The 72,089-nt window shown below is 41.0% G+C and overlaps 1 protein-coding gene across 1 annotated transcript; it reads right to left on the bottom strand.

The window, feature by feature from the left end:
• Nucleotides 1-37,817: 37,817 nt before the first annotated feature.
• Nucleotides 37,818-38,033, bottom strand: LOC147419675 (uncharacterized). Its single transcript, XM_086506325.1, has one exon. It carries the CDS (start codon nucleotides 38,031-38,033, stop codon nucleotides 37,818-37,820), a length of 216 nt encoding a protein of 71 aa, XP_086362451.1.
• Between the last annotated feature and the right edge of the window lie 34,056 nt (nucleotides 38,034-72,089).

Below are 72,089 nucleotides of genomic sequence, written 5' to 3'. Positions count from 1 at the left end.
CTCTTGATTATAGATTTGACCACTGTAGTCCATGTACAATGACCCTGATTGCATATGCACTAAATGTATGTTTTGTGGACTTGTGCAGATTTCTGGATAACCATTTGGGTCAATTCTTTGCACTTCTATCTGCACTTCATCTTTAAGTTTGTAATACATGGCTCCACTGAAGTCTGTGAACATTTGGAAGTTCTCTGAATCTGGATTTACTCTTATCAATAGGATCTTGGCTCCTGTGCTGCTTTTACTGCTCATCAAGTATCTATGGCCTTCTGAATCTGCATATAAAACTTTATCTTCATTGTAGTCATATAGCTGTAGAATTTGGTTGGTTGCAGTTCTGCATGTGTTGCCACTGCTATTGGCTTGTCTTGCTATACTTGAACTCTCGGCTCGATTTGAGTCCATGTTGGCTCAATCTACAAAAACTATCAATTGGCAGATTCTGGTATTGATTAGCAGAATTTCTGCTGCTCGATTTTGATTAAACTACTTTAGCAGAAGCACTTTTGCAGTTGACTGCTCTTCAAACTAGCAAGAGTTGATTAACTCTAGCTTGACAGTTTCAAAATTAATTGCAACCTTTTGAAATGATGAAAAACTGGGACTTTAACAAATTAATATGCAATCCATCGTGATCTATGTCTGTTCTTCAATTGGAAGTTAATTTGCAGTGCAATTACTCGCACAAGCCAATTTCTAGCATGCAAAATTTTGGAAATTTGACTGCCGCTCAACTGCTTCGAGTTGGTCGATTTCTCACTTCTTCCGGCTGATCTGATTCGCTTTGCGTGGTGTGCTCGATTTGCGTGTTCGCTCGGTGTGCGGTACACTTTTGGGCTTTGCCTTTTCGACTTGTTTGCTTTTGTGCGGTTTGCTCGGCGTGTGACTTTTTCCGGTTGTCCGTGTGTTTTTTGCGTTTCGGCCTCGTTCTCGACTTTTTTTTCTATTTCTGGCTCGATCTGCCTTTTTGTTGGCTTTTCTGGCACTTGCGATGATTTTCTTTTTATTTTCTAGTATTTTTACGTTGTTTTTTTTCAGTTTTGATTTTTAATGAATTTTTCTGGAAAATCTTTTGATTTACTTTGATTTTTCGATCGAATTTGGATTTTTTGTCAGTTCTTTTACTATTTTTGTGATTTTTCTGTGGAATTTTTGAGTTTTTCAAGAATTTTTGTGAGCTGTAATAAATTTTTTACAATTTTTAATGATATTTTGATTTATCGGTGAGTGTTTTATTTATCTTTAAATTTTGATTTTTCTATGTGTTTTCCATTTTTTATGATTTATTTCTGTGAAGTTCTGATTTTTTTGTAATTTTTTATGAGGTTTCTAAAATTTTTGTGAATTTTCTATGGTTTTCTCTTTTTTTGTGAATTTTATATATTTATTTGTAAGTTTTTTATTTTTTTCTATTTTTTGGTAATTTTTAATCTCTTTTATTGATTTTTTTATTTTCTAATAATTTTTTTATTTTTTATTCTCTTTTTTTAATTTTTTAATTCCTTTCTATGAGTTTTTAAATCTTTTTTGTGATTTTTTGTGTGTTTTTTTTTAACAACCCCTTTTTATTTTTATTGATTTTTTGAATTTTTTTTCTTTTTTTTGGTGGCTTTCTCTTTATTTTATTGTTTAATTGTTTTTTTAATATGTATATTTTTTATTTAAAAAACTTTTGTAATTAAAAATAAATAAAATAATGCAAAACAAAAAATAAAAAACCTCTTACCTACAGGCGCGTGTTGGCAGGCGACGTTGACTTGTAGATGAGTAGGCAACAACGCTGATGGCGCGTGGAGAAGACTGGAGAGCGTGCGCGTCACTGTGTGCCAGCAGAAGAAGGTGGAAAACGACAAGGTGGGGAGGTGGGGAGGTGCCCGACAGACTCGGCGAGTCGGAAGAGAGTGAATGGAGTGGGAGAGTTGAGAGAGAGAGAGAGAGATGAAGGGAAGGGTTCACACGGTCGGGGGTTCTGCAAGGAGAGAGAGAGAGTAGTCGTTAGAGAGAGAGAGAGAGAGAGAGAGAGAGATAGAATTACGTGGCGACTTGGGAGAGAGAGTTAAGAGGGAGAGAGAGAAGAGAGATTAAGGGAGAAGTTAGAGAGAGAGAGAGAGAGAGAGAGAGAGAGAGAGAGAGAGATGAAGGGAAGGGTTCACACGGTCGAGGGTTCTACAAGGAGAGAGAGAGTAGTCGTTAGAGAGAGAGAGACAGAATTATGTGGGGACTTGAGAGAGAGAGAGAGAGAGAGAGAGAGTTAAGAGGGGGACAAAGAAGAGAGATTAAGGGAGAAGTTAGAGAGAGAAAGAGGGGTGTTCTCACGAGAAAGAAGGGCACTCTCGAAATTCTTCCGGTTTTAGGTCAAAATTTCAAGCTTTCGCCGGTAATTACACTAAAACTCGTGAAAATTTCTCGGTTTTCTTGAAGGCAAGCTCAAAATCTAACCGGGATTTTAGGATTTTGGCCGGTTAAAATACATTGGACCCCGGTTTTTAAACACTGATCACGTGATGTAGCGAGAGAGAGGGGAAGTGTGACAGGAAGAGCGAGAGTGAAGGTGTGGGGGTTGGTTCACACGAAGCGGGAGGAAGAAGAAGAGACATATTTATGCACCGCAAGGCACAAGCTTCGAGCTTGAACCGGCTTCTTTTATTTATTTATTTATTTATTTATTTATTTATTTATTTATTTATTTGTTATTTTCCAATCGTCCAGAAATGTTAAAAATAATAGGACGAAAATTAGCCGAAACTCCAAAAAATCCCAAAAATCGCCAGAAAAATCCCCCAAAAATTTCTAGAAACCTTAGAAAATCATTGTAATTCACAATCGAGCATTTCCAACACACAAAAGCACACCGAAAATAGCAGATTTTATCGTAAATGCAATTTACGGCACAAATATCAACTCGGTCCCCGAAAATAGCAAAACGCTCAAAACTCGACCACAGAGGGCACGAATGCAAACAAAATGATGCCGTAAATACGGACACACAAAATAGGTTGTAAAGATTGCAAAATCAATTTTTCATGGAATTATCCAAAAATTAATGTAAAAATTTACAAAATTTATTCGAAAAATACCCAAAAAAATTTCACAAATTTTTCACACATTGGGGAATGGTGTAGCAAAATAAAATCGCCAAAATCACATCAATTCAATTGCCAACAATTTTATCAATAAAATCAGGACTAGGCAATTAAAACCGGCAAAATTACCGACAAAAAAAGGTCAAAAATTGACGCAATTAGAGTGTGTAAATCATTGTTTTGAGCACAAAAATGCAGCATTTCATCATTACACACCTCATTTATGCAATCAAAACATTGATTTAACCATGCAAATTACACACTTTTTAGGCACACACACACACTAAAAATTGGTAGTTTTTACCAATCTTTAGGTGCACACACAAAAGGGTTAAATTTGTCAGATTTGCAATGTGACTTCACAAACTAATAGTAAGGCATGAGCACAACACCAATCAATCATCACAATTCAAAAATCATAACGCACACATTGATTTCTAGGTGCTCAAACATGGGCAAAATAGTGCACACACACCTAAAATTAGTATACACACACTCAATTAGAATACACACACACTTGATTTTAGTGCACACACACTTGAAATTGACCATCCAAACATGCAATTAACTCAATTAGGCATCCAATTAGCAACACACATTCATCAATTAGCAATTGAAATTTATCAAATTCATGCGCCACCAGATCTTAAAAATTTTGGCATTACGACGGCATGAAAACGAAAAATCATAAAATTTTCCATCCCTAACATCAACATAGCATAGCATTACATTGTATCACAATACATTGCATCTTGGTGGGATATCTACACAATTCTACACATCTCTAGATTCTAGGGAGGTTGAGAATACCACCTTAATTACCTTTCCATTGAAGATCAATTGAATGGTTGAATGCTCCAATTCTTCAAAGAAAATTTTAATAAATTAGTCAAATTAGCAAGGGGTTAGTGAGAAATTAGAGTGTGTAAACACACAATTGGCAATATATGGTCACACATTAGGGAATTATGAACACAATGCTTCATGCACACACATTCAAAATCCACAAAAACATAAACACACAAGTGAAATTAGTGAGGGAACGCATTCGTTTCAGTGAGAGATTGTGTTAATTGACTGAGGCAATACATTGTTAGATGTTTCAAAGTAATCTACCAAGTCAAGATATGGTGAAATGGACACCACCATGGACACAATCACCAAGCAAAAGAGTGTGAGGACCAATAGTACTACACTAGTCTCACCTCTTATTACTCTCCTCACCTCCTATTACTCTTAGCAATGGTGCTTGTGTTCTAGCCGCTGAATCACTAAAGAATCTAAGTGGGGTAGTTTGAGCTCAACCCCCATTATGATCGACTATAAATCCACTACCACCCAAGCCACATAAATGGTGTACTATTAAAAAAAATGGATGAACCATGATGTCAACCAGTGTTACTTTTGGCCAAGACATGCAGGAAATTGACAATACATACTTATGGGACCTCACATGACGCAAGTCCCTAGATACGCACTGACCCATCAACAACCATTAGCACCCAATATTGAGAGACCACAACCAGTATTGGGGAAAAAATTACCACTTCCAAAGGTCCTCAAATACTTGTCCAGATGATTCAAATAGAACCAATCAAAAGCGAAGGGGCTTTAGTATTAATGATGCCATATTATGAAGAGGAATCTGAAGCGATAATGACTAGTGAGTCTATGTAACAACGGATGTGAATTTTCTCATGTTTAACCAAATGGGCCAAAACATAAGAAGAGCTCCTATGCAACACACCCAACAATAGACCCGCTCAAAGAAAGGAGAGAAAAGGTAAATGACATGGCTGTGGATTTGAGCACCATTTTTTTATTGCATAGTGGCAGCCATCCAATTTTTGAATTTTGTGCTTCACAAAAGATAGAGGCTCCTCAACATAATGTAAGCTAGATACAGCCAAACCATAGCAATCTGATGCATAAGATGCATGGCGAGAGCCTGAACGAGTGCGACTAGACAAAGGTGCATCCAATTTACTGTCACGCAATATATACAACAGCCATTTTGACATACCTCTAGCCTGCTCATTTTCACCCCTTTCCTCATCAATCATGTCATAATAATCAATATCTAATTCTCCTAAATGATTTTCTCATATTAAACTGATCATTTAATGTGGGAAGGTACCAGGGGAGAAAAAGCTAGAATATTGGTTAAGCTAGCATACCGGCCACAGTAGGGATCCAAAGGAGGGAAAATAGGGATCCAAAGGGGGGGCCATCTGCAAAAGAGCCATGTGAAACAATGGGCTAAAAAGACCCTAAGGTTCAGCCCATTAAGACTTCCAAAATGCTAAGGTTCCAAAATTCAAAGGTTGTGTCCAAAGGTCAACCCTAGGGAAAATTGGATGCTTTGTGTGTGCCCTAAAAGTCTTTGCACATCCCTACATGGGAGGGGGCGAGCCCTAAAGGTAGGGGATGAGAGAGAAAGCCACACACACACACACACACACAAGCTCCCTTTTCACATAGGGAATTAGGGACACATGTCAGCTCCCTAGGCCAGATGCCCACAAGGTGTGCCCAATTCCTATTGGAAGACCCTTGAAGTGGACCAATGAAAATTAAGCTAGAGTAAATCTAGTTTAATTAATTTAAAAACATTTAATAAAAGAAACCAATGAGAATTAAGTCTCCTAGAAGACTGTTGGGCAGTCTCCCAAGGGGTCCAATGAGCATTCAGGAGCCCCATGGCTTGCCTAATTCCTATTGGCCAGGAGGCAAAGGGGTCCAATGAGAGTTTAGTTTAATTATTTAATTACCTAAATCTCTCACAAAAGAGGAAAGGGGGACACATGTCAGAAGGCTATCACTTATGCTGCTTAATTGTAATTGGCTTGACTTGGCGAGGGCCAATGAGGCTTCAAGAAGAGCATTTAGCAAGAGGGCTCGCCCAAGAGAGAGAGGGGGCTGATTTTTGCAAGGCATTATCACACACACAAGCTCATGTGTGAAGAAAGAGAAGACTATCTCTTCCCAAGCTTTAATGGAGAACTCATCACCTACTCCAAGCTTGTGAGATAGAAGCCTACATCAACACTCTCTTGGCATGTGGATGCAAATCCAACCAAGAGCCAAGCTTCAATGCATGCTCATCTCCTCTACCAAGCTAATTACTAAGCTAAGCTATGCTACATATGAGTGATTATGTGAGGAGATGTACATCTTTCTCGTAAGATACTCCTTCTTCCTCTTAATCTACTCTCACTCAGGAGCTTCGGCGATATGCCCTACAGCTGATCTGAGTACAAGATGCTGAGTGTGACCAAGCATGGCACAGCCTAAAGTAACTACTCCAACAAACGAACCTCCACATGAACTCTTGTCTCCACACATGCAAGAAAACCCTCCACCCAAGGGAGAGCTTTCACTGAAAAGAGAGAGCCTCCTCATTTAAAACGTTGCTCCTAACTACTGCTATCGTTGTTGATGAAAGTGGAGCCATGTTCCCCATAAAAGAGGCTGATCAGCCATAATATGGCCAACTAACGGTGCCCCAACATAAGGACCCCAAGGCCCCTCCATTGGCCAACCAAGGATTCTCTATGGGGCCTCCTAAGGGCCCTAGACGGCCCTCCACCCAATGTCAAGGCAGCAACTCCAAGATGGAGGTGTGCTCCTCTCCAACACTCTAGACATACCAAGCATCTTTTTTCGAGTACTTAATCACACTAACCAAAGAATCAAGTCTAATAGGCCCTCTATCTTGTAGAGGTCTCTTACAAACCTCATGACAAAGGGAGATCACACTTTTCCTGACACACAATATCTTGTTCAAGATGTGGCTTCAAAGAGATAGTGTTATTGTGTGATACTTTTGGATAGCCAGATGCAAGCGAAGGGTCAAGCGGAAATGTACATTAAACATAATCTATACATTGTGTACATAGTTGATTTATCCCAAGATTTTGAACTTAAACGAACAAGGTTGAAACATGCCAATAGAAAGATGAACAAGATCAACCGCTACTTTTTACATATGAAAAAATCTCTCTGATAATATTAATCTAATAGTTATATAAAATAGTCCCTAGTACTTCTATGTGTACTTTCAAGCTCACTAGACAACAAGTTGCTTGATGCAGTACACTCCAATAACAAAATTGTAAACCTCAAAAAAGTTTTTGTCCAAGAAAATATTGAGATCAAAATATTGCGAACTTGACTGTACTGACAAAATAAAGATGCATACAAGCACGATGCTTAGGCAAGAGCAACGATGCCTAGAGAGCAGCTGGAAGGATTTGATGTGATGCAGCTAGGCTCAGGTTTCTTCTTCTGCAACAATCACAATCACTATCAGCATTCATATGCTACATTGTTCTCCTAGAACTTGCAAGCTAAGAAAAGAACCAGGAATCACACCTTTCTTATGTTGATTACAGTGGCTATCCTTGACCAACAACTACATCGTTTCCCATTCTTTGTAGTTCCCTCACATTGCTTGAGAGCCTCCTTTTTATCTGGTCCCTTCAGTGTTACAGTATCAAGGAAACTCAACTTTGAAGAAATGTCACTGAATTTCTTCCACAACCGAGTTTCCAGCGTTGGGCATAACACAGTAGCAATTTTTACCTACCACAGGCTGCTTCGCCCCTTTGTGTACCCAAACGTCTGCATTCCAATGCTTATGCGACTCTTTCCTCTCTTTTGCCTTCCAACCCCCGACACTAATCTGAATACCTACCACCATATACTTATCTGCCCAGTGGATATAGAGACAATCAATAGCCTTTTAATAATACTTTTTGGGATTAGCAAAACTCCTTTACAAATTTTTGATTCTCCAAGTTTCCTGACAATAGCATCATGTTCCCCAGGGAGATACTCCTCGTATCGGCTATATGGAAGCAGATCTTTGAATACATAACTCCGGCATTTCAGGACATTAAGAACCAGACTCTCCGCATTCCATCCGACTCTTGGTCGATTTACATATTTTTCATAACAATCAGTTGCGACATCCTTCATCCACCACTCCCTTTGCAGACCAAACTCTATGTGAAGATTGTTTAGTCTATCTACAATCATTGCTTCTGTCGTAACCTTCAGAAAAGGGGACATAGCATGCCATCTAAATTGTTTATCCTGGTAGAAACATGTCAAATCTGCAAATTTCTTCCCCTTCTCACGTGGTAAGACACCTGATAGCTCACCTTTTGTCACAAACTCTAAACATTCCATGATTTGTTCAGAGGTTTTGGTTGTGTTGATAAATCTGGTTAAAGACTTTAAAACATGAGATTGATCTTTACATTGAATGAAGTTCTCTGAGTTTCCCCCTACCTCTTCATAGGACTTTAGCAAGCACGGCATTCCACCCATCCAATAATCAAGACGAACCCAAAAATCGCAATCATCTGTGACCTTGAGGGTGGATTGAGATACCCATGTTTTTAGCTCGTTCTCACTGTAAGGACCGTCGATGATTTGTAACTTATCTCTATCTTTGTCACACTCTAGTTTTTCTATTCTTAAATCACTGTTGGTGGAAGTGATGCAAATCATAGCATACAAATAACAAGCTTCATATATCATTTCTTCTGCATCGGCATCTAAATCATCAACAAAAAATATATATAGTGTTCTCAAAAGCTCTACGCCATTGCACTATATCATTCCAGTCTCTTAATTTCTTCAGTGCAAATTCTTCTTCTATAGCTAGAAGACATTTGTAAGATATAATTAGGACTGTAGAGGTGTTTAAATAACTTTCACTCCACACTTTACACGTCCAGATTCATTAAAAACCAGAACATGCTCCAACTTGATGCTTTCCCCATGCTTTGCTTGTGACTTTTCAATGAATCATTAGCAGAAATGATAAAGAATGCGGAAAATTTTCCACACAAAACATAAGAAAGGGGTGTCAAAATAGATGCATCAACAAAAGGAAAGTAACATGTATGCAACATTGCACAACAAAACCAATGGTAGTGAAGATAAGAAAATGACAGAAATAGACATTGAACTAAGAGATAACAAGATGGAAAAGAAATGTGCAGTCAAAACAGGAACTTACCCGTTTGGCAAAGCACGAAGGTTGTGTTGTCACCAGGCTGGGCAAGGTCACTAACAATAAGATCAAAGCCCTTAATCCCTACCTTTTTCAAGTTTTCAAGGGTTTTTCTCACTAGAGGGTGAGTTATGTCTTGCTAGAGTAAAGTTCGGGATTAGAATGCCCTCTTATCTTTTTTATTTGGGGGCTACTCAACCTACAATGGATTTTGAGCATACACCACAACACTTTTGAAACCCCAAGTCTTTGAACATGATATGGCTATGAGAATAAGCCACTTAATGTTAGTGCCAAGATTTGAAAGTGTAAGGTGCAACAAAAATAAACATGTGCAAAGGACTATTTGTCGCACTTAAGCACTCCACTTTCAAATACTTGAGAGTTAAGGGTTTAGAAGAGGTAACACCAGATGGAGTCCCAACAAACCCTCTCAAGGGCCCCCTACCCCGTTGCCGGAGTAGTATTTGCTTCTTTATTACAAGTCAATTGAGTATAATTAGGGGATAACCTGAATGCCTACTATGCATGGAATTCTTTTAGACTTTATTGTACTAGTTCAAAAATGTTCCTTTTTTGACTTAGTTTGAATGGCAAAATCAGTGCGCTAACCTTGGCTAGTCAGCCCTCTATCTTGCCCTAGAGATGTCCCTTCTTGTGTCCTTGAGTTACCCCTTACAAGCCATGTCGTTGATCCTTGCTAGAATTTGAAAGGGTCCATAATATCCTCTGGCTAACTTGCAATACAATTTTTTGTGTCCTATAGGCATGTCTTGCCTGTTTTTGCCATAGTTTAGCTTTGGAAAATCGTAGAAGAGCCCCATCACCTTCTTTAACTGAATGTTGCAACGATGCTTGCTGACTGTATTTTTTTTCTTTGATTGTGCTTTAGCGATAGCTTAAGCCTCAACCTCTCTACACAGCAGCACCACCTACACTGGATCTTGGAGAGAGCACAAACTATCTGCACCAAGGAGAGAGGAAGATCTGACGATGAAGCACTCTGTTGACCACCTGCCATGCAGACAGATATGATACTATTGGGCCATAGTCGACGAAGCAGGTACAATGATTGGATGGTCCAACAGCACCACCTTCCAGTAATTAGATGACACTAAGAGGCCGTAGCTGACAAAACCCGGTCCGCCGCCTCTTGACTACGATGGATCCCTATTCTATCGAGGAAGTTTGCCCAATTGCCCAAGTTTACCCTTTTGCCCAAGATGATGGTGATTGGACAGACGAGACACACGGCCTTACCAAAGAGTATTACACCTACCTTGATGATGAGGATGGTGGTTTAGCCTTAGAGCTACCGATCGAGCTCTCCAACCTCCACTTACTTTGATCCTCATCTTTGAGTGATGGAGGGTAGGTAGGATTAGTACGATAGGAGTGTTTCTGTTTTAGAGTTTAGTGATTAGCAAAGTTCTTTTTTCTCACTGATGTTCCTTTAGAAGGTGGATGTTTGGTGGTGACTATTGTGCAGTTTGTGACTACATAAGGATGCCTTCGAAGGACAACAACAATGGATGCTTACATGTTACAACGGATATTCTCATTATATTAGGTGTACTACTTTCTTTTATCTATGCTTTCCACAGTTATATGTTTGCATCTTGTCATTTGAGTTTCTAACAGTGCATAAAATTTATGAAGTTGTGACATTGCCAAGTTAGATGCTATAATTTTTTCAAACTTTTAGCACCTTGTTCTTCTCTTTGAGTTTGGTCTATTAGTTGGCTTTAGGTAGGTATCACAACCTTAGGCTAAACTAAGCCACTTAATTGCTGACTTTAATTCCTAAATAGTCTATTAATTTTAGTAACTTTAATAATGTTTTAGGCTATGAGGATATTTTCTCTCTAGCTTTTTCCACCTAATTGTGACTTGTGTTGTGGAATCAAAGTCCATGTGTTAAGCTGGTATTTGAGACCTCGAGTCTCTCGGCTAGTTTATGCTCAAGCTGGTATTTGAGACCACGAGCTCCCAGCTGCTAGTATTTAAGACCTCAAGTCCCCCAGCTACTTGTAGCAACTAGCAAATAGCACAAACCTCCTTGTATTTTATGTTGATCATACTTAAGTGGTATAAGTGACAAGATCACTCGTCTTCAGACCCCGACAAGCATTCCTAGGGTTAGCTACTCTTTAGTCGACATTTTTTAATTAAAGTTGGTCAATCTAGTACTTACTTTAGCCCTAGCTCTTGTGTACTTCTCTTATAGTCAACCTAATAGATTTAAACTCAATTGCATTTCATTCAGGTACTATGCTTGTTCTAGTTGGCAATGTTACAATTCCTGAAATTTTTTTCGCATTTCCTAGAATATCATGTATGCATCTCACTTATTGCACGACTGCACATGCTACCTTTGAGCTTTCACATTGTTGTTTTTCTTCTGTTATAGGTACTCCTATCGTGGATCCCAATGCTTCACTGTTATATTCCGAGGGTGGAATCTACATCAGGAAAGGGGGCATGTTAACTGCCGGCATCCACTTCTAGTAGTCATGGGCTGGGCTTGTCATTCCAATAGGAAAAGGGTAAGAGTGATCGCCGATGAGAGACGCACTCTAACTGAAAAATTGAAGGATTATTTGGCTAAGCATGGTGCCCAAGTGTGAATGGGCAAGCTCATATAAAAGTCGCCTAAACCTAAAAATCATTTATTCTCTCATTTGTGCAATTGAAGAGTGATCTTGCTCCATCTCTATCTTCTGCATCATCTCCTTGTGTGTGTGTGTGTGTGTGTGTGTGTGTGTGTGTGTGTGTGTGTGTGTGTGTGTGTGTGTGTGTGTGTGTGTGTGTGTGTGTGTGTGTGTGTGTGTGTGTGATCGAGCATTGTGACGGCACGGCGGCAGCGAGGCGGTTGAGCGGGGCACGACAGTAGCTCCCTCTTCTTTGCGGCAAGGAATCCTCCATGAAGGGGAGCGTAGGGCGGTGAGTGACACACCCTTGCTCTCTCGAGCTTGCTAGATTAATCTGGTTGTGTGCTTGCATCCATTTGTGGCTCGCACACAATGTACGGCAAGTCCCTTGCTTTGACACGTGTGACAAATGCGCACAAGGCCGTCCAACCACACACCACATCTCTCCCCCTAGGGAGGAAAAGATGGACATATTTTTAGAATTTTGGGCTAGGAATGGACTCGACATGAAGGGATCAACTCCAACACCTCATCTAGGGGGAGTGATCATACAATTGCTTAGGGGCTAAGGGACTGAGCTTGGGGGTTAGACTCGTCATCAAGCCGATCATCATCAAGGTATGAAACTCGTACATCTCGCTTATGCAAACATTAGGTCGCTATCCCGATGTAATGAACAAGACAAGGAGCGACTAGGAGGTGCATCATAATGACAGAGACATGTTGATTTTGAAACATACATCTATCTCCAAAAAGTCTAGGTGTGATGGTGTCTAATAAAATTCCTACTGCTATTTGAAACAAGAACTAAAGAGAAAAAGTAATGAATTAAAAGAGATGATCTCCACATAAAGGCACCTATGCACCAATACTAATACTCTAGCAACTCCTTTGTGGGTTATTCTGCAATCAACAGAAGGCACCACTAGAAGAATGTTGCAGCAACTCCGTTTGTCACAATGCTTCGATGTGATTGCGATGATTAAAAATAATATTAGCAAAGCGCCACAAAGAAATAAATTCACATCGGTAAATATTGTCAAGTCTTGACTCTAATTGACATAGAATGTTGCTGACATGGATGGTTGCGATGGCCCTTCGTGAGAATCCTGAGAGTAGAAGTGGTCCTGGTGTGGCTGCAATTTGACGTAGTTGAGCCTAAGGAAGAAGGCACATAAGACCCACAAGACTGGAAAGAGTACCACCAAAACGAGACCAGATTTCAAGAACAAGACAACTAAATCCAACTGCTCAACATCAACACTTTTTCTTCTTCTATGCCACACAGAGAAACAGAGCAGGAAGACAAGTGAGACTCATGCGCTAGCATGTGGAGGCTTGGAGTAAGGGCTGCAACTGTGTGTCAAGGCAAGAAAAGAACAATAGAGAGGGCATACTAGTGATGCAGCAAGTTTGTTGTCTTCTTGGTCAAGCTTTGATCCAGTGCTTCGAACTTCAAGCTGATGAGGCATATCATGATGGGCTGGGAGAAGGACTGCTTTTGGTTACTATTAATGCTCAAGTTTTTGGGAACGATGGCGGCCAATCCTAAAGCAGTTCTAAATGGAGTATAGATCTGAAAAGAGGGCAATTTAATTCCCTAATGAGTTTCCGACGTGGAGAAATCATTTTCATAAAGGAAATAGCTTTCCCATCATGAAATACATGTATTTCTTATGAGAAATTCTTTTTTCCCTTATAATAATAATATGTAATTGTTCCATTTGGGGAATTTTTTTCCTTATGATAATAAATATCTAAAGTGGAAATATCACTTTTCTAACATTCTTTTTTCTGCACTTTCATCAATCGAAAATATCCTCATTTCCACATGGAATTTTTGAGGGAGATTTTTTCCCACATAGAAATAATAGAATGGAGAAACGGATATATCTTCATTTCCACACAAAAATTTTTGAGAGTTTTTTTCCATGTAGAAATAGTGGCACTCCTATTTGTAATAAATGTGATCAAGTTTAGAAATAGTGTAGAATAACAACACAGAGCTAAGCTTTTAGACATGATAGTTTAAGAAAAACAATTAGGTACTAAAATTTTTGGTGTCGTTAACCGTAGAGTTACATTATAAACAAGAAAATAAGCTGCAAATCTCTCTCTCTCTCTCTCTCTCTCTCTCACACACACACACACACACACACACACACACTCACACTCACACACACACACACACACAAACACTTACACCCACGCCCGCATGTGTGTGCACAGATTCTCTATTGAGTAGAAATCTTTGAGTTCAAGGCCGGTCTAAAAGATCTTATAGGTATTTTTAAATTGTTTCTATAATGCTATAGACTACTAGTTCATGTAAGGAGAAATATAATTGGTATCATAGCACTAAGGCTTCCATGATGGTGTTGAATATGGTATTCAAAGCCAATTATGTGGTAATTTTATTCGATAATTAATACTATGTGTTTGATACATGTTATATAAATGGATTGCTTTCTTTCTGGGCGACTACACTTTTTAAGAGTGACTATAGTGTATACTTTGGAAGGTTGTTATCATTGCTTACCACATGCAAGTAGCATAGTAACATTGTGAAATAGATGTTTGGATGTTTGCGTACTTTATCACTCTCTCGTAACACACAAAGATTGCATGTCCTATCTCTTAACACAAGCAATAAGATTGTTTTCAAAGTATAAGAAGATTATTTTAAAAGTACATTTTACCTCTTCATTTCTCACGATACATACTGTCAATTGCCAGATAAACAATTTAGAGTGACAATATAACAACTATAAGAGAGCTTCAAACAACTCAAAGCTGACCAGTAATACACAAAAAGACAATCACCAAACGCCATATGAAGCGAGTTCAATTAACTTTTAAATAGCTTGTGTCATCAAATACAAGCTTTCATCAATAATCCTTAAAATTAAAGAGAAATTTGAATTCTTGGACAAAGACTTTACGCATCTACATATAATTGAAATCCTTATTTCTTTCAATCTCAATAAAATAATTTGAAAACTTGAAATAAGTCCCATCAATCCATATGTGATGCATCGTATCACCTGTCCATGCTTTTGGATACTTGCAAAACAGGTCATACATTAGTAAAAGACTTTTCATGAATCACTTACGTAGTATTTCACAAGACTTACTTAGTTGGTTCTAGGTATCAACCAACTCTGGCACATGGCCAGTGTTGTCTACTTGTGTTTTTTGGCGATCTTCTTGGTGCCATCCCTTTTGCATCTAAGATATGCATGAGGAATCACATTTATCTCCTCTGAGTTACTGAGTAGAGATATGGAAATGCCCCCTATGAACACCTCCCCAATCTCTAGATATTGCAAAATGTTGCGCGAGAGAATTGAGTATGATAATCGAGTTTGTGTCACTAATGAGAGAGAAAGAAAGCTTGATGAACATCTTCTAGAGGCTGAATTAGGCCTAGAGACAAAACAACATACATGTGTGTGTCCTCTGAGAGGGAGCTGCCATTGTGGTGAGACGGCTTATTCGAGCCAAGTTCACAATAGGAAGCCATCAAGTCAATCGGAGAAGCCGGCATGCCATGGATGAGAGGAGGGGAGAGCTTGCTAGGGTGTGAGACTGCTGGCCAACATGTAGGATGTGAAGGGTACCTAGGAATATTTCTATAACAAGTTCCGTGGTCGTTGACTATAGATAACCCCACTGCAGTGTTCGGGAAAAATGTGTCTCAACTTAATATCGTGCCGTTTTCAATTTCAAAAATGTCGGTTAAGGGCCGGGAAAAAGGAGATATTCCGCCCCAAAAGAGAGAAAAATACTGTAAAAATCCAAAAAATAATCTAATTTTCTAAAATTTCCTCTTGGCATATTCAAGGAAAGGAATTTTGTATGGTTGGAAAAATGATTTTAATTCCCGAACACTGCCCCACTGGGAAGAAAATTTGCATTGTGTACGTAGTCCAAGAGGGGGCACAGAAAGCTCGTGCTTTCATCAAGTTGTTAGTGAGCCACTCTTTTAGAACCATGGGCAACTTTGTTTAACTAATTAAAATTAAGTCCGAAACCAGTTACAATTTAAAAGAGAGATAAAAAGCTAAGCCAAAGGTAGATGGATTACATGCTTACAGATAAAAGCCATGTATAACTCATTCAAGCAACCACCTACAATAAAGCTGGGTTTTTTCAATAATTAAGCCCATCTACTCATGCGAGCAGGGCATGTGCGACTAAGCTACACTAAAACTAGGTTTCTTCATGCACTGTTAACTTCATAATCGGGAGCATAGTGAGATTAAAGACCTTGATTAATAAGTGCCACATCTAAATCATCCCAACAATAGAGATAGCCAGAGGAGAGATAATGGTATGCACCTCGTCAATTTCAGAGAACTCCGCGGGACTTAATGCCTACAGTCGGAGGAATGCGAAAGGCGATATCTTCTTCAAGAGGTCGAATTGAAGCCTCCACAACTGATTTGGGCAACCTTCTCGCGATGGACCATGCAAGCATTCAGTGACAAACAACGTAGACGACGTTGTCCCACACACCCTACACGGGGATTCCTCCACAATAACAGCGGCCTGGCTGCTATACTGGCTCAGCTGAAAGAGGGCGGCAGGTGTGGGCAGCTCCTTCACATGAGCTCACATGAGCTGGGATTCTGAGAGACAGGGAGAGAGCTGCTCCAGGCGTTAATTGCAGCTCCTACATATGAGCTAGGACGAGAGTTTCAAAGAGAGAGAGAGAGAGAGAGAGAGAGAGCACTAAAAGTGAGACGGTCTGCAGGGTGCTAGTGTACCGCCTCCCCTACGAGAAATCCAAGTGATGGCGGCCTGCAGGGTGCTAGTGTACCGCGCCCTCACCTACGATAAATCCAAGCGATGGCAGCTTGGCTATCTGTGCCGCAGCTGAGAGAGAGAGAGAGAGAGAGAGAGAGAGAGAGAGAGAGAGTCGCGAGAGCAGAAGACCTATACAACTAAGGCTAGGTTCACACTAAAGCGGTGGCAGTTACTCTTCAAAAGAGGCATTTCCAAGAAAAAGTGCTTTGGAATGCACTCTTCCCCCACCTATCCGTTCACACAGGGGTGGAAGAACCTGATCGGTCATTTCTCTACCACCGCCTGTTGTGAACATTGGAGCCCCGCGGAATAAACAATAAAAGATCGGGTTTTCGAAGGTTTGAAATTTATTAAAATAGAAAAGTGGAAGGTTTGAAATTCAATAAAATAAAAAAGTGGTAGTTGTCAGATGACGTGGAGGGTGGAAGTCTAATTGCCGCGGGGGGGGGAGGGGGGGGGTCGGAAGAAATTGGTGGAGTTTCTTCCATGCGCTGGCAAACAAAAAAGAGATTGTGTTAGACAAGGGGAACTAGGGTATGAGAGTCCACCACCCAACCACCCATTATATAGGCAAGCCCCTGACCCTTTGCCCTAGTTGGACTCCCCGTTCTACACCGCCTAGCCCGGCCCTGCCCTTGTCTAGTCCGGCCTTGCCGGTGTCCTAACATTGCTCCCCCCTTAAGAAGAGTTTTCGTCCTCGAAAACAAAAGTGAGAAACTTCTTCTTAACAACACTAATGTTTTTCCAAGTGGTATCATTCATGGATCCAGTTGTTTGGTTGACCGGAACACGGTTTAGCAGGAGGTTCAATGAAACCAAGAGTAACATCTTGATTTTTCACATTGTTGTCCATATGCAACCATCTGGTGTTATCGATTCCTATCCAATCATAGTGTGTAGACTCCATTTAGAACACACATGAGCATGCTAAACGAGTTATCACGACAAAGATATACCTAAAAGAGTACCGCTTTTCACTTTCTGTGAAAGTAACTTACTGACCTAAATCATCAGCCAAGTATAAGTCCTTGACTTGTTCTCAAATTTCATCAGTAAACAACCCCACCCTAACAAGTGTCAAGGTTGAGAACCTGACTTATACATGAAGAGACTACCAAGTCGCAACATGCATTAACTGATAGTAAGTAAACTCCAAGAAGAGCAATAAATGCCTACTAATTGGATCGCTTGGTGCTAACGTACGCACTTGCATATCCTTTAGTAGAAGATTACACTTTGTAATCTGTATATCCCCTTGGATAAGTACGGAGGTGTGTTCCCCCCACGATTTACATGCAGTCGTTCTAGATGGCAAGTAAATGGGGATCACAATATCGTACCACATTGCTGAGGAATCAACAATTGGCTGAATAACCATCGTGGTTAACTTGAAAAATCCACACGCACCCAAACCGAGCCATGACCTCTATTGGTGATTGGTAGACCAAAAAATAAACTCATTGAGAGAATGCACACCGAGTGCAGAAGGCTTCGTAAGCAACAACTTGATGAATACGCATGCTGTTCCAAATCATCCTTTGCTAAACACTAGGGCCCATAACACCTAGTGTACATGCATTTAGCAAAAAACAGATCCGAGCCTGTATATCCATGGTGATCCGTGCCAATACTTATGGCAAATGTGATGCGCCTAGCACACATTAAAAGGAATGTAGATAGTTCTGAACTAAATACTTTCAGTTGCAATCTTTTGCAAATCCAAAACAAGTATTTTGGGCCGTAGTGTCCAAAGTACATTATGCTGTTATGAATCCACGTGTAGGATTTGATTTGGCACACGTTGTCACATGGGATACAACATGGTCTAGGGACTCAAGGGGTTCGGTTTAGCCAGTGTGGAGCAAAGATGAGGGTCCCTCTCACTCCTGTCACGAGTGTTTAGAGTTACCTCCACACACAAGTACATCTTGTACTTGAAGGATGTTCTTTTTTACACATCGTTACATGAGACATATTCCACAGAGGAGAATATGAGTCTCTGGACTGACACTGGTGCCATTATTTTAATTATGTGTCACGACAAAGTCCCTAGGTGCTGGTCACATCTGTTTTATAGACCATTTTCAACACAACATATAAGGAGCAATTTCAGTGGCCAAAAAAAAATAATTTTTCGGATACTTAGCATGACTTGTTCACGTACAAGTACTACTAAACAACATTACAGATGGTTGTTTATACATATAGCAAGGCTATAAGTTGTTGATGAAAAAGTTTCATTTTCTGTACCTAGAAGTGATCAATGTTTCACCTTCTATTGTAATTTACCTGCCCTTGGCATGGCCCTAAAATATTCAAGAGTATTTAAACGACTTGAAAAAACCAAGCAATGCATACTAAAAACTAGAATAACACCAAATCAATAGATGCGTACCTGGAGATTGAACTGAATGTTCACTTATCCGTATTCAATTACAGAGGAACACGTCATCCACGTGTGAAAAAACAAGCAAAATTGCACTAGAAACCCTGGGTGGTGCCTTCATAATCCAAACCCGTTGGGTAGAAGCTACGTAGTCAAACGTCTTGGTAAGACCCTTTGTAGAACTGCGCAACTAGCAGGTAACGGTAAGACCCTTTGTAGAACTGCGCAACTAGTAGGTAACGGTAACCAACCTAGTTAACCATGTACAGAATGATGAGATTCAACTTAAGAAGTTGAATTTTCCCACTACCGCGTGGTAGATTGCGGAATTCTTTCCTTGAAAGTATAAAAGATCAAATTGTGATCCTCAATGCGTATGGGGTGATTTAGTAAGCACCCGTTGGGTCGTACCCCAAAACTGTGATGCCATAGACACTCGTAGTGCTATAGAGAGAGCAAGAAATTCCCCAAAAGAGTGTGCCTAGCTCGTATCAACAGCTATGCTGTCTCAACTATTCGTTGCCTCGAGACTCCATGGTATAGCTCAGCTGATGTAAGTGCAAGAGTGGCGAAAACGCAACTTCAGCGTCGCACTAGAAACATATAGTGCAAAAATGACACCATAATCCTCCGAAATGACAAGACTCTTTCTCGTTCATTAACGTCAAGATGTTCGATGTGTACGCCACTGCGCTAATCTGTTTGATCCTAAGAACAATCACCCAAGGAATGGCAATAGTTGGGTCTTACCCAAGATCTGCCAATGGCTCTTAGCCAGTGTGTGTGTGGCTCCTAGCTCTTACGACAATTAGTGTTCAATCGATAAAACCGATGAAAACTAATGTGAATGTCATCTTGGCCCATTTCTAGCTGGGAGTTAGAGCACCTTAGCTCATGCTGACTTCCAAACAAAACATGTATAAAAAACTTCTTAGGAAGTTTTCATTATTCTTGAGAGAAATAAAAGAGAGAGAAGAATAGCATGCTGGACTAAGGAACTTTCCTTTAAGTGACGAGTTTGTATATGTTGTGTCCAATCTGTGTCCTCTGACACATCTTATGCCCGACTTGCAGCTTATCCTATAAGCATGCAACAATTGGTATGTATACCACTCTCATCGAGAGAGGGAAGAGAAAACCTAAGCCACAGTTGGCCCCACTTACCATGTATGGGGTCGTGACTTGAAAAAAAAAGACTTAATATGGCTCCTTGCCGTTGAACTAAGTCCTAGGTGTAGGTTCCATTTAGAGGTATGTGCGTTGACAACAACTGTAAATTGAAACAATCCAGAACTTAGTTTGTTAGTTACAGAGTGTTTTGTGTGATAGCGGAAGCGTAATCTTGGAAGCGGTGGAATTCATACCACCTGGTTAGCATGCCGTGCATACTGATTGCTAAGCCCTTGGCGAGAGTGATGGCCTCCAACGTGAGAGCCATAATCATTAGTGCCTTGCACAGTTGAAACTGGTAGGGATTCTATGAGGTGATATGCCCTATTTTGCCAGTTTTTTCAAACTTGTGTGCCACTGCTCGTGATTCCAAGTCATTGGGTAGTACTTTGGCACAAGGGAGAAGCCTTGCTTCATAAAAAATTGTCAAAGGACTTTGCTTTGTACAAAAGCATTAGTTTCCAATGTAAATGTATAAACATGGAAAAATAAACAATATTGAACATGGTCTAACCTGGTTATCCTGCTATAACCAGTTGTCTTGAGATGTCGGAAGAAACATTTGCTCAAATGTAGATCATAACCATCTCCGTTGCGTGAGAGAAAGTTGGTCTGTGAAATATCCTGCAGGCATATGGAGAAATTCCCCAAAAGAGTGTGCTCATAGCCTACCCGAAACGGAAAAAAACTCAATACAAGATTCGTAAATTGAAGCCTTGCTTCACGTAAATGTGTTTGTGTGGAGAGCCAACGGATGTGGCTACGGATATCATGACAAAATTAATCGACCGTGTCGAGAAATTTCAATTGAAATTAACCAGTATTGTGTGGTAAAAATTCTCCATGACAAGGAGTTGGCCATGCCGAGCAACTTGCTTTCTTCAACAGGTCCAGTAAAAGGCTTGGTATGTCTCCCTGAGATTCCAAAACATTGAAATTTTGCTATGCTATTGCAGCCAAATTGAATCATTGAGAAGCCGCGTTGCAGAGCAAGGTGGTTGGTACTCAAGCCATGCTTGATTCCAATCCTTAAACCAATCAGATGTTTGGTGCTTACAGTAATTGTGACAAGCCATGCTTGTGATGTGTAGGCCTAAAATGTATGCATGTCTATTGCATGTCGTAGCTATCAAGCAGATGCTTCATTACCAAAAATCAACTGCGTACCTTATTAAGTACACTTAACGACGAAGCTGGGGCCGCCGAAAGAATCTAACGAGTCGCCCGCAAGAAGTGATTTTCTAGATACTGATGTTTGGTTCAATAGACATGGTCAACAGTGGATTCGACTTTACCATTTCGAAGCCTGTTGCTTAGAATTGAAAGAATAATCGGCCTTTCCAATCACCGATTCCTTATAAGGCACGAGCCCTGCCTGAGCTTGCTTCACTACAAGTCAATCGTGCATCTAGAAATCCATGTAGGTGGTATCTCTATCAGAGCCGTGCTCCTTAGTCCAAATCATGGTAATGACTACCAATATTGGACGTAATATGTTGACCTTGGTCATACTGGACCCGTAGATACTCTCTCAGGACACCATGGCCGAGATCAACATCATAACATAGACTTGCAATACAATTGTATACATAAAGCCATGAAAATTGCAAGAAGTTGAGATTGCAAACCTGATAATCCATTTGTGTTCGTGTCCGAGGTCAAGCACTTTCTTCACCATCGACTGATGATCTTTTGCATATATCCTTGGATGCATCGTGGATGCGAGTTGCATGTGGCTTGGTCAAGCTCTCATGGCTTAAATGAGCCCGAATACTATCCACCGGCCAAAACCCTTAGCTAGGTAGGGCAAAATAGAGAAAAATAATATATATATATATATATTGTTTTGCTACAGTGGCTATGGCCGACTGTGATGGTGACAAAGCATGATTGGTAGACCACTGCTACGATGCCTTCATATCCTTTTTTCCCTTGGGAATCCTTGCATGTGCGTTGCAAGACTTTTCATCCGTGGGAATACGGGCTTACAATAAAGTAGGGGGCCCCAAAATAGGGTGCCCTACTCCAAAAAATAGTGGCATGCTTCATGCAACGATGGCGGACCGACTGCGTCGAGAGCCTCAAAGAGATGGAGGGCATTACAGAGCTTTTCAGCCCATGGCGATGTGACGAGTTATCGTCCGTGGCCCAAGGCGAATCCATCAAGCCCATCGCGGTGCAATTTCATGCAAGTCAACTTCGACCCCTTCCTTAGTGTAAGGGCTCATGCCCGCGTCGATTGGTTGCAGGTCGACTTCGACTTCCTCAGTGTAAGGGCTCATGCCCACGTTGCTTGGCTTGTCGAGGCTCCCACTCCCTTGCAAGCAGGGCATTACAGAGCTTTTCAGCGCATGGCGATGTGACGAGTTATCGTCCGTGGCCCAAGGCGAATCCATCAAGCCCATCGCGGTGCAATTTCATGCAAGTCAACTTCGACCCCTTCCTTAGTGTAAGGGCTCATGCCCGCGTCGATTGGTTGCAGGTCGACTTCGACTTCCTCAGTGTAAGGGCTCATGCCCACGTTGCTTGGCTTGTCGAGGCTCCCACTCCCTTGCAAGCAGTCACTCCCACAGCCCTGTGCCGGTGTCGACCTCGTCCTCTTCGGCTTCGTATCTTCAAGGGCCATGCCCACGGCTTCCACGAGTTCCAAGAGTGCTGAGAGAGAGAGAGAGAGAGAGAGAGAGAGAGAGAGAGAGAGAGAGAGAGAAATCATGCTCATGCAATCGATCGATCTCCTTCCCCCTTCCTCCATGTCTCTCCCCCCTGATCTCTGATACCAATGTTCGACGAGGGGAACTAGGGTATGAGAGTCCACCACCCAACCACCCATTATATAGGCAAGCCCCTGGCCCTTTGCCCTAGTTGGACTCCCCGTTCCACACCGCCTAGCCCGGCCCTGCCCTTGTCTAGACCGGCCTTGCCGGTGTCCTGACAGATTTTCGCTACTCATTGTGAACAGAGGATCCGACGCGCTCGCTTTTGATTGGCTGACAGAGCTCACGCAACTCCTACCGCCGCCCACTGTGAACCCACCCTAGATCAGATGATCAGAGAGGGAGTGAGGGTGTGGGGAGAGGTGGAGAGGGGGGGGGGGGGGGAGAGAGAGAGAGAGCACTGCTGGCCATTTGGGTGGGACAAGTTGGCGAGTGGGTCAGTTCATGGCAGCAAAAATTCAATATTCATTACAGCACGACTTTGGTGGCAGCTAGCACCATGTGGAGCCTCCAAGGCCAGGGCTAGAAAAATACATTTTTCTTAACCAAAGATAATAAGGAGATTCTCTTGGTTTTCACGTCAAAATTTGCGGCCAACTACCCAAGGCTAGGAAAATACATTTTTCCTAACCGAAGGAAAAATGTATATTTCTCCCAGTTTTTAGGTCAAAATTTAAACCTTTTGCCAGTGATTACTTGTGTAAATTTTCCGATTTATATCAAGGCTAGTTCAAAATGTAACCGGGATTTTAGGATTTCGGCCGATTAAGATACATTGGACCCCGATTCTTTTCTAACACTGCTACTACCTCTTGACCTTATATATTTATGCTAAGAGCCCCGTCATGTCGAGCGCATGGAGAACCTTGAGCCCCTACAAGCGCCCAACTTTGGAGTCCAATGAACTGGTTCCAGCGCTTGGAGGGGCTGGACAGAAGCTCTGGAGCTGCTGCAAAATTCCGCTTCAATACAAGTTTTTACAGAGCATTGCTTTGCAAACTGCCTGTGGGGGGTCACAAGTGGCCAAAAGAGGAAAATAACTTTCCAAAAACTGTTGGGGGTGATTGTTCCACCGGCTCTTCTACGACTTGTGCATTGGATGGCTGGAGAATTCTTCTGTGCTCAATTTTTCGTGTGCCATCTACGAGCACCTACAGCGCATGAAAACGACAAGTGCCTCTAGCCCCTTTATGCACTCGGCAGGATGCATCTCTAACTCACTATCCTACTCAACTCATGGTACCATAATTATTATCGTGTTCTCGTTATATCGTATATTGTAGACTGTCAAAACATGTATCTTTAGAGGAATAATTTGTATACATGCAAGGATACTATCCATCTATACATGTATACAATATGTAGGGACATTATCGATCTATACAAGGGGTATAATATGTGTTCTGCGTTAGTGTTATATCATATATCACTATTTAACTAGACTAGCTATGTTGACTTATTGAGATATTCATTTCTTCGTTCGAGCTCTTGGTAACATTAATGCGCTATGCAAGGGGGAATTTTCAGACTAGACAATGGGATTACAGTTGTTATGGAGAAGTGCGTACTTATAGGGATATAGTATACTTTGTTTAACAACATCTAGGTCAAAAACGGGTTAGGGATTTTCCAGTTGGATCCTACTATATAGCTACGTGCTATACTCCGATATCATGTACGTACTATTTATGTTGTAGCTCGCACATGTTATAAAGAACGGCCCAATAGACATTTTAACATTTAAACTAGCATCTAGGGCCATTGTTATTGTTACTAGAAGATAAAATAGTAAGGATCAAGTAGTATACTACATTATTGCTTGAATATTGCAAATGTAATTCGACATCAATCTATAACATCACCAGCTTATAAATGTAATAAGTCATGTAATGACGTGGACATTTAGAATTGTAATAGACAGATAGATCAAGTGTCACGTGACACATCCAACCCTATGTGTCCGTGGACAAGCTACAGCATGACCAGGGTTCAGTGAGTCAAGTCAGTCTAGAATAGGAAGTGATCTGGCACTTCTGTGAGTCTGTTCGCAGACCATGCATGACCAGTCACTTAGATTAGAAATCATTAGATGCATATCCTCCGGTTGCACATAGCATGATCATCAACATTCCCATCAGAATCCATCAGGGAAATTTTCCAGTGCATGAAACCTATTTTCCCTATTTTTGACATTTTTCACTTATTATTTTAAGTGACTTTTGTTGGGAACTAGCTAGGGCAATTTCGCTAAGATAATATATAAGCAACCTAGCACTAGCACTATCTGGCAGAAGAAGAAGGAGACCATCAGGCACTCAAGTGCACAGGCCTCTGGAGACCCTTCTCAGCAAGACGACCCCCCCTTCAACCTGGCATTTTTGGACAGCCTCAGCCAGTGTTTTTGTTCAGCGTTTTCAGCCTTGGCAACCTCAGCCATTCTAGTGCTTGTGAAGCCCTACAATTCAGCGTTTTCTTTGCACCTACTGGGCAGCGTTTTTCACATAGCCTCATCATCATTTTCAGCCCTTGGGAACCTCAGCCTTCACCGTTTTCAGCATTGGCAACCTCAGCCATTCCAGCGCTTGTGAACCCCTGCAATTCAGAGTTTTCTTTGCACCTACTAGGTAGTGTTTTTCACATAGCCTCATCAGTGTTTTTCAGCCCACGAACCAGCGTTTTTCTACTGCAATAACCAGCGTTGTGGGACAGCCATGAACCTGCATTTTGCACAGCCATTTTAGCCAGCCATTAGCATTTTCTGTCAACAGTAATAGGGTGATTTCAGCAGCCCAGACCAATGTTTTTGCATTGCCAAACCTGCGTATTCAGCAAGGCAAATTCAGCAATACAACAGAGTTTGAAGACAGCAAAATCCAGTCATAATTTGCATCGAAGCATCCAATTTTCAGTCATAGTCCCGTTGGTACAGCCAAAGTGTGTCGACCATAGAATATGGCATGGGCAGATATGTGCAGGCTAGCAGAAGCATGACAAAAGGCTGGAGCAGGTAGGAAGATCATGGGATGACAGGTAGCAGCGGAGGTGTATGACTGAGTTTGGGTAACAGGTGAAGGAGATTCAAGGTACATCTTTGGGTCCAAGAATGTAGAGCTTGAAGTGTTGAAGGAGCAAGTCCAAACGGCTCATCCAACAGAGCTACGGAGCCCAAGTTATGGAAGGTTGAAGATTCAGTGTGTTGCAGATTCTTGTCGGACAGGACAGCTAGGGATAAATGGTCCAAGTGGAAGTCAGGGTATGGGCGTGTAGTGCTCAATTTATGGAGCCTACCTGTCTTTTCAGATTGTAGATAGGAGCCACGAATAGCAAGATATGGCCAATGGAAGTTTTGTCGGGGGCTAGGTGGTGCCCACCTGACCACATGGGGAGGTGTGTCATCTGACGTCTTTTGAGCCTCGACAAGGTTCTAGAGTAGGATATGCATCATACAGAGCTAGAAAGAATTGACTGCATGTCAAACCGAGCTCGGAGTGGAAAGATACAGAAGTCTGAAGATTGGGTGTCTGTGTCAGAAGTTGATTGCAGATGAAAATTGGCATTTTTACAGCCTCAGTTTGGGGACTCGAAGAATTTTGAAGTGCAGCAAGGTTGGCGGTAGTCGGAGTCGGTCCAATGGATTATCAGCACAGCTTTGCGGCTCGATGATTGGATCGTCAGTGAACAGTTGGCAAGTAGTGCAAAAGGTTGGAGATTTATTCCATCAAATAGGATGTTTTTTGGAGAAAAAAGAAAGGGCACTCAAACTTTTACAAAAGACTTAGAAGACTTGGGCCTTGTGGTGCTGCCACGCGGCAGAAGACAGTCCCACATGCACGAGTTGGAATCCGGGTGCCGGGGTATTTATCCCAAGTAGGGGCGCCCATTTGAAGTGTGTGAAGGGAGCGTGAGCTCCTTGGCGATGGTGTGTGGTGGATGGCGTTCCGCAGGTGTTGACTTGGTGCCAGTTTTGGCCGAGGTAGGTGACGGAGGTGCCCGTGGAGCACTGCAGTTGGTGGTGCGCGCTGACGACCGCCGTCGGCGGTTGCTAGATAGTGATGACATGGCAACCCTGGAGGTGCCCGTGGGGCGCTGCAGTTGGTGGCGCGCGCTGACGACCGCCGCCGGCGGTTGCTGGATAGTGATGACATGGCAGCCCTGAAGGGCTTGTGCCCGCACCTAATGAGGGAAAATTTTTGAGGGCAAAAGCCCCTCCCAATAGCGATGTCGCTATTGCTAGTAAAGGGGAGGGGTCCCGCGATGGAAGGAGAAGTAGCCCAATGCCGTCAAGGGAAATACAAGGGGAGGATCTCACGGCCAGTGGACAGCAAGATGGGAGCTCATCCATTATTTCTTTTTTACGTCTCCTAGACACACCCCTATAAAAGGAGGTAGCCGTTCATTTTTGGGTCTTTTGACCAAGGTGGCTTTTTGCCAAGATGCTCCTTGGCTTGTGTAGGCTTTGAGGAATTGTCTTTTTGCCGAGGTTGTGCCATCATGGGATTGGTTGTACATGGTGTGGTTTATGCAAGAGGACCTTTCTCTACTGTCTCTTGACGTCATTTCCCCTTCCCCCTTCTTTTCTCTGCTTATGTGCGTGTGTTTCCGGGTGTGTATAGGCATGTGTGCCTCCGTAATTCCGGAAACAAAATTGATTTTTTGACTTTATACCCATCTTTTGCATGTTGAAATTTCATTTCATTTGGGCTTATAGATTGATAATTGAGGGAGTTTTACTCTTTCATGGGATTTCCCTGTCAAAGTGGTGATTTTGTGCAATTTCAATTTGCAAAATTTGGTGTGGGCATATAATCTTGATGTACTCATCAAGGAGCACATGGGGTAGAAACAGAAGTCCATTCTGACCAGATAGACATCATATGCATATGCTGTCATTGCAAAACTACTATAAAAATAAGATAAACGGTGCACATCTCATCGACGATCACCTACACACCTATTGGACCGACAAGCCCGGTCCATGACTCAATCAAATAAATAAGATGCATCCATCGAAGGTGATAGGGCGTCCGTGAGGGTTAACAGTAACTAACATGTGAAGATGTTGATCGACATTGGAGTAGTTCTGAAAACGAGATCCAAATAAACCAAAGCAAAGGAAGTAATGCAAAAAGTTCTAAAACAAGCAAATAGATAAAGCATGAACGAACTGCAACAATAAATGAGGTGCTTTACTGACCTGTAATGTTGTATTGCTACTTTTTTATTGTCCAATCTATAGGCCGATATTTGAGTCAAGCTACAAAAAAGCAATGTGAATAGTTAAACATATCGTCTTGCAATGAAACGTCACAGACTAAAAGTGCAAAGTATACAATGCACGTCATACAGAGGTGCCATACAAAAGTATGGTGGAGAGCTGGCACTGTGGTCTCTCCAAAAAATTATAACAAACGGTAGTCGTGCCCTACCGCGTAACGTTTATGTGTTGTGCCAAGCAAAGGCATGCGCATGGGAAATTGGATTTAGATAACGGACCTTGCAGTGTTGTCGAGATGGAGTTGCGCTTGTGCAATTGGAACGTGCAATGTTGTGAATATGTGTCCTCCCTGCCATACACAAAACATGCAAATGTAACTTTATATTCTATGTACTCTGATCAATACTACCTTCTGTGTGTGTGTGTGTGTGTGTGTGTGTGTGTGTGTGTGTGTGTGTGTGTGTGTGTGTGTGTGTGTGTGTGTGTGTGTTGTAAGCTATTTCGATCAGCAATTATGTCTTCTTGCCTCCTTGCTGACTAACCTGCATTATGTGTCATGCTTCCTAACTACACATGATAATGGGCATCTTGAGGTCGGTGTCCCCATCTCTAGTTAAAGGATGCAACTTGAAGGTTGTTTAGGTGCGATCCCTCCAAAAGATGCAGAAGCCAGTGCTTATGACAAAGGTACTAGTAGTTCTGTTAATTATGCAATTGAGGTGGCCGCATGAAGCCTGAAAGAGATCTAGCCCTTTTTTGCACACAACTAGATTCCATCTGTTCAGTTCAATTGATGTCACCAGCCACCACCCCATGCAGCCAACTCTCCTTTTCAAGCCCTGGCGGCCCTCCAATCCGCAGCACCCCAGCCAACCCTCCTTGAATGTTTGCCAATGTAATGGATCTTATATGCTAAGCCAGTAAGAGATGCAAAGAAAGTTGTCTCATCTCTACAAGAAAACTGAGATAAGATGCAGCATCATGAGGAATGTATTTGCACAAGAGGACACTTGGCATGCAACATGTATGATATATTGAGTGTATAACTGGATAAAATAATTTTTGAATCTTGAGGTTGCAAAATGCATTCAACAGTAGACAAACTCTGTCCTTTTTTATGCTGAAATTGGTTCCGTACTAAGACAATATATTAAGAGTAGCATGCCCTACGCTATGGAATGTTAAGTCGTTGTTGGCAATAATCGCACTCGGCCTGTTCGGTATACTATAGCTGCTATATGGAGTTTCTACCTTGACCGCCTGCTGCACAAAAGACCTTTGAGAAGATGTGAATAGATTTTCACTGTCTGTCCTGGAATAGCATACCAAACTGATGTCTGCCATCTACATCCATTGAACTTGATCCAAGAGATGTTGTATACATGGACCTTTGCTCATAGGATCTTCCATCGAATCATGGTTATTGGCAAGAAGAAGGCTCCAAAAGTAGTAATTGTTGTGTGTTCAAATCCACACCGACAACATTCCCTGCTTTGTATGTAACTTTTGAAGAGCAACACTGTAGTATACTATTGTTGTTGATCTCAACTGCGCCCGCATCGGCTGCCGCCTGCACGCGATTTAGAAAGAGAAGCTCTTACATGCCGCAATATTGGCCATATTGTCTGTAAAGTTTTTGCTACACCACCCATTGTTAAATGGTCAATTGACACTTTGAACGGCTATTGGATGCTAATGCTGACATATTGGTATACCTGTCTCCAAAAATTCCATTACTCCGCAGTCCTTGTTCTTTGGCTTCTCCAGCATCAAATCTCATTATGTGGATTAAAAAATAATTAGCTTCCGCTTTTGCTCTTTGACGATTCTTTTGATCGTGGTTGGCAACGTAGGTACCTGCACTAGAACAGACCTCTGTCATGGGTTGATCGTACAAAATATCTCATCTTTGAGAGTGCTCATCACGTCAGCAAGCATCCGAAGTACCCTCCAGCTTGATGATCTGCAAAATATTATAACCAAGGTTTGAAAGGTCTCCGATACTCCTTTAATCCAATTCTAATCGGCTTGTAGTGCATGTTGCATGGGCAAATTACGCGGAAAAGAATTGGTGTGAATCTTGAGAATTAGGCATGGGGACCTGTTGCATATCATTTCCATGAACATTTTAGGATGGTTGAGGGCACAGGGTTGTTGAATCTGCATGAGCTATACTTGGAGCGGCATATGCTGGCCATAACTAGTTGCACCTATAGAAACGAGTCGAGTAAGGTAGTTGAAGCTGGACATATTGTTCAGATGGCCACTGGGTCTTGTTGCACACAAAGCTGCTATGATCGCTATGCCGGGAAGGTGCATGTAGGTTTATAATTAGGTAGTGAAGCTTCACTGTAAAAGAAGTCCATTCAATATGCCGATGGGGAAAACAGTGACATTGTTGACCTTGTGCTGTTGGAATAAATAGGGAGGATCTTGGCCTACTGTTACGAGATTGGGCACCCTCTTGTTGTAGTGGTTAGTTGCAATTGGGAAAGCTGGCGTAATGGTTAATTATGTGCTATCTATCTTATTTTTCTAATTGAGTTGATGATGATTTTGTAGAGTGGAATGTAGGGAGTTGACGAAGAGGTGCAGGCAATAACTCTCGGCCGTTTTATACTCGCATATTATTTTAGATTTTCATTTCAATAAGCCACTATGGCTCTGTAAATAATTGTAGTGGGAACTTCCCCTTATGGCACATGCAAGAACTAATGAGCTTCACTCATTTACAAAAGTGAAGTGGTTGTAAAAGAGGGGCCTCAAATTTTGGCACCTTAAACTCACAAATAATATATTAAATACCAAACTCCACAAGAATAGGTGTCGTGGAGTTTGGGGCTGGCGTTTCTCTTGCAGATTCTCTTATCTACACTCTTATGCTATGCTTAATTTGTTGTGTATACTCTCTAATCAATTCTCTATCTCTTACAATTCTCTTACACACTCTTACAATCTTGTCTATGTCAATGACATGCTTTGTGTGTGTGTGCGCTTGGAAATTGGGGAAAGAGGTTGAGAGGTTGATGGTAATGTCTGTGAGCAAGGTTGAATTGTTTTAAGCAGTTGGTATTCCCCTTTTCTCCCAACAGTGGTATCAGAGCCTCGGGTTCAAGGAAATCGGCAATCAAATTTCAACTCCGAGGAGGAATTTTCAATTGGCAATATCAGACCTGCAAATTGAAGCTAATTGGTGATCAATTGATAAATCGACAAGTCGACAAATTAATTTGCTTAACGACGATTGAGACTTGGTATGGCCAGTTTAAATTTCAAGTGACTATTAATTCCTATGGATTTGTGAAGACATGCTGGCAAGCAACTTAGCATGAACTATTTCCAAAGAGCTTTGAGAAATTTGGTGACTCCGATTTGACATCGGGAATAGACGAGAGACATGAGACGACGCGGAGTTTAAAGAACTCCAAAGGTTGACTTTGGCTTTAGAGGAGAAGGATAATAGCGAAACTCTCAATTGGGTTGAAGAAGAAGAGGAGGTATTATAGGCAGCAAAATAATCTTCTAGAAGAAGTTTTGGAAGCAATCGACAGGGACATTACCAAGAAATTCGGGCAAACTCTTTAGAGGCAAAGCTCGCTCGTCGGCAATTTTCTGTGAGAACCATCGCCTACACACATGCAATCGCTGCTGTCGACCTCATGGAAAGCGTGCAAGCCCAGGATGGAAAGGAGCACCCTGGCATCCTGAGTCTTTTCTTCTCCTTGCTCGCGGCCCTGTACAGCCTGTAGCACCATCTCCATCATCTCTCTACAGTGACGTTGACGGCCATCTTTGTCTGCATGCTGTAGACCTCACAAAATTGTGTTCACACACTTTTTAAAAAAACAAGGCTTTACTTTTCCACTCAGTCGGCCGCCCATTGCATGCTATTTTAACCTTATGAATTAAGGGTGCATTATTGCCTGCTGTGATTGGAGACAACCTCATAAGATTTTGTTCATACCTTCCATGTGAAGAGATGTGGCTTAACTTAGCCCTTCAAGTGATCGGATGCTCAATGAACCTTAAGCCTCTTATTTAAGCCATTGTTCATCCCTTCATCCCTTTAAAGCTCCTTGGTTGGCCGATCTAGCCTCGATCATTTGGTCGCCCTTTAACATCTAAACCACTTCAAAGAAAGCATTACTTGAAGATTGTTGCGCCCATCGTCAACAATATTTTCATCGATCGCTATACCACCTCAAATCTTTCTCACCTATGCTGATTGCAATTATGCCATCCCTGCCAATTAAATTTTACGATGAACAGTAGCATAAATTTATTGCCATTAATTTTGGGAAATGGGAGATCGGACGCCACAAAACTCGACCAAAACTCGCAGATGAACCGTCTGACTGCTCACTTTTCTGGCACCTAGCGCATTGCCATTCTGGACTGGACGCCAACGCAAATTTAAGTTAAGTACACTTCATTTTTGTTATTTATTTTACTCTCTCTTACTTATTCTGCATATTGCATCTGTAAATATCACCATATAGCCCTTTCAAGCATTATTATATATATAGAAAAAAAGTGATCATGGTACACCTTCCACGAGCACCCACAATTGCTGAACAGCTTGCCAATCTGTATTAATCCCTCACATATGAAGGCATGCGAAGGCAATAGCTTGAAGATAAATTATTGCATTTTGCACACATAGAATCTGCACCGCCAGCCAAGCAAAAAAAAAATTGGCAAAAAAGCCTTCACTTTTAAGGATTTTGATGGCACTAAAGATGCTAGCACGGTTCTAGCATGGGTTAGTCAGCTAGATGACTATTTTCATGATGAAGATTTTCCCAAACGTGAAATGGTAAAATGTGCATCAAATCATCTCACTAGCAGCGTTGCATTGTGGTGGAATGCCACCAAACAGCACGAGAGAAGACCACGTACCTGGAACGCATTTAAAAAAGTGTTTTTACCTCAATTTTTGCCCGCACAGCACAAAGCTAAGGCACGGCATCAATGGGATTTAATTTGACAGGGTTGGAATGAAGATGTACAGGATTACATTGATTGTTTTTGGAACTGTTTAATTCAATTGCAAGCTATTGAACATGTTAGTCGCAGGAAATTGAAGCGTAAGTACATATAATGCTTGGCACTACAAATTGGTACTGAGGTAGATATGTTCCAACCAGATTCTCTGTCAAAGGCTATTAATTTGACCCTCAATGTAGAGAAGAAGAAAGGTGGACAACCCTCTCACATTGATCAAACTGCTAGCACTAACCGTAACAAGAGACCTCCTTTCTCTACTAACTTTGATAGAAACAAACATCAAAGCCGTACCTTTCTCAAGAGAAGCAGATTTGACAATTTTGCTACAATTGCTCAACCTCATAGCAACAATAACAACAACACGCAAGAACGAGGAAACCAAAAACTTCCAACCAACGTCCTGCTCAAAACTCTAATGGTAACAAAAAGGTGAAGTGTTTTAAATGCTTTCAGTATGGTCACTATGCAGATAAGTGCCCAAATGGTCCTGTTAAGGGCAATGGCCAATCCAATGGCCACTCCATTGGATTCAACCAAAATCCAAGCCAAAAACCCTTGAACAACGACCGCCCCAACGGTGCTACTGTTAACCTCATCGAAGATGCTAATTCTGATGACAATGAACTGGAAGCTAATTACGGTGAGGGATATGATCCTAAGTATGATCACGATGACAATCATCTTTAGGTACTCCTATATCTAAAGTGCAAGGCACAATCAAGGGTGAAATGTCACCACTCTTTTAGACGATGGCAATAGCCATGATTTTATTCTTGCACGGTTGGCACAAGACCTATCTCTCTCTGAAATTTCTTCACCTCACAAGGTCAAAATCGTTTTCATAATCAACATTTTAACTGTAAAACCCAAGTCACTGTTGAAGTTTGCATTGGTGAATTTACACAAGCACGTATATTTTTGGTAGCACCATTGCATGGTCTTGATATCATTTTGGGAATGCCATTTAGTCATGAATTTGACCCGTTGATTAATTATAAGACACGTACTATGTCTCTCACTCATAATAATAAACTTTTTTCATCCAAGCAACACTAGCACATAGACAATTTCCACTCCTCTCTCACATTCAAGCCAAAAGAGCAATTCGGAAACAGGGGAAGACATATCTAGTGTTAGTCAATCAAATTTCTGTTGAAACCGAAACTTCACACAACTCTACACACAATGAATTTCTCTCACAATTTAAAGATTGTTGCATGGATGATCTGCCACCCAAAATTCCACCTTCACGCCCTGAAGATCACAAACTAGATATTACGCAGGGTAGTGAACCCCCTTGTAAAGCACCTTATCGTGTAACTCCAACCGCACACAAGGAGATACAAACTCAAATCACTAATTTACTTGATTGAGGCCTAATCAGACCTAGTAGTTCACCCTACGAAGCTCCAGTACTTCTTGTGAACAAGAAAAATGGAGCCATTTGTATGCGTATCGACTACACGGCTTTAAACAAGATCACCATGAAGAATAGGTTTCTAATTCCTAGAGTGAATAATCTGTTAGACAAATTGAAAGCGGCAAACATCTTTAGCAAAGTTGACCTTAAATCAAGGTATCACCAAGTCAAAATGTTTGAACATGATGTCTACAAAACTGCTTTCAGAACACAAATTGGACCCTATGAATTTCTTGTCATGCCATTTGGTTTGACAAATGTACCGGGCACATTCACACGCATAATGAATAGAATTTTAATTGAACATCAATATTTTGTTATTGTATTTTTTAATGACATTCTACTATTTAGTAAATCTAAAAAAGAGCATAAAGAGCACTTAACACGTATATTTGATCTGCTTGCACAAAATCACTTGTACTTGAATCCTAAAAAGGGTTCATTTTTCCAATCTGAAATTGAATATTTGGGACACATCGTATCGGGTAAGAGAATACATGTAGAGCCAAAGAAAATGAAAGCCATTCAGTCATGGCCTAGACCGAAAAACTTGCATGAACTAAGTTCTTTCAACGGTCTTTGTAGCTATTACAGGAAATTTGTTCGTAACTACCTGTTGAAGAAAAACACACCTTATGAATGGACTGTTTTACAAGAAAGCTCATTTAATGCACTTAAACATGCTTTGACTAATGCACCTGTATTGCAACTGCCTGATTTTGAAAGACCATTCTTTGTCGTAGTCAATGAAGCTAGTGGAAAGGGTATCGATGCAGTCCTTATGCAAGATAACCATCCAGTTGCTTTTGAAAGTCGTAAATTCAAATATTCTGAAACAAACTTCAATACTTATGATAAAGAAGTGAATGCTGTGGTAAATGCATTGAAAATTTGGAAACGCTATGTAATGGGTACTGACTTGATCATTAAAACTTATCAACAAAGTATCAAATATTTACTGTCTCAGCCCTTAATAGATGATAGACATATTAAGTGGGCCACTTTTATTCAAAGTTTTCAGCCCAACATTCAATACCAGCTTGGTAAAGAAAATATTGTAGTTGATGCTTTGAGTTGAAGACCCTCACTTAATCATCTATCAACCATTATGGGAACTTCATTTGACACTATGCATGACACTATGCCTGACACTTATGCACATGATGATGACTTCAAAACGACATGGTTGCATATGCTTGACAACTCTGTGCACACATTTCTCGAATACACTATTCAAGAAAACTTCCTTTATTTCAAACAAAAATTGTGTGTGAGTGAACCTTTCCGTACATTAATTATTGAAGATTGCATAAACCACCCTATGCTGGACATAGAGGATTTGCTGCAACTTTTTAAAATTTATGTCATGATTTCTATTGGCCTACTATGAGAATTGATGTTAAACAATTTGTTTCAACTTGTTTGATTTTTCAAAACATCAAAGCAACAACATGTAAGACATTGGGACTTTTCCACCCTCTCCCCATTCTTGAAAGACCTTGGGAACACATTTCACTAGATTTTGTTACTAGTTTCCCACTCACATTGCACAAGCATGACATGATTTGGACTGTTATTGACCGTTTTTCTAAACAAGGGTATTTCATTGCTTGTAAGAAAACACTCACAGCACATCAAGCTGCACTTTTGTTTCTTAAGACTGTTCTCCCATATCATGGTTTGCCTAAAGTCATTATTTCTGATTGAGATTCAAAACTTTGTAGTGCTTTTTTTGGACTACTATGTTTCAAAATCTTGGAACTACACTTGACTTTACTTCTGCATTTCATCCTGAATCTAATGGTCAAATCGAAGTTACCAATCGCACTATCATTGATTTGTTAAAGGCTTATGTTTCTTCTCAACCTAAGAGATGGGATGATTACTTGCATATTCTACAATTTGCATATAGCAACACCACTCACACTGCCATGGATAAATCTCCATTTGAAGTTGTATATGGTCACTCTCTTCCTACTCCTGCTTCACGTCTTTCTAATGTTGTGCCTACCGCTGATGATTTCACTATTGAGTTTCATGATATTTATGCAAGTGTACATTTTGCAATTAAACACTCACAAGAACTTTACACTAAATATGCTAACAAGCACCACAAGGCACACTAGTTTAAGGAAGGCGATTATGTTTTACTTTGCATTGAAAAACGAAGGATCAAAATTGTTGATACAAATGTCTTTGTTAAACTTGCTCCTCATTTTTATGGACCTTTTAAAATTTCTGCTGTCATTAATGATGTTTCTTTTTGTTTAGACCTACCTACACACTGGCACATTCACAATGCATTTCACATTAGTCTTTAAGACCATTCAGAGGACCCCTACCTACACATCACATTTATGAAGACCAACCTTCACTTGTAGACCAAGAAGAGAAACTCATCCCTGAAAAAATAGTTCATCACGAGACCACCACTACATACACTGGTATGGTTTATAACGTTACCTTTTGAATTTCAAGGGCCACCCTCGAGAGGATGCCCAATGGATGCGTGAAAGGTTTTTTCGCAACTTCTCCAACCTTCTACACACTTTCCATCACTCATGGTCTATTTCATTTCTCTATTGAGCAACTGAGGATAGTTGCTATCCCTGGTGGGAGGGATGTTACGAGACTGGGCACCCTCATGTTGTAGTGGTTAGGTGCAATTGGGATAGCTAACATGATGGTTAATTATGCATTGTCTATCTTATTTTGCTAATTGAGCTGATCATGATTTTGTAGAGTGGAATGCGGGGAGTTGACGAAGAGGCGCAGGCAATAAGTCTCGACCGTTTTATACTTGCACAGTATTTTAGATTTTCATTTCAATAAGCCACTATGGATCTGTAATAAATATAGTGGGAACTTCCCTTATGGGACATGCAAGAACTAATGAGCTTCACTCATTTACAAAAGTGAAGTGGTTGTAAAAGAGGGGCCTCAAATTTTGGCACCTTAAACTCACAAATAATATATTAAATACCAAACTCCACAAGAATAGGTGCCGTAGAGTTTGGGGCTAGATTTAGGCCTTTCTCTTGCAGATTCTCTCCTCTACACTATTATGCTATGCTTAATTTGTTGTGTCACGTTGTTTGTCTCCTCTTCTTTCTCTGGCAAGGGCTCTCATCGCTTTTCTAAAGGTTGATAAGCAGTCTAATAAAAGCGATGTTCTTGTTTTTTAACTTGTTTCTAGCGGGGCTTCTGGCCGTGCGATTTGAGCGGTGGGTAGTGGCTCAAATCATGCCAAGTGGCCAATTCCACATTCAAGAAACAAGAAAATCTCCTTTGGCTTACCAAGTAAAAATAGCTTAACATTGAACTAGCTATCAGATCATTTCTCAAGCTCCTTTTGCTGTGAGAAATCATCATTCACATCATCGTCATCCCAATCAACCTCCCATTGTTGCAAAGCATCTTTTCCCTCCTCTTCATCATCCCACTCTTCGTTCTCAAACTCTTCAAACTCATCATCATCTTCAAAAAGATCCACCTTAGGGTCGTCAGCAAATGGGGCATCTTTGGGTGGACTTTGAATTGCCATTGCCATTCAGTGAAGGGTTGCAATCTCTCTCTCTCTCTCTCTCTCTCTCTCTCTCTCTCTCTCTCTCTCTCTCTCTCTCTCTCTCTCTCTCTCTCTCTCTCTCTCTCTCTCTCTCTCTCTCTCAGGCACAGACAAACCTTCAAAGAAACCTCCAAACTATCACCTTTGCAAAATGTGCACACAGGAACATGTACAATTTGACACAACAACCAATAAATTTAGGCTATGTGTGATTGCACACTGAGTGGGAGGCCAAACTTGAGCCTATCTCAATCGAGCAATCTGCTCTGCAGCAACAGGGTGAGGCTTCAGCATGACAACGATTAGGGCCCAAAGATGTTGGGAGAAGAAGTGGGGGAGACTGGTTGCCTAAACTATTCAACACATGCTCACAAACATCACCATCAACCTCTCCACCTCTTTTCCCAATTTCCAAGCGCGCGCGCACACACACATACACACATAACATGGAATTGACATAGATAAGATTGTAAGAGTGTGTAAGAGAATTGTAAGGGATAGAGACTTGATTAGAGAGTACAAAAAATAGAGCATAGCATAAGACAACAGAGAAGAGAATCTGTAAGAGAAAGGCCTAAAATCTAGCCCCAAACTCCACGGCACCTCTTTTGTGAAGTTGGTATTAGTTAAGGTGCCAAAATTTGAGGCCCCTCTTTTACAACCACTTCACTTTTGTAAATGAGTGAAGCTCATTATTTCTTGCATGACTCATAAGGAAAGTTCCCACTACAATTATTTATAGAGCCATAATGACTTATTGGAATGAAAACCTAAAATACTGTGCGAGTATAAAATGGCCAAGAGTAATTGTCGGCGCCTCTTCATCAACTCCCCGCATTCCACTCTACAAAATAGAAAAAAATAGACAGCACATAATGAACTATTACGCCAGCTATCCCAATTGCAGCTAGCCACTACAACAAGAGGGTGCCCAGTCTCGTAACATCCCTCCCACCAGGGATAACAACTATCCTCAGTTACTCAATAGAGAAATCAACTGGACCATGAGTGATGGAAATTGTGGAGAACGTCTGGGAAGTTGCGAAAGAACTTTTCAGGCATCCATTTGACATCCTATCTAGGGTGGCCCTTTAAGGTCAAAAGGTAACGGCTATAAACCATACTCGTGCGTGTAGTGGTGGTCTCGTGGTTAACTATTTTTTCAAGGATGAGTTGCTCTTCTTGGTCAACAAGTGAAGGTGGTCTTCAATCACCTTCTTTGAATTGGTGTGCCTTGCGGTGCTTGTTATAGCATGCTTAGTGTAAAGTTCTTGTGAGTGTTTAATGGCAAAATGTACACTTGCATAAATATCATGAAAGTCAATAGTAGTGAAATCATCAACGGCAGGCACAACATTAGAAAGACGTGAAGTAGGAGTAGGAAGAGAGTGACCATATACAAGTTCAAATTGAGATCTACCTGTGGCAGTATGATTGGTGTTAATATATGCAAATTTTAGAATATGCAGGTAATCATCCCATTTCTTATCTTGAGAAGAAACATAAGCCTTTAACAAATCGTTGATAGTGCAATTGGTGACTTCGATTTGACATTAGATCCAGGGTGAAATGCAGAAGTTAAGTGTAGTGCCAAGATTTTCAAACACAGTAGTCCAAAAAGCACTACAAAATTTTGAATCTCGATCACAAAAAATGACTTTAGGCAAACATGATGTGAGAAAAGAGTCTTAAGAAACAAAAGTGCAACTTGATGTGTTGTGAGTGTTTTCTTACAAGGAATGAAATATGCTTGTTTAGAAAAATGGTCAATAACAGTCCAAATCATGTCATGCTTGTGCAACGTGAGTGGGAAACCAGTAACAAAATCCAGTGAAATGTGTTCCCAAGGTCTTTCAAGAATGGGGACACGGTGTAAAAGTCCCAATGTCTTACATGTTGCTGCCTTGATCTTTTCACAAATCAAACAAGTTGAAACAAACTGTTTAACATCAATTCTCATAGTAGGCCAATAGAAATCACGACATACATTTTGAAAAGTTGCAGCAAATCCTCTATGTCCAGCATAGGGTGGTTTGTCAATACTTCAATAATTAATATACGGAAAGGCTTAGTCACACACAATTTTTGTTTGAAATAAAGGAAGTTTTCTTGAATAGTGTATTCAAGAAATGTGTGCACAGAGTTGTCAAGCATATGTAACCATGTCGTTTTGAAGTCATCATCATGTGCTTAAGTGTCAGGCATAGTGTCAAATGAAGTTCCCGTAATGGTTGATAGATGATTAAGTGAGGGTCTTCTACTCAAAGCATCAGCTACAATGTTTTCTTTACCAAGCTGGTATTGAACGTTGAGCTAGAAACTTTGAATAAAAGTGTCCCACGTAATATGTCTATCATCTATTAAGGGCTGAGAAAGTAAATATTTGATACTTTGTTGATCAGTTTTAATGATCAGGTTAGTACCCATTACATAGTGTTTCCAAATTTTCAATGCATGTACCACATCATTCAATTCTTTATCATAAGTACTGAACTTTGTTTCAGAAGGTTTGAACTTACGACTTTCAGAAGCAAGTGGATGGTGACTACAACAAAGAATGGTCTTTCAAAATCAGGCAGTTGCAATATAGGTGCATTAGTCAAAGCATATTTAAGTGCATTTAATGAGCTTACTTATAAATTAGTTTATTCATAAGGTGTGTTTTTCTTCAACGGGAGAGTCAAATAATGTGACTTGTAAGCAAAGTTACGAACTAAATGGCTTCAATTTTCTTGGGGTCGACATGTATTCCCTTATCCGATTTGATATGTCTCAAATATTCAATTTCAGACTGGAAAAAATGAACTCTTTTTAGGATTCAAATACAAGTGATTTTGTGCAAGAAGATCAAATACACGTGTTAAGTGTTGTTTATGCTCTTCTTCAAATTTATTGAATACCAAAATGTCATCAAAAAATACAATCACAAAATCTTAATGGTCAATTAAAATTCTATTCATCATGCGTGTGAATGTGGCTGGTGCATTTGTGAAACCAAATGGCATGACAAGAAATTCATAATGTTTAGTTTGTGTTCTGAAAGCAGTTTTGTATAGTGACTTGGGTTTTACAATTAAAACGTTGATTATTAAAAATAGTCTCGACTTTGTGAGGTGATGAGCTTTTAGAGAGAGATAGTTGTTGTGCCAAGCGTGTAGAAATGAAACCATGACTACTACCATCATCTAACAAAATGGTGACACTTTCACCCTTAACAGTGCCTTGCACTTTAAACAAAGTGTGAGGAGATATAAGAGTACCTGAGGATGGGTTGTCATCGTTATCGTAGTCAAGATCATATCCCTCACCGTAATTAGCTTCCACTTCATTGTCATCAAGATAAGCATCTTCAATGAGGTTAAGAGTAGCACCATTGGGCCGGTTGTTGTTGAAGGGTTTTTGGCTTGTATTTTGGTTGACTCCATTGGAGTGGCCATTGGATTGACCATTGCCCTTAGCAGGACCATTTGGGCACTTATCTGCATAGTGACCATACTAAAAACATTTAAAACACTTCACCTTTTTGTTACCATTAGAGTTTAGAGCAGGACGTTCGTTGAAAGAATTTTACTTGCCTCATTGCCGCGTGTTGTTTTTGTTGTTGCTATGAGGTTGAGCAATTTTAGGAGAATTATCAAGTCTGCATCTCTTGAAAAAGTACGGCTTTGATGTTTGTTTCTATCAAAGTAGTCAAGAAAGGGGGTCTCTTGTTACGGTTAGTGTTAGCAGTTTGATCAGTGTGAGAGGGTTGTCCACCTTTCTTCTTTTTTGCATTAAGAGCTAAATTAATAGCCTTTGAGAGAGAATTTGGTTCGAACATATCTATCTCAGCACCAATTTATAGTGCCAAGCCTGATATGTACTTACGCTTCAATTTCCTACGACTAACATGTTCAATAGCTCGCAAATGAATTAAACAGTTTCAAAAACGATCAGTGTAACCCTATACATCTTCATTTCGACCCTATCGAATTAAATCCCATTGACGTCATGCTTTAGCTTTGTACTGTGTGGACAAAAACTGAGGTAAAAACACTTTTTTTAATGCATGCTAGGTACATGGTCTTTTCTCGTGCTGTTTTGTGGCGTTCCACCACAGTGCAGCACGACCGTGCTAGCATCTTTAGTGCCATCAAAATCCTTGAAAGTGAAGGCTTTTTTGCTAATTTTGTTTTGCTTGGGTGCCGGTGCAGATTCTGTGCGTGCAGAATCCAATAATTTTTCTTCAAGTTCTTGCTTTTGCATGCATTCATATGTGAGGGATTGTTGCAGATTGGCAATTTGTTTAGCAATTGTGGGTGCTTGTGGAGGTGTGCCATGATTGCGTGCTTTTTATATTTTTCTTTTTTTTCTGTATTTTTTAAAATAATTATGCTTAAAAGGGCTATATGGTGATATTTACAGATGCAATATGCGACATAAGTAAAAGAGAGTAAAATACATAACAGAAATGAAATGTACTTAACTCAGAAATCGTGTTGGCGTCCAGTCCAGAATGGCGATGTACGAGGAAATTGCCGAAAGAGTGAGGGGTCAGTCAGTTTGTCTGCGAATCGGTTTAGTTTTGTGGTGCCCGATCTCCCGTATTCAAGAAATAATGGCAATACAATCGGCACTGTAAGTTACTGTTCATCGTAATTGTACTGGCAAAATCGACGATAATTGCAAGCGGCATAGCTCTAGAAGTCTTCGAATTTTTTTAATTGTGGCCAAAAAATAATTGATGAGTATACCGCTGAAGATAATCTCCAACGTTGTGGTTGATAAACGTCTAGGTTTCCCTTTGAATTAGCAAAGGAAATATATATTAATGCTGAGCGTTTGATCAAGTTGGTAATTTTACGCCCTTCGAGTGGTCAAGTTGGAAGGTTACGGTTTGAAGGGGTGAGTTGAGGCTTAAATAAGGAGGTTTGTTTTTTAAAACGTTGCAATTGGGTGGTCGGCCATTAACGTTTTACCCAAGCCTCACCTTTTTACTTGCTTGGTGTGTAAACAGCATGCATAAAGCATGGCAGCATGCAGATAGAAAAGAAAAGACAACGTGAGCAGGAAGATGTCGTCAGGGAGCCATGTAAGAGCCTTTTGAGGCTGCGAGGGGGAAGGGAGAAATCACCAGCAGACCAGGGTGCCCCCACCGAGGTTAACTATGTAGGCTTTGGTGAAGGTCTACAGAGAGGGTTTTTGTGTGTAAGCAAGGGTTCCCACAGAATTATCTTGCCTTCTTCCTTCTCTTCGTTTACGCCTCCAGATGTCGCTTCCCAATGTCAATCCGAATCATCGACGTGATTCAAATTTCCCTGCTTTCTTTGACTCTTGCTCTCTCTTTCCTTTAGCAAGCCATAATTTGCCTTCTCGAGCCGAGTTGCGAATGTCAATCGACAAAATTATTGAATAATTTTGCTGATTAATTCTTCGATTAAGCTTTACTTTGCCGTCAAGGAGTTTGAATCCGAATTCATAATTGCTAATTCCTCGATTCTTGTTATTCCTTTCCCACAATCCACAAGAGTTAGCCAATAGATTGAATTTTTAAGCTTGCCATACCAAATTTTAATCGTCGATAAGTGGAAATAATTATCCGATTTGCCAATTAATCGTCAGGTAAGCCTTGATATTGCAACTCAATGCTGCAATTTTTTAATTTCCTCCTTAAATTTTTGAAATCCGGTGTCGATTTTTCCTCGAACCCGAAGCTCTGATACCACTATTGGAAGAAGAAGTGGGGGAGGCCGGTTGCTTAAACTATTCAACACATGCTCACAAACATCACCATCAACCTGTCTGCCTCTTTTCTCAATTTCCAAGCACACACACACACACACACACACCTAGACTATGAGTCTATCACACACACACACACACACAAAGAACATAGAATTGACATAGACAAGATTGTAAGAGTGTGTAAGAGAATTTTAAGGGATAGAGACTTGATTAGAGAGTACACAACAAATAGAGAATAGCATAAGAGAGTAGAGAAGAGAATCTACAAGAGAAAGGCCTAAAATCTAGCCCCAAACTCCACTACACCTCTCTTGTGGAGTTGGTATTTAATATATTATTTGTGAATTTAAGGTGCCAAAATTTGAGGCCCCTCTTTTACAACCACTTCACTTTTGCAAATGAGTGAATCTCATTAGTTCTTGCATGATCCATAAGGAAAGTTCCCACTCCAATTATTTACAGAGCCGTAGTGGCTTATTGGAATGAAAATCTAAAATACCATGCGAGTATAAAATGGCCAAGAGTAATTGCCGGTGTCTCTTTGTCAACTCCCTGTATTCCCCTCTACAAAATCATCATCATCAACTCAATTAGAAAAATAAATAGATAGCACATAGTTAACCATTACGCCAACTATCCAAATTGCAGCTAGCCACTACAACAGGAGGGTGCCCAGTCTCGTAACAAGCGAGCAGCACAGTGAGTGCATAATTTGCACTTGCCGAGCGCACAGTTGGAAGGTGCCAAGTTCCGTCAGCAGTGGGGGCCGACGTGCTGAATATGTGCAGGGTACAGATGCGACACAACAAGTGGTCGTGTAGGTAGGTTGGTGCTTGTTGAGAGTCTAGGAGCCCGCACAACACACGATAGCATTGCCTACTTGGATCGATATCCAAACTTTTGCGCCTCTGTGAACCTCTGTCTTCAAACTGCTGCCTTTTTGAACCTCTGAACTGCTCTCAAACTGTTGCCTTTGCGAACCTGCTTTTGTTTACTTGCCAACCTGTGATGTGATACTGCTTTTATTTTCATGAAAATGTTTTTTATTAACATCTTTTCACGACCTTGTTTTATTAATTTAATTTGAGCTCTACCACATGGTGGATGCTATGATCAGATAGATTAAAAAAAACCTTTGGCTCACCAAGTAACCATGAATACTTGGTTATATCTTTGTTACCATCAGCGATTACCATCGACCAATTCAAGCCACCACCATGAAGGAGTATTACAGATAGCCCGCGCACATGCGGAGTTCCGGCCATTGCTCCCAACAAGGAATTTGTACCAATTGAAAGCATCATCTCGTGCACATGCAGGGTGGCAGAAGCCATACCGGCCACCAATAGTTTCCAGTTAGCGCACATGCGGACCAGCAGCAGGACATGTTAAGTATGGAGCCTGATTTACCCCTTGTAATTTTTTGTACTAAAAATGCACATTTGTAAGGCCTCCATTATGAGAAGAAGCCATCGTGCGTGAAGAAAAACACTCGCCAAAAACCAAAATTTTCACGGCCAGTCTCGAGCAAAGCTTGAAACTGTCCTCGCCGGAATATTATGGCTAGACTGCAGTCGAAAAGTGGTCGGAAGTCAATGGTTGGTGGACGATTTCAAAGGCGGACTTGACTTCTCAAGGGTGGCCACACATGGGCGGATTCGACGGTCCGATTTGGCCTTTGGCTACAGAAGGGCGGCTACACATAGCTACCTCTCATGAGAGAGGGCAACCCTTCTGGCCTATAATAGGAGGCCATAGAAGCGAGCACCCCTAAGAGTTCTACTTTGCTCAAAGTTTAATATATAAAGAAACACCGAAAGGGGGGCTAGTCTTTGAGGCCAACACACATTTTAGATAGTGTGAAGTTGATGCAACAAGGTGGGTGTGAGGTGGTGAGAGTGAAGCAAGGCGGGAGCTCCAAAAGGGTAAAATCCCTTTGTAATCTACTTCTTGTTTTGAAGTACCAAAGCCATTCAGTGGCTGCTTTCCCGTGGATGTAGCCCACATTGGGTGAACCATGTATATTGTGTGATCGATCTCTCTCTCTCTCTCTCTCTCTCTCTCTCTCTCTCTCTCTCTCTCTCTCTCTCTCTCTCTCTCTCTCTGTGTGTGTGTGTGTGTGTGTGTGTGTGTGTATACTCTATAATCTCTTGTGTGTGAAAATTATATCTCTCCATTAAGTAATCTACTCAATTATCTACTAAGCTACGCCCTATTTCCTAGCAACTAGTATCAGAGCAAGGTTTGCTCGTAGCTAAAGTATCTCAAGGAAAGGATTCCTTGAATTGAGTGGGAGTAATGGCGGAGGAAGGGAAGCCCAAGATGGAGAAGTTCAATAGAAAGAACTACCAACATTGGAAGATGCTCATTGAAGACTATCTCTACCAGAAGGACCTTTATTTGCCACTAGGCGGTCTTGCAAAGAAGCCTGCAATGATCAAATGAAGCATGGATTGTCCTTGACCGAAAGGCACTGGAAACAATCTGGTTAAACTTGGTGTCAACAGTGGCCTTCAATGTTTTGGAGATGAAGACCACGGAGGACATGATAAAGTCACTTGACGGCCTGTACGAGAAACCGTCGGCATCCAATAAGGTATTTCTCATGAAGCGCTTGTTCAATCTAAAGATGGCAGAGAATGGCTCAGTTGTAGAACACCTAAATGACTTTAACACCAACATAAGTCAACTTCGATCGGTGAAAATCAATTTCGATGATGAAGTGCGAGCTCTCCTTATACTATCGTCTCTACCAGATAGTTGGGACAGCCTTGTGATGGCTGTAAGTAATTCTATCTCTGGCACAAATACTCTTAAGTTTGATGATGTTGTGGGTGTTCTCCTAAGCGAGGAAATGCAAACGAGAATCATAGGTGAATCATCAAGTGTTGCATTGTCAGTCAAAACAAGAGGAAGTTCTAAGGAGAGGTTTAAAAATCAAAAGGATCGTGATCGCTCAAGACGGAGCAAGTCACGCATAAAGTCAGTTCTTGAATGTTGGAACTGCAGCAAGAAGGGCCACGCGAAGAAGGATTGTTTGCCCAAGAAGAAGAAGTATTTGGAGTCTCGAGACAACAAGCCAACATCGGAGGCCAATGTGGCAGATAAAGTAGAGCAAGATGCTCTAATTCTCTCATTAAACAATGTGTCTAATTCCTGGATAGTAGATTTTGAGGCTTCATTCCATGCGACACCGCACGTAGCATTTCCAAGATTATACCAAAGGTAATTTTGGGTATGTATACTTGGGAGATGATGAAGAATTGTCGGCAAAGGTACAGTTTGTGTCAAAACTACTAACGAAAATGAATGAAATCTCAAAGATGTTAGGCATGTTCCTTCTCTTCGCAAAAATTTGATCTCTATAGGACAATTGGGCGATGAAGGTCACAACATTGCATGCGGAAACAAATGGTGGAAGATCTCAAAGGGATTTTTGGTGGTTGCCAAGGGAGAAAAATTTGGTACACTTTACTTGTGTACTGTCAGCCCACAATCTTCTGCTTGTGCAACAACTACAGAAGTTGACAGTGCGTTCTGGCACTACCGGCTTGGGCAGATGAGTGTCAAAGGAATGCAAATCCTTCAAACAAAGAAGATTTTACCAAGTTTGAAACAAGTGGACTTAGAGTTCTATGAAGATTGTGTTTATGGTAAAAAAAAGGAGGATAAAATTTCAAAAATCAGGAAATGAAAGAAAAAATAAAAAACTTGAGTTGGTTCATTCTGATGTTTGGGGTCCTACAAGTACACCATCACTTGGTGGCTCATTGTACTGTAACATTCATAGACGATGCGACAAGGAAAACATGGGTTTATGTAATGAAGAATAAATTGGATGTGTTTTTCATATTTCAAAGGTGGAAAGCCTTTGTGGAGAATGAAGCATGTATCAAGGTTAAATCTCTCAGATCTGACAATGGAGGCGAATATTGTAGCCAAGCTTTTGAAATCTTTTGTGCTAGAAATGGAATTCGGAGGCAAAGGACAACCCCAAGGACACCTCAATAAAATGGGATTTTGGAAAGGATGAACAAGACAATCATGGAGCGAGCACGAAGCATGCGGCTACATGCAGGCCTACCGCTTGAGCTTTGGGCGGAAGCAGTAAGTACGTCTGTGTATTTGATCAACCAGTCACCCTGAACGGCATTGGTGGATGGAGGAGTTCCAGAGGACGCATGGACAGGTAAACCGGTGAATTATTCATTTCTCAAGGTGTTTGGGTGTGAGGCTTTTATGCACATAGATAGAAGCCTAAGATCAAGCTAGATGCAAAGTCCAAAAAGTGTTTCTTCATTGACTATGGAGTAGGTGACTTTGGGTATCGCCTATGGAATCCTGAAGATGGTAAAATTTTTAGAAGTAGGGATGTAATTTTTAATGAACAAAATATGTACAAAGATTACTTGGAAACAAAACAAACAAAAGAAACATGTGATGAGTACATGGAGCTTGAGGACGATGAAGACTCAAGGAGTGCATGTACAACAACGTCAACCCAATGAGGAGCCTCAACCTAATCCTCAAAGATCTACAAGAGCAAGTAGACCTCCAGAAATGTTTATTCCTTCCTTCAACCATCTCTTGATCACAGATTCTAGAGAGCTAAAATCATACGAGGAAGCTATGCAACACGAATCCAAAGAAGAATGGATAAAGAGCATGCAAGTGGAGATGGACTCAGAACATCACAACCAAACATGGGATTTGGTTGAGTTGCCTAAAGGTAAGCGCGCACTTCTGAACAAATGGGTGTATAATTTGAAGGAAGAAGAAGGTGGGAAGAAAAGGTATAAGTCTAGGCTTGTGATAAAAGGATTTTATCAAAAGAAAGGTATTGACTTTAATGAAATGTTTTCTCCTATTGTAAAAATGAACTCGATTAGGCTTGTTTTAAGCCTTGTGGATGCTCATGATTTAAATCTTGAGCAAATGGATGTAAATATGGCATTCCTTCACGGTGACTTAGAGGATGAAATTTACATGATTCAACCAAAGGGGTATGAAGTAAAAGGTAAGAAGAAAATGGTTTGTAGATTAAAGAAGATCTTGTATGGTTTAAAGCAAGCATCAAGACAGTGGTACTTGAAGTTCGATCAATGGATGTTGGATCATGGATTCACAAAATGCAACTTAGATCATTGCGGCTACACAAAGAATTTGGGAGATGGAAAGTTCATCATCCTAATGTTGTATGTTGATGACATGCTGATTGCAAGTGCTAACATGCAGGACATCAAAAACCTAAAAGAGGTGTTGTCTAAATCTTTTTCAATGAAAGATTTAGGTGTTGCAAAGAGGATACTTGGTATGAAGATATCAAGGGACATGACAAAGAAGACAATAAAGCTATCTCAAGAGGATTACATCAAGAAGGTACTAGAAAGGTTAGCAATGCCAAAATGCAAAAACAGTTTCTATCCCTTTGGCTGGTCATTTTAAACTAACCAAAGATATGTGTCCAAAGACACTACAGGAGATAGCCTATATGTCTAAAGTTCCATATGTTGCGACAGTAGGTTCTCTTATGTATTCTATGGTCTGGACAAGGCCAGACATTGTACATGCAGTGGGAGTTGTAAGTAGGTTCATGGACAACCCAGGTAAAGAGCAAGAGCAAGCTGTGAAGTGGATACTTAGGTATTTGAAAGGGACAATAACAAATGCTTTGTATTTTGGAGGAACTGATATTTTTCTTCAAGGGTATGTTGATGCAGATATGACAGGTGACAAAGATACTCAAAGGAGCACTACTGGCTATGTATGCACGGTTGGAGGCACAACAATAAGCTAGGCTTCAAAGTTGCAGAAAGTGGTCTCACTTTCTACCATGGAAGCAGAGTATGTAGCAATGATGGAGTCAAGCAAAACAAAATTGTGGCTTCATAGATTCTTAGAAGGGCTTGGATTCAAAAAAGACAATTGTGTCTTGTACAGTGATAGCCAAAGCGCTATCCATCTTGCAAAGAACTGAACCTTTTATTCAAGGACAAAGCACATTGAGGTGAGATATCACTTCATATGCACTCTTTTGGAAGAGGGATAGCTAAAGCTAGGAAAGATGCATACAAGTGAAAATCCTGCAGACATGTTTACAAAGGTGGTCAACAAGGAGAAGTTGAGCTTCTGCTGAACTTCAATCGGCATTCAAGGATAAGAAGCCAGGATAGAAAGCAGTTACATGTTTGGTGTGGAGATCGGTATCCAAGTGGGAGATTGTTAAGTATGGAGCCTGATTTACCCCTTGTAATTTTTTGTATCAAAAACACACATTTTTAAGGTCCACGTTATGAGGAGAAGCTATCGTGCGTGAAGAAAAATCACTCGCCGAAAGCCAAAATTCTCATGGCCATTCCTTTTTACAGGAATATTATGGCCGGATGGCGGTCGAAGATTGTTCAAAAGTCAATGGACGGTGGTTGATTTCAAAGACGGACTTGACTTCTCAAGGGCAGCCACACATGGGCGGATTGGAGAGTCCAATTTGGACTTGTCTACACAAGGGTAGCTACACATGGCTGCCTCTCATGAGAGAGGGCAAGCCTTTTGGCCTATAAAAGGAGGCCATTTCTACACACATTTTGGATAGTGTGAAGTTGATGCAACAAGGTGGGTGTGAGGTGGTGAGAGTGAAGCAAGGGGCGGGAGCTCCAAAAGGGTATAATCCCTTTGTAATCTACTTCTTGTTTTGAAGTACTAAAGCCATTCAATGGCTGCTTTCTTGTGGACATAGCCCACATTGGGTGAACCACGTATATCATGTGTGATCTACCTCTTTCTCTCTCTCTCTCTCTCTCTCTCTCTCTCTCTCTCTCTCTCTCTCTCTCTCTCTCTCTCTCTCTCTCTACCTACTCTATAATCTCTCGTGTGTGAATTTTTTTTCTCTCACCATTAAGTAATCTACTCAATTATCTACTAAGCTACGCCCTATTTCCTAACAGGGCAAACGATGACTTAACTTGGTAGGGGAGGTGCAGGTCGCTAATGCAGGATGATGCATATGCTAAACATAGGACACCGCCGTCTAGGCATCGTTGCAAACGGCTAGGGGAGACTAGTGACTTTACGTTGAAAGCGGTAGTTGCACGGTGGGCTGGCGATTCAATGTAGTCAAAAAACATGGTGGGACAGCATGGAATCTCCATCAGTTGGGGTCCTCTTCTTGGTGCATGTGTGCACCCTAAGAGCCTCTTCCTCTTGAGGCAACTCGTCATAAGGATCTTGGGTTCAAGAGAGAACTCCTACCACTTGTTGGTTGTAGCTTGGGTTGCTTTATTATGCCTATTTTAAGGGTTTTTGCTTGTATTTGAAGGATTGAATTTTCATTTCAATGAAGGGTGACTTTTATCATGTTGCCCGTCCTTAAATTCTCTTGGGGAACTTGGAAGTTGACACTTAAATGTTGGAAAATTGAAGTGGAATTCTAGATGGTGTTAGTTTTATAGGATTCATGGTGCTGCTTGATTGCCTCATCTTTATGATTGACAATTGGCAAGTGCAATTTACAAAAGTGACAGAATTGAGAATTTGGAAATGGGAATTGGAAAGAAAGAGAGACAGAGAGAGTCTTCTTAACAATTGAGATTTTAACGAGAGCCCAGCAAAAGTCCAAATTCCTACATGCTACTATTAGCTGATTAGCTTTGGAGAGAAAAAGAGAGAAGAACGGACCGAGGAGTTTGAGAGGGCTTGCGCCACACACACACACACACACACACAACAGGTAAAGAAGTTTGAGTCACACGGCACGCGTGATGCAGGGACCCACCAAGGTGAGAGAGAGAGAGAGAGAGAGAGAGAGAAATAGACAGGTGCGTGGAATGCCTTTTAGAGGAGAGTGCTACGCATAACACAAGAGAGAAGAGAGGAGAGGAGAGAAGGACACACAGCATCAAGTGAGATCTCCCCCTATGCAAGAGTGAGCATTTTCCTTTTACATGTATTTACTTATAGATTTCTTGAATGCTGAAAATGATTACAAACTGTCCGTCCGGACATAAAGTGACCATAGCCCATAAATATCACTTATGTATTGAAATATCCATAAACTTTCTATCCTCTTGCATAATCCATAATTCATTATGCTTTTGCCACCTATCAATTGCAACAATACATAAATATTTATCAATTTCCATTATGTACCTCTCCATTAAGAAAGCAATTGTCCTTTATGTGATTTTCCTCTTGGCAAAAAGGCCATTGGTATGAAGTGGGTTTACAAGTTGAAATGCAAGCCAAATGGTGAGATTGGTTGCTATAAGGCTTGACTTGTTGCAAAGGGTTATGCACAAGAAAAAGACATAGATTATGAAGGGACTTTTGCTCCCACTTGTTGTATGACTACCATGTGTTTTCTATGTGCATTGGCAGCTCATTTTGGTTGGGATGTACATGTACATCAGCAAGACATTGTTACTACTTTCTTGAATGGTGACATTTTTGAGGAAGTTTATGTAATGCAGCCTCATGATTTTTTCATTAAAGGGCAGGAAGATAAAGTGTGCAAATGTAAGAAAGATTTGTATGGGTTGAAACAATCTCCTTGTGCTTGGTATGAGAAGGGTGAAACTCATTTGGTCAAACGAGGCTTTTGCAACAGTCAAGCAGAAAGCACATTATATGTAAAGCAAGAGGGTGATGTACTTCTCATTGTCGTTCTCTATGTGGATGATTTGTTGATCACTGGACCAAATGAGAGACATATTGTTGAATTTTATGGGTTGAAACAATCTCCTTGTGCTTGGTATGAGAAGGGTGAAACTCATTTGGTCAAACGAGGCTTTTGCAACAGTCCAGCAGAAAGCACATTATATGTAAAGAAAGAGGGTGATGTACTTCTCATTGTCATTCTCTATGTGGATGATTTGTTGATCACTGGACCAAATGAGAGACATATTGTTGAATTTAAGGCTGATTTGAATGCTACTTTCAAGATGAACAATTTGGGGTTGTTGCATCATTACTTGGGTATATAGTTTAAGTAGTGTGATGGTGGTATTTCCTTATGTCAGACAAGTTACATAGAGACATTGATATGTAAGTTTGGACTTAAGGATTGCAAAACTATTGCCAATCCCATGAAACACGTTTGAAACTGAGTCATCATGATGCTGGTGATCCTGTTGATGTCAATATTTACCAATTACTATTGGATGCCTCACTTATGTATGCAACACGAGGTTAGATATCCAGTTTGTAGTCTCATATGTTAGTAGATTTATGCATAGCCTAGGATCTAAGCATTAGCAGGCTCTCAAGCGGATTTTTCGCTACTTGAGTGGCACTCATTTATGTATGCAACACGAGGTTGGATATTCAGTTTGTAGTCTCACAAGTCAATAGATTTATGCATAGCCTAGGGTCTAAGCATTAGTAGGTTGTCAAGCAGATTTTTTGCTACTTGAGGCACTTTACATCTTGGGTTAATTTATCCCAAGGGGGATCATTGCCGCCTAATTTACATGCTTTTTTGGACTCAAATTGGGCTGGTTGTTTTGACACACAAGTGTCCATGAGTGGTTTTTGTTTCAAGATTGACAATTAATGCATATCATGGTTGAGCAAGAAGAAACCTAATGTGGCCATTTTCAATTGTGAGGCTGAGTACGGGGCAGTCTTCACAGCTACAATTGAGTGTGTATGGCTCAGACACCTTATGGTGGCTGATTTGGGTGTTGGACAGGACACTACAGACACTATCTACACTGACAGCCAGAGCGCATTGGCAGTTGCAAGAAATCCAGTTTTTCATGCTCTCACAAAGCTTATTGAGGTGCATTACCACTATGTCAGCAGGGAGAGGCTCTTAGTAGCAGAGATCAACTTGGCTTATTTGCCAACACAAGACAACCTTGCAAATATTTTCACAAAGGAATTGTCCCGTGAGAAGTTGGAAGATTTTTGCAAAGCTTTGGGCTTACTCCCCTTTGTGGACTGATCATGTCCTCAGGGCATGTCACTTCCCTATACTCTATGTGCCAGCTCTCATTCACCACATCACTCCCAAGGGGGATTGTTACCATATACATGTGGTAGTGATGTGTGTGAACACAGTCCTAAGTGCGTGAACACACTTAGGACCGTCGGGGCATTTTTCCCTCACTAGGAGGTTTTTCCCCCGTGCATTGTATATACGCCTATCATACTAGGGGCTATCAATCTATCCATTTCACACTAAGTAATACACTCTTTGTTGTGTGCCTTGAGCTTTCTTTGTCTTCTCCAAGCTATGTGTGTTTCCCTGCAACCCTAATTCCAACAAAATTGATCAAAGTGTAAAAATTGCCCATAAATTTGCATAGCGTGACTTTCATAAATAGGCCATAACTTCAAATACATAGAGTATCCATTCATTAAAAGCATTTAAAAACCTTTAAAATGATCAATTTTACTTATGTAGCACCCTAGAGCTCACTAAGAGGCTTTCTAGGATGGTCTATGATGAATTTTATGAAAAATGTGCAAAAATAGCACACGTGTTTTTTTGGCACAATTTAAGTTGGATAATTCTTACAACAGACATTTCTAGAACTGGAATTTGTAGCCCAAAAAAATTCCAAGTTTTTTTTCAGCTCATAAACTATCTTTGTGTATATCAAACACTCTGAGACCTTATTGGCATCCCTTGTAATAATTATAGGAAATTGCTTTGGTTAAGAAAACATAAAAGTGTCCAAGGACATAAAAGTGTCCTGCTACCAATCTAGTGTTAAGGATAATAGGTGGATGGATCTTGAAACCATCAGAAATACTTTTCAACTTACAAGGGTTAGAGCTAAATGGGTAGAAGAAATCCTCCATAGATTTCTCTCTAACATATCACTTAACTGATCATCACAAAGCCAAGTCCCTACATGGACTTGTCTCTATCTATTATAATGGCTTTCTGTAGGTCAAAGAGGTTGGAAGGGAGATACAACTCAAGCAAATAGAAGGTGGAGAGTAAGCTAGAGCAAGAAGCAATGGAGCTACATGTTCAAATGTCTTTCGGTCTTTCCCATCCCAGTGAAGCAAAACTATTCTCTCTGGCTCATCACTCACAATGGCATATAGACTAGCTCTAAGGACAACAAAATCAAGAATACCCAAGATGTATGTCAAAGGTTTCACAAAGAGGAAACATTGATTCACCATGCCTTTGCTAAATAGTCACACAACGCACTCTCCTTACACATATTTTTTTCACCAAAGGTTTGGCCCCTAACCCAGGAAAAGTAATTTCTATTTTGCATGTGCCTTGGTTGATACATCAAAAGGGATACAAGTTTTTTGTTTGCCACACCAATTACCGTAAAAAAATCATTAGAATGTATGTAGATATTGTTAGGCCCTTGTTTAGGCTTATCAGCCCTATGGTCACTTTCCAGTGGTCAGAGATCCAGAAAAAGCTGCATCCAATTACCTCAAAAAGCACCTCATGTAGGCTCCCATATTGGTCTCACCTAACATACCACTAATATTCCATGTCCATACACATGTAAGAATAATGGTTGTAGGTGCAATACTCACACAACCTTGTCAGGAACATAAAGTTGATCAGCCCATTCACTATTCAAGCCTCCTTTTCACCAAAGTAGAGAAGAATTAAAACACTATAAAGAGGGAATTTTTGGCTATTTTTTATTCTTTGAAAAAGTTTTGCCATTTCCTAATAGGTGTACATTATCAATACGGACCATCATGCCTTGACGCATTTGCTAAACAAACCTCAAGTTGCTGGACAGGTCTGGAGATGGTTGTTGCTTTTCAAGAGTTTGACTTTGAGGTGGTATTGCAACCAGGAAGCAACATCAGATGATAGATCATAGAACACCTGTCACAAATAGAACTTCAGGAGCCTACCATTAGTATCGATAATGATTTGTTGGACAACTTCCTCTGCCAGGTAGATATTACTCCCTCATGGTACATGGATGTGTGGCATTTACTATCTACACATACATTTCCAGAGGCATTGCCTTTGCTTGATAAAAGAAGGCTACTTATCAAGAGTAAGTCCTATACTCTCATTAGGATAACTTATACAAAAGTAGTCATAGCGGAATCCTTCATAGATGCATTATGCCGCATGAAATCCAAGAAATACTAGAAGATGCTCACTTAGGTACTAAAGCATGTCATGGAAATGGACAAGGAATGACCCAACACATTCTCTATAGTGGGCTATGGTGCCCATATCTATTCATGAATGTAGTGAAACATGTCAAGAGATGTGATACTTGTCAAAGATGTGTATTGAAGCCCACCCGACAAGCAAAATTGACCCTTCATGTGTCCTTATCTTGGTTTCCATTTGAGAAGTGGGGAATAGACTTTATAGGGACACTCAACCCTAAGGGTCAACCAAGTAACAAAAGGTATATTCTCATAGCAATTGACTATGCAACAAAGTGGACAAAAGTTGTAGCAACCAGAGATTAGTACAACAAACACACTGGAAAAGTTATTGAAAACATCTTTTGTAGATTTGGTTGTCCTTTAGAGATAATTAGTGACCAATGCACACATTTTTTGAATGAATTTCCTACTCACAAGTACATTCACAAATACAATTATTCAAGGGAGTCTAATTCCTATTATTCAAGGGCTAATGGTTAGGCAAAAAGTAAAATAAAGTATTGATATCACCCTTGCAGAAGGATGTTGCATCCCACATCTTGGCCACACACTATACTTGGTGCAACATGGGCTTATTGCATGACATTCAAGGCCACCACATTATGCTCACCATTTTAATTAGCCTACATCGTACAAGCCATTGCACCAATGGAATTTCAGATTGGATCACCAAGAATTGGATCATTCAAAGTAGACCTTCTAAGGGCATGGCCACAAGCAACCTCGGTTGCCTAAGAAAGTTAGAGGAAGTCCAGTTGTTAATAACCAAGACACTAGAAGTGGAGTACCAATGAAGTAAATCTTAGCATGATCGACAAAGACACACAAATTTTCAAAGGGTTTAATGGTGTTACTTTTTTAAGAAGAGTATGTTCAAAAGGCAAAGAAGATGCTTCCATTATGGAAAGGGCCATTTATCATTGAGTCTATTCTTCCCCATGGCACAGTGCAGCTGTAAACCCTCTCTGGAAAATCCATCCCCCTTATAAATGGGTCACATCTCAAGCTATATCACTCATGAATCTCCTTCCCCACCCAGAATTATAGCCAATCATTCTTGTAGCCACCTCTTCCCCCTAAACTCACAGTTCACATCCATGTTCACCTTCCAGATGCAACCCCTTACCTCAATCTTCCTTATCCCCTTCATTCACCTTAACAGCCCTCTGCAGTGATCATTGATCTAACGATGGGTCCTATTCCCCTCACATTGTCTAGGTCATCTATTTTTCACTTCCTCCCAAGTACAACTCTCTACATCCCTTCTCTCTAGGCTTATGTTGCAAAAGATCGATCATGTCACTCTCGTTATCTAAAATTTCACCAACCACTTCTCTATGCTAAGGTCTTCTTCCATGTTCTATCTCCAGTCATGTACTTCTACCAGTTCTAAACTCCACAACAATTATTCCATCTGTTTGCACCAATTCATGTTTCTCATCACCCGATATCCCTTCTACTAATTTACGTTTAGCCAATTTTCCTTAATACTTTTGTGTCCAATCGTTCAACAAGCATGCCTCCTATTTCACTTAGCCATCACCCATCAAAATTCTCATCAATATCTGTCCTCCTCTAATGTCATCACACCTCATGGGAACTTCTTCTATGTCACTTTAGTGGATATCTAATTTTTCTTGTGAATAAAAATTAAAGAACATTATTTAAAATTTTAGAAAAATGAAAAAAATGATATTAAAACATGAAACAATGGCTATGTAGATAAACATGAAAGTACAAAGAGGAAGCTCCATCCTAGAGTTATGCATGAATGGCTCTTGCTCCATCTCTATCTCCTTCTCCTTTATGTGATCATAGGTGTGTGTGTGTGCTTGAGAGAGAGAGAGAGAGAGAGAGAGAGAGAGAGAGTGTGTACGCTTGAGAGAGAGAGTGTGTGTGTGATCGAGCATTGCAGCGGCATCGGCAGCAGCGAGGCGGTTGAGCGCGGCATCGATGGCGGCTCCTTCTTCTCCGCAACACATGATCCTTCACGACGGAAGCATTGAGCGGTGAGTGACACACCCCTACCCCTTTGAGCTTGCTAGGCTCTTCTAGTTGTGTGTTTGCAGCCTTTCGAGGCTCACACACAGTACATAGGCAAGTTCCCAACTTCGACGCGTATGGTAAAGCTTACATTTTTGGCACCACTGTTGGGGAATACCTTGCATTAAGCTTGAGGAGCACTCAGTGCTACCTCTGGAAGCCTTTCTTCCATCTATTTTTTGTTTTTTACAGTGTTTTGTTAGCTACTGTTAAGTGACTGTAAAAGGCAGATTAGCAGGTTTTTGTAAGGTTCTGTTAAGCGGTTGTAAGCTCGGTTAGTGTTGCATTGTACTGTTTTTGTTAGTTTTGTAAGATCTATAATGAGAAAGTGTTAGTAGATCTGCTTGTGAGTATAGACAGGGAGAGGTAGAGTAGACAGTGAGCAGTAGAGTTGACTATCTGTGAATGTGCAGAGTACTGTGTTTGACAGTGTGTTAGCAGAGGTAGTTAGCATTAATTAGGTGTAATTAGTTGTGTTAGGTGAATAGGGGTTAGACAAAGCTCGCAGGAGCTGTTGTGTGTGTGTGGGAGCTTGACGTCCACGCGGCCAAAGTACCCTCAAAAAAAAGTTTTTTTTGGAAAAAAATTAAAAGTAATTTAACAAATAATTAAAAAACGCTCGGGATATTTGGGACTAAAAAGAAAATTCAAAATAAAAATTTAAAAAAACCTTATCTTAAAAGGAAGGGATCGGGATCGGGGCCAAGCCCAAGCCCAGGCCCTAGTCCTCAGTCTTATGATATACTATACACACCACTTTATGATATACTATAGACTGAGGACTGAGGCCCAGGCCCCAGGCCTCAGTCCTCAGTCTTATGATATACTATACACACCACCTTATGTATAAAGACTAAGACCTCAAGTGAAGGGAGGGCATGTGGGACAACCCCTTCACACTCACCCTTTGGACTTACTAATTCTAGCCCTCTCCCCACCTAGGAAAACTAGTTTTAGGATTTCGAGGGGTGTAGGTAACCGAATCGGGGGCTATAAAGCACAGCATGTCCCTCTAACCAAGACGTTTTTTTTGAGCTATCACACACCGTATTCCATGGCTCGATTAACAAAAGGGACCAAAATTACAAAAAAAATTGGGTTGTAAACACCTAAAAAACTAGGCGAACGACCTTCACGGGCACTCACCAACACCTCTAGAGTGTTGAGGTCACATGCACCTACGTTCTGGTTGTGTGCTAGAGGACGAGCACATAGAGAGTGTCTCCATTTACACGGGTACTCATTATTCCTCTACCTTAGGCTTTAGGCCCTCGATGGGAACCCAAGGTAGTACCACACACTCAGGACCCACATATTGCGTCTAGTGACTCTTCCTCTGACTACGACATCATGGAGGGTTACCTGATGCCTAATCCTGATAGCTCAAGCCAAGACATGCATGCCATGGGCCCACGGTCTGGGCCGAGCGTGCTTAGCCACTTAAAGGAAACCTTTTGTAGAGCCACTTGCTCCAAACATAAGGCTAATGATGTAAATGAGGGGGGTTGGGAAGTAAATTCGTCATTCATGACCAACGTAGACCCCATGCTCTCCAGGAGATTCTGCATGGGAATACTCCATTAGTTGCACCCCTTGAATCTTCATAGCTATTCCCCTCCGAGGCTATATTACCTGATGGTAGAAGCCTTGCCGAAGTGCAAGAGGTTGAGCGGTATATCATTGTGGCCAGGGAAAAGAAAATCATTGTGGCTAGCGATATATCATTGTGGCTAGGGAAAAGAAAATCGAGAGCTTACGCAAGGCAGAGTAACAAAGAGAGTTAAAATAAAAAGCCCCTATGTGAATATCCCTGCTAGGAGAGCAATCAAGTACTCCTGAATTAGCGACCACTGAGGGTCAACCCATAGAGAGCCACCTTGCATCTAGTTTAAAGGACACCTCTAGCACCTCAATCCTAGATGGAGTGTTCCTAAATGAGAACTGGGAGTACGAACTACAAAAGGAAACTCTAACCGATCTATACACAGGTCACACCTATCACGTGGATTGGTTAGATGTCCTACAATCCACAACGGGTGCTACTAGTGTAGAGGATCAATAACAAAGAGTTTGTGAGGTCATCCATAGGGTTATTGAGCTAGAGAGATAGAAAAAGGAGATCCACATGCCTTCAACGGGTCTCATGAGATTCTTGGCTACAGGGAAGGCTAAACAAACAACCTTATCGCACATGGAGACTCCCTTGGTGAGTCCGATGGATCCTCCATATGTTGTTTCGCCAGGGGTCTCAGTGCAATATGAGCCCACAAGTGATAGCTTTACCTTTTCAAATCTAGCTCATCCTTTCCTTGATGACACCACGGCTACCATGCCTACACCAATGATGGACATGCCAAGGAACACGCCATGGACCTCATTTGTTATTAAATCACTCCTACATGGTAGCTCAATGCCAGCAACAGTAACTACAAGTGCGTATCAACCATATGCACCTATAGGTCCTTGTACTCTTGTAGCTCCTACCCATCCCATTGTTTCAACAACTTATGCTCCACAACCACAACACCCAAGCTCTTATTTCAATGGGACCGTACCGGCTAGCATTAGCATGTCACATCTGACGTCTGCTATGCCAAGGGCCACACATATGAACTTTGGGCCGCCACATGGCACAACACCTGAAAGGGTGGTGGTAATGCGTGTGCTAGTCTCCACCCAACCGTGCTATCTTATAGCCTCCCCCTAACGTACACACTATCCAGCCGTGTCGGTGGCCTTGCCCGTAGGACCCATGTCCTTACATTACCCCCCCCCCCCCCCCCCCCCCCCCCCCCCCCCCCCCCCTCCCCTTGGAGAATCGTTTTCGTCCTTGAAAATGAACATAGGAAAACGTTTCTTAAGTGCGGAGACATTCTCCCATGTAAAACCTTCTTCAAGTCTATCTAGCCATTTTACCAACACTAGTCGTCTGACATGATGTCTGGTGCAAAGCTCATGAAAATCTTTTCGGGCTCATGAGGGATGGTTGGCGGTTTGATAAGGTCAACTAACACACCTGTGTCAATGACATTATCATTCTGTCCTAGCTATTTTTGTAAATGCTAACATGAAAAATAGGATGAACTCGTGAGTGCTCTGGAAGAGCTAACTTATAGGCCACTTGACCTATACGTTTGAGAATGGTAAATGGTCCACAATAGTGTGGTGAAAGTTTAGCAACTTTTCCCGTCTTCACACTTTTTGAATGCTCCGGAACTTTGAGGAAAACCTTTGTCTCCTTATTCGAAAGTAACAAGACAACGATGCTCGTCTGCGTACTTCTTATATCGATCTTGAGCTTGCTTAACATTTTGTCGAGCAACTCGAAGCATGTCAAAGTGGTCTTGGAGAAAATCCTTCGCTTGCTGTATCCTCTCCTTAGCCAACCCCACCGTAACAGGTGATCTAGGTTGAAATCCATACAAAAGCATAAATGGACTGAACCCTGTAGTCACATGCTTTGAACTATTATAAGCGAATCCCAATATAGGTAAGTAGTCTTCCCAATTGGTTTGCTTCTTACTAACGTACGCTCGTAGCATATCCTATAGCACTTGATTAACTTTTTCTGTTGGACCATCCGTTTCTGGATGATCAGCCGTACTTAGATTAAGTTTGGTTTCCAACTTTTGGAACACATCTCTCCAATAGTGATTATCAAACTTTCAATCTCTATCACTAATGATACTAGCTGGAAGACCGTAGAGTTTATATATATGATCTACAAATAGACATGCTAATTCCAGTGTCTTCACCGTAGTCTTAGTGGGAATGAATCCCATCTTGTTAAGACGGTCTATAATTACCCATATGGGATCATGGCCATGATTTGTAGTAGGTAGTCCTGTTACAAAATCCATAGAGATGCTCTTCCACTTACCTTGTGGAATTTCTAAAGGATGTAAAAGGCCACCTACCTTGAGGCGCTCTGCCTTATTAACTTGGTACTATTGGCAGTTTAATACGTACTCTTCAACATCATGATGTAAGCCCGGCCAATAAAATTGCCGGCGAACTAAGGCATACGTCTTACGAATACCGATGACCAGCACTTGGACTATCGTGACACTCAAATAATATTTGGCGCCTAGTGTCTGAGTCCTTTGGCACACATATTGTACCTTTGTGGAATAAGTAGCCATCATCAATGGAAAAATTATTCCATCGCTTAAGCTCTTCTTGAGTAGGGGTGGAGCTCTGTGTGTTGGAGTTTTTATCTGTGTGTGCAGAGACATGTTGATCTAGTTGTACAGAGACATGTGAGTGTGAGGGATCCCTTATTAAAACTGCACTCCACACTTTAGCATATGATTGATCTTGTGCACACTTGCCACGTAATAACTCTAAAAATCCACTCTTTATTTCCGTGAAAGAAAATGAATTAATCTGAGGCATCCGACTTAGTGCATCCGCTACTACATTATATCACCCCTTGCGATATCGTAGCTTACAATCATAATCTTGAAGGATTTTGGCCCATCTAGCTTTACGGCCCTTCAAGTCCGTTTGAGTAGTAAATCATTTGATACTCTCATGGTCAAAAACTACTTCAAACTCGGCACCATATAAGTAGTGTCGCCACTTTCGTAAAGTGTCAATTATGGCATAGAGCTCTCTCTCATAGACAGAATAATTATGTTGAGCTCTATCTAACTTTTTACTTTCAAAGGCTATAGGTCTTCCCTCCTAAAGAAGTACCGCACCAATTACTTCATCACTAGCATCAGTCTCTACCACAAACGGCTTAAATGGATCGACGATTGCGAGGATGGGAGCAGTGGCTATAGCTACCTTGAGCTGTTCAAAACTACGCTTTTGGGCTTCTTCCCAAGAAAAGTTCTTACCTTTTGCTTTAAGTTGATCCATCATAGCAATAGCAATTTTGGCATAATCACGGATATAATGTCAATAAAATCCAGCCATGCCTAAAAACATTTGAAGCTCCTCAACAGTGTTGGGATGTGGCCATCGAAGAATGGCAGCGACCTTGTCAGTGTCCATTTTGATGCCAGAATAAGAGATCACATGACCGAGGTAACGTATCTCTGTTTTAAAGAAATCACACTTGCTTTGCTTAGCATATAGCACGTGAGCTCGTAGCTGTTTGACCACTAATCCTAAGTGTTCTATGTGTTCATCTTCAGTCTTACTGTAAATGAGAATGTCATCAAGGAAAACCACAACAAATTGTCCAAGATAGGGACATAAGACACTATCCATGAGAGTCATAAATGTAGCTGGAGCATTGGTTAGACCAAAAGGCATAACCAAAAATTCAAAATGCCTGAACCGTGTTCTAAAGGCAGTTTTGGAGATATCTTGCAATAGGATACGCACCTGGTGGTATCCTGAACGAAGATCTATCTTTGTATAGTATCTTGCCTCATGGAGTTGATCAAACAACTCATCCACTTGAGGTAGAGGATACTTGTTCTTGATGGTTATCGCATTTAATCCGCGATAATCTACGCACATGCGCATAGTACCATCTTTCTTTTTTACCAATAGAATTGGTGATTCCCAAGGCAAAGTGCTAGGTCTAATGAAACAACGAGCAAGGTAGTCAGCCAACTGACTCTCAACCTCCTTGGCTTCTTTAGCACTCATACGATAAGGTGGTTCACTCACCGGTTTAGTGCCTAGCAAGACATCTATGCCATGTTGCACATCACGTGTAGGGGTAAACCCGGTGGTAAATCACTTGAGAACACATCACTATACTCCGTGAGTAAGTGAGTTAGCTTTTGTCGTGCAAAAGGAGAAAGTAAACTAGAATTATGTTGGGATGGAGAATCTTGTAATTCCTGTAATTTTGTTTTACAACAGTTGCACGTTGCTCTATGGAATTAAAATTGAGAGCACTTTGCTCGCTAGATTTGTTAACACTTTGCTTATCATTAGAATTCTTTGCACTTTGCATACCATTACTAGAATTCACCGCACTTTTCTCTTGAGAATTCACAAGACTTGGAGACAAGTAGTAACACAAAAAGACTTCATCTATTAAATCTGCTTTCTGCAAAACAGAAAGCTTGGCTGTACATATAAGAGGTGCAGATGGTATATTTTTCTCACCAAGCAAAAGACATGTTTACCATTGGCGATGAGGGATAAGGAGTTGTGTTCATAACTAAACCATGTAGCCACTCCCGTCCTAAAACTACATCAGCACGATCCATGTTCATAACTTGGAATTCAAGGGTCATCGTGTGATCTTGAACAATAAGCTTAACCCCTTGAATTACCGTGTCCCATACTTCTTTATCATTCCCAAACATCTACTCCACCACATACTTGTGAGAGCAGGGAGTCTATGTAAGCTTCAATTTCTTGACTAGCTTATAGTTCAAGAAGTTATGAGGTGCACCATCATCCACTAAAATACGAACACGTTGTCCGTTAATAGTGCCATGCATGTAAATCAAATCATGGGGGCCAAAGGTGGGCTACCACATTGAAGCAGGCACACAACACTTGTGCTTTTCCTCCATATGAAGAACCTCTACAACACAATATTTAGGAGATAAATCTAATGTGAGGCATCGCACCGTGTGCATGGCCTTTTCTTTGCCTTGCAAAAGAGGACAATCTTTCTTGTTATGTTGGTTTGAAAGACATCTAAAACACAAATTGTTTTTTTTTGCACGCTCAAAATCAGCTGTGCTGAGAGACCCATGTGGAGTATCTCGTGAGTGCTTAGGCTTCTTAGCGTCTTGTGGACGTAGAGAGATAGATTTTCTCTTATTCCTCTTGGAACGTGTGGGGGATCTACTCTAAGAATACTTTTGCTCCTAGCAAAAGTATTCTTAGAGTAGGGAACATTTCCTTTGCTCTCTTGGTCATCATCATATCTTTGGGCATGACTGATGGCTTCTTCCAAAGTTTTTGGATGTTGGGTCTTGACATGAAGACGATAGTCTTTGTCAAGACCCCTATTAAAACCCCGTAGCTTTTGGAATTCATCTAGACCTTATAGTTTTAATATGGTTTCCCGATACTTTGAAAGGTACTGTGTGAGAGAGAGGCCAGACATGCGGCATGCATCCCATGCTAACCAGTTCTTATCTTCTTCATTAGAGTCCAAAAACTCTTTGGAGAAAGAAGCTTGAAACGCAGCCCGAGACGGAGGACGAGCATCTATTGGAAATTTCATCCACCACTTATAGACTTGCCTTTAAGAGGTAGACTTGTTTCCACATCTGTCTTTATATCTGGGGTGTGTCTCAATCTATGAATATCACTCCATTTGTGTAAGAACGTATTGACCGCATCCTTGTTGCGATCACGCTCTTCCCCGTGAAACTTAGGAATGGTGATATTCTTAAGTAATGCATTGCTACCTTTTGCATCTTCTGCAGCACTTTTCGCTTGGACTCCTTGAGTCGTGCAAGCTTGGTTCCCTTGAACCGTGCCACTTGTAGCTCCTTGTGCCGTTTGTGAATTCATAAAGTTCACAAGTAACTTCGTAAGATTGGTAACATTTGCATTGAGTGCAGAGAGGTCGATTTCAAGTACGCTTTGGTGATGTTCCAAAGTCTTGAAAGAAGCCATATCTACAAGCCCATGAGCTCCTAGATCATCATCATCATCATCATGCATATTAGTGTCAACAGCACCCATGGTGCTCTGATTTTGATCTACGTGCTCAAAATCAAAAGTGTGTGTAGGTGGGATATCCTCACTGGCCATGGTAAACATGCACTAATGTAAAGAGAGAAAAATATCAACTTCTACCTTGTGAAGTTGAAGTCTTTGTGTTTTGTATGGTCCGTAATTTGCGTTGCATGCGAGCCTCGCTTTGCGGAAATTGTAGCACTTCACGTGTCGTTCGTTGTAATAACACCTTTGTTGCCTCTTCACAAAAACTCGTCGTTTTTGTGAAGGCTTTTTCTCACTTTGAATAGTACCTCCTTGAGGAAAAAAGAATTTTTGGAGGAAAACTTTCCTTCCTCCAAGAAGTAAAAAGGATGGGTGAAACTCCTTCCTTGAAGTTTGAATCTTTCTCTTTCCTTATAGCTTTCCTTTCAACACAAGTATGCTATCTTTCCTCGTCATACACAACAAGGGTCAATAGCTTGATAGTAAAGTCTTGGCCTCTTACCCTCCTGGGTTGGGCTGGGTTCAACCCTCCTTCATGCAAGGGTTAAGCGGGCCTTCCTATGCACGTATCCAACGGAAGCCTTCGGAGCCTCTGTGCCATAGAGCTTCCGGTCGAGTTTGCCTTTGTCCTGTCTTAGTTGTGCATTGTGGAGGGCTATCGCGGTCTGTCCACGCATGCTGCACACAGGAAACTGTGTATGTCTTCTTTTTGCTGCACAGCAGAGATGTCGTTGTCTGCAGAATGTGTGAGAGAAGCAGTGCATCACATACACGGCTGTCACTGTCTGTTCACGTGTGCTGCGCACAGGAAACTGTGTCTATCTTCTTTTTGCTACACAGTGGAGATGTTGCTATCTACGGAATGTGTGAGAGAAGTAACACGTCGCATGCACATGCAACCCGCTTTTTCCCTCCTCCCAAAAATAGCTTGGATACCTATGAAAGGGCGATGATAATGCATGTGCTAGTCTCCACCGAACCGTGCTATCTTATAGCCTCCCCCTAGCGTACACACTATCCCGCCGTGGCGGTGGCCTTGTCCGTAGGACCCATGTCCTTACAACACCGTACCAAACTTGGAACCCAAGGGCTTCCTATGCACCAAGCCCAATGCCAATACCTACTCCACATGTAGTCTCTGGAGTGCCTTCACCCACGGTGCCTGCTCACATAGGCAACTTGGCAACATTTTCTCAAGCTATTGGTCGATCTACTACTGAGAATATGCGTAACACACCTGATAGGGAGCATAGAAGTAAGACAATACAAATAGCCAAGCTCACACAAAAATTTAGTGGAGATGGCGAAAAAGCATATCAAAGTGTTTGAACAAATATGCGATTCCCTAGGAGAACACAATGACCTACATAAGAGTAATGCTTTAAGCATGACCTTAAGTGGGAAGGCTGGGGGTTGGTATAGAACCCTAAGGGTGGAAGAAAAAACGATTTACCCTACTCTTAGGAGACTGTTCTTGAAAGAATACATACAAGAGGGAGTACTTTGGGATGTAGCATCTTAGCTCCACAAAGCCCAACGAGACTTTATTGGTCACTTGAAGCATTTGAATTCTCGTTGTAATCCAAATGAGCGCTTCAATAATAACCAATTGCTTGATAGATTCATCAAGGGATTATGACATGAGGATATCTACAATAGCCTAGTCATTTGAGGTGTCACCACTTGGAAAGCAGTCACCACCAATGCGATCCAATTGGAGAATAATTTAATGATTCAAGGAGAAAGAGTGTCTGTTGAGCCTAAATCTACTAGCTCGCAAGCATCGGGGCATGAGCCAATGACCCTAAATCCTATTGCTAAGGAGCCAACGATATCTGAGATGACTTTAGCAGATCTCACCAAGGCCATTCAAGAGAGTCTTAGAGACAATCGTGCTCCACAAAACAATCATATGTATCCAAGAAGGGAGCAACAATGGTGCTCAGTTTGCTATGGTCCGCATAGTACCAGTGAATGCCCTACTTTTAGAGTAAAATCTAATGGGAATTGCAATGCATGTGGGAGGTATGGTCATCAAGCTAAGGATTTCATAGTATTTAAGCGCGCAATGGCCAATAGACCAACCTTAGCATTGATGGACACACCTCGAGTGCGTGCATTGATGCCAGCCCCACCTCTTGAATAAACGTCACAACACATGGTCCCTAGGGCCCAAAATGTTGTTCAAACAACACCCTTGCCACCTCTACTGCTAGGATCGCAACCACCACATCCAAGAATCACTTATGTGAATCAAGTGAATTGTGAGTCATCTATTGTTGGTTTGGAAAGTTGTGAAGAAGACATGGACCCTAATATTGCCTATGGGATTGATGCACTTGAAGAAAGTCCACAATACTGCATGGAGGACTATTGGGGACAAGTCAAACTCTTCTATCAAGTAGCTGCTCTTGCGGCAAGAGGCCAAAATATCAATTACACTGCTAAGAGACCACCTTGTGTAGCCAAGTGTCTTATTAGGCTACACAAGAATTCTACACTAATGCAAAACAATCAAGCAAGCATGTCTACAATGTCGATACTCATGTGTAATTGATGTGGCATAGATCATTTGATTGCCCAATATTCGAATAATCCAAATGCACCGAAGATCACACCATTAAACTTGATTGAGGTTATCGACGAGCCATCACAAAGTACACATGTGGTACCAGTAAATGTACTCACACGATCGATGCTCCAAAAACAAAATTATATTCTTGAGGAAAGAGACATGGCATCAATTGCCCAATCTTAGAAGAAAAAGAAAACACGAAGGAAGAGATCGCAAAAAGCAACGAAGTCAGACCCCAGTTCAAAGACCAACATAGGGATTGGTGACGACCCCGTATATATGAATGATGCTGAAAAGGATTCTGATTCAGGTGAAACCATGGAGACCAAAACGATCACTAGGAAAGAAACCAACAAGGAAGATCATCATGAGCCACAATGGCCAGGACACAAGAAGAAGATAAGAACTTACCCAAACCCTACAGAGCAGATCAAGCGAGTCAAGCAATTAAGGATTTTGGTAGAAGATACCCAAAGGGATCTAGAGCCAGCACCTAGGTAGATCCAGATTTCAGACACAGTGTTTCCTACGCAAAAACAACCTCACAAAGTCCATAGACCCCTTGCCATACCTAGTGTCATCCAAGAAGAAAGTGACTTGAAGTCATGGGAAAGTGGGCGTACTCACTTCTTGTTGGAAAGAATGTTTACAGAGGGACTACCTGACCCTATCAAAGAATGGAGATCCCATCTTCCCCACGTCAAGGGACTAAAGCCCAAAAGGTTCCGTTAAATAATTCCAAATTGATGGATTTCATGGCTTTAGAGGTTAGAACCACCATCATGTCCAAACTATATGGAGACCCAAGTCATTCTTAGCTCTTTGAGCTTTCCTCAATGGAGAACTGAAAGTTGGGCTACCACAATTTTCACAGATGGATGGAGCTAGGGAGATGGCAATAGAGGAGGAACACTTAGATCCACAACCCAACCTAGATGAAAACTCTATTGTAGAAATACCTATTAACAAGTTGGGACAATACTTTGAGGGCGATGAATTCAATGCAACCATACCAATCACTACCAAGGGATTAACTGTGAAGGGAATCCTTGACGGTGTGGCATTGGGGTTAGCATTGTGACTAAAAATTGATGGGAAACTATGGGAAGACCTCACCTTGGAACCACAACCATAGTAGTAAAGATGGCCAATGGGTCTATTGTTAAACCTATTGGGATGCTAGAAGATCTCAAGAACAAGCTCTTTGGACATAAAATAAGAATTACCTTCATCGTTATGGATTCCTCAAAGCACAATATGGCATCTGAGATGATCTTAGGACGTCCATTCATGAGGGAAGCAAAAATGGTGCATGACTAGTATAAAAACCATGTCTACTTGCAGTTCTAGGACTTTGTTATTTGAGTAGATCTTGTAACTGGTCAAGCACATCCTCTAGGAAACAGATTTATAATTGATCATAGATCTGACACTAGAGTTCACGCGGCCCCATTGCAGTATTGTTACACATGTAAAATGGACATTGATATTGGGGAAGATTCTCCTTATATGGATGTTCTACCTGGGATGACGGAGTCTGACAATGTGGATTGGGTACACCTAGCAGCAACCATAGACACTTGGGGAAATAGGGGGCGACCTGGGTAACACTTGAGGGGGATGAAATGACACCACTCGTACCCTTAAATATGATAGAAGTAATGCATATAGCTTCTGATGACCTAGAGGATAAAGGCTTGACTGACATTGGAACCAGTAGCGTTGTTGTGCGGCTCCGCTTCCATGATGGAAAAAAGAGCAAAGGGAAGCTGAAAAAGTCTATTTGAAGCTTACACATTTATTGAGCACTGATCAGAGCTCGAGAAAAAGCAAGGAGATCCAGGAAGTGTAAGTTTTTATGTGGTTATGAAGGCCTAAGCGTAGAGATTTCATGCTTGAAGAAATGGTTTTTACATGTGAAAAGGCTCTTAGGACATGCAAGGCAACTTGGGTAGAGGAAGACATGTGGTCAGTGGTAAAAAAGAAAGTGTGTGAAAGACTTTACACCTCTCCAAGAGGGAGGCCAAAAAAGTCTTATTCTGTACAATTTTTGCAAAACAACAAAAAAAACGGTGTTTTGAACATTTTTGCGCCTCACGCACAGGGGCTAATTCTACACCGATTAGGAGATATTCAAGATTTTGTTCTCTGTTGTATTGGGAGGGGAGAAGCCATAAGCTTTGAGCATTCTAATCCTAAGCCAAGCTTCCATAGCCACTCTAAGCCAAGCTTCCATAGCCACTCTAATCCAAGCTTCCATAACCACTCTAATTAAAGCAGTCATTACCCAAGCCGTATCTCTTTCTCAATCCCAAGCTCATCAGCTTGGTTTTCAATAAGCCAGAATGAATCATATCCCTCTTATCTCTCTCTCTCTCGACCTTGAAGGAACAAAGGAGAGGAAGAGCATCAAGGTGATCTTGGCAGCCCAATTAAGGTAAAGAAGAAAGCATAACAACAACATCATCATGGACCTCAACATTATCATCATCGAGATATTTGAAGTGTTATTTTCTCTATTATCATCTGAATTAAGGCAGGTTAAATCGATGTAAGGAGCTTAAACTCCTCAATTAACATTTAATTAAAGCACTGGTACTGTGAATTTTCCGCTTTGGGTAATCGAGATTCAAAATTTTGTTCAAGCTGTCAATTTTTAGCATTGTCTACATTAATTGTGTCTGTTGTAACTTTTTCCTCACACCTCTCACAGCTAGAGGCCCTGCGCCTTCCCGGCTCACCTTTTGAACACAAATCCCCCAACATCCTTGGACTCGACGCGAAACGAGCCGGGGTGGGAGGTAAAGATGGAGATGCCAGAAGAGTTGATGTAGTTTCTTGAAGATTTCAGTTCCAATAGAGTTGATAAAAATCTAATAGTTGCAGATCTGCCAAAAATGTTGGGCTTAGTTCAGAGATGTTTGCAAGAAGTAAAAGCTATGAAAATGGAAAAGCAGATTGATGATGCAGTGGAGATGGCGCTTGATGCCGTACATGAACATTGTGGTATTTTTCAAGGACATGATCTAGATGGACTCCTTGCATGCTATAAAATACAGACGAAGACCTGAGGAATTCCAGAAAATTGAATGATTTCGAGTTTTGAAGAAGTGGTAACCTCTGAATTCAAAGGTAAGGTTCGAGAACTGGCAGAAATATATCCCACACAGTGGGACTATTTTGCTGATGGGTTTGTTCATGAAAGCTCGAGGATTATAGAGTTGGCAATAAAAGAGATTACTGAACGAAGCTAGATTGTCTTCTATAAAGGAGAAGGGGATCAAATGCAGTTTCTTAATTTTGATCAATTTTGGGAACATATTTCTGCAAGGAGTAAAGCCAAGGCAAATACGGCTTTGGAAGTGGCAGATTCAGCTTCAGAGGACTATATTTTGAGCAACCTAGCTAAGGTAAACAATGAATTTAATTCTCAAATAGAAATATATGATTTTTTTCCAAAGATTTCTCGCATGGAAGTTACCTCCGATAATGGTTCTGGTGAAGAGCTATACTATACAGCAAATGTTTTACAAGCTACTGACCTTGGCATGGTATGTTCTCAAAAAGTAAGAAGATGAGCCACTACAGACTACTATTGGGTCTATCGATACTATAGCTGAGATTTACAACAGATTTAATACAAATGATTGCATCAATAAAGCTATTATATACACAATACCTGAAAAAGTACAAGAGGTTGATAAGCCGACACAGGATATGCTTGAGGGTATTCCTTTAGAAGGGGTTCCAGATGAACCTTCGTAGTGTTATGATGGATTGCTAAGTAGCATGGATGCAGATGAGGAAGCAAAGGACGATATTGATGAGTTTGAGGATTTCCTAGCTCATGCTGATTGTGAATAGGATATCGACAAAGATTCTACATCTATACTTATACATGGGCTGCATGAGGAGATAACTCCTACAATTTTGATGAATGTTGATATTTTGCAGAGTGATTTTCCGAGGATGCTATGGAT

The sequence above is a fragment of the Adiantum capillus-veneris genome, chromosome 29, assembly GCF_014529385.1.
Source record: "Adiantum capillus-veneris isolate H3 chromosome 29, ASM1452938v2, whole genome shotgun sequence".
In the NCBI taxonomy this organism is placed as follows: domain Eukaryota; kingdom Viridiplantae; phylum Streptophyta; class Polypodiopsida; order Polypodiales; family Pteridaceae; genus Adiantum; species Adiantum capillus-veneris.
The sequence above is the reverse complement of the archived record's forward strand: the minus strand, read 5'-3'. Positions and strand labels throughout refer to the sequence as shown.

Coding starts and splice junctions, on each gene's coding strand:
- LOC147419675 (XM_086506325.1), bottom strand. CDS start 38,033: ATGGCAATGGCAATTCAAAGTCCACCCAAAGATGCCCCATTTGCTGAC.